The sequence below is a fragment of the Pelmatolapia mariae genome, linkage group LG4 (assembly GCF_036321145.2).
Source record: "Pelmatolapia mariae isolate MD_Pm_ZW linkage group LG4, Pm_UMD_F_2, whole genome shotgun sequence".
NCBI lineage: Eukaryota > Metazoa > Chordata > Actinopteri > Cichliformes > Cichlidae > Pelmatolapia > Pelmatolapia mariae.
Window position 1 is genome coordinate 1604716 of NC_086230.1, and position 70285 is coordinate 1675000.

Genomic DNA, 70285 nt, shown 5'->3' on the forward strand with positions numbered 1-70285 from the left:
ATCATGATGCAGTTTTAGAATTTCTTTTCCTTTTTGACATCCTAGCTTTGTTTCTCTGTTTTGCAGGAAGCACCACATTTGCTTATTTTTAATTTGACACAACATTGTTGGAAGATTAGTAAATTACTGCATCTTCTCACGCATTTAGCTGATTAAACTTGTCACATCGTTCAGAAAACTCATGCATGGTTCACCACCAGTCTTGATGCATGTGTCCCAAACTGCTAAACCACCAGCCACCAGAAAAATCATGTCTTGATCAGTCTAGTCCTTGTTTGGGTTTTGGGGTTTTAGCTCTTCTTCCTTTGTGGCTGGTTGTGGGGTCACCACAACAAATGATTTACTTCTGTCTCTAACATCCTGCCTCACACCAACCAGCTGCATGTCCTACATCCATGAATCTTCCTGGAAGATGGCAGCTACTTCTTTAACATCCTTTGTCTTTGTTTGCCACTATCCCTCCTCACATGTCCTAATCATCTCAGCCTTACCTCTCTAACATTTATCTCTAAACCTCAAACCTGAGCTGTCCCTCTGATGTACTTTTTAGTCCTGCTCACTCCCAATGAAAAGCTCAGCCTCTTGTCAGTGTCAACCATACATCACAGCAAGTTTCACAACCATCTTGTAAACTTTCTCTTTTACTCTTGTTGCTATCGTATCACAAATCACCCCTAACATTCATCCACCCTGCCTGCACTCTCTTCTTCACCTATTTTTGTGCACTGTCTGTTGCTTTGGACCTTTGAAATTTGAAGTCGTATGCCTTCACTATCTCTACCTCTTGCATGTTGAATTTTAAACCTGTCACCTTCACATTCACACACATATCCTGACTTGCTCATACTAAATTTCATTGCTCTTCTCTCCAGAGCATACCTCCACCTCTCCAGGCTCTCTTCCAACTGCTCCCTGCTCTCACTAGATCACAAATCACAATGTGGCCTGCAGTCATGGTAGTCCACAGAGACTCCTGCACGACTTCATGGATTAATCCATCATCACTGCAAATATGAGCCATCCCTGATGTAATCCCACCTCCTACCTTGGACCCATCTGTCACTCCTACCGCATACCTCACCACTTTGTCATCCTCATACATGTCCTGCACCACAGACACAAACACAGTAAAGCTGCTTCTGACCTTTTCTATACTTCTCTATCAACGTTCTCAAGGCAAATATCACAACAGTAATACTCTCAGCACAAAGTCAAACCGCTGCTTGCTGATTGTCACTTTTATTCTTCACCTAGCTTCAACAACTCTCTTCCATATCTTCATGTTATGAATCTTCAGGTTAATCCATCTGTGCTACTACAGCTCTGCACATCACGCTTGTTCTTGGAAATTGGTACCAGTACACTACTGCATTCCTCAGGCATCCTCTCACTCGCCAAGATTCTCTGCATTCTCGCCTACACATCTTCATACTTTCACAGCTCATCTAAATCACCTTTCCATTCTTGTTTTTGCAGCTGCAGAACTTTATTTCCTGTCATCAAAGTCAAATACCTCAAGTCTGGGAATGTTAACTGTAATGTCTGAACAAGCACAAAGTAGTAACTTACTAAACAGAGACATTCACTGAAATTCATCATGTTCCTCTGTATGATTCACCCCATTGACTCAATATCAACTCAATTTATTTGAATCTTTATATGTGTATTTGATCTGATATTTCCAAATAGCATCATTTTTATTCAAATATAATCATAATTTGTTTATATTAATCCAAATCTTCAATTTAATTATTTCTGTAACCATCTCTAGGACTGCAGTGATGGATTATTTTAGTAATCGAGTATCAATTATTTTAGTAATCGAGTATTCTGTTGATTATTCCATCAATTAATACAGTAATTGGATAAGAAATGCTTTAATACTTTAATGAATGGCTCATTTGTTTGCATTTTAGAAATTGCAAGCTGTTTAAAGTAAAAGATGGAAAACTATTGCACAAGTTCATTACCAGTTAAAAGCAAGTCTCTAACTAACTGTGTGTGCGCACAATCAAGGAACGGCTATAAATAAATGTCAGACATTTTCACATTGTCTGACATACTGCCGCCCTTAAATTATGGCTCAGTGCAGAGACAGTATAATCAGCTTAGAAAGGTCTGTCCTGGCAGGGACCACAAATTCTGTCTACCCCTCCCTTGTGTATATATGTATGTATATATGTATATATATATATATGTACACATATGTATGTATGTTCCCAGTGGTGTTAAATTTTAACTTTAAATATTTGATATTTGAAGTATTTCATATATGACGATAGATTGGTACAGCCTCGAAAAATGGGTCAAAGGACAATTTTTCAAAAAAATATGTTTTTTGAGATATTTGTGTTTGAACATGAATATCTCAAAAACTATTCAAAGATAAACCCTAAGATGTTCACTGGTGTTTCTTACCATCAAAATAAATCAAACTGTAATTTGTACAGATACATGGAAAAGATGGCTGAGTATCGAAATAGTTAAAAAAAAAAAAACGTCCAGCACTCCTAAAAATATCACACATGTTACCCCAAAACTTTTTAAAGAATATATATATGTTATGAAACATATTTGATATATGAAGCCACCATTTTGTTATAAATGTTCAGATTCTGGGCCTTCATGCAAAGATGGTGTGCAACTCACCCTCTCAGAATAAAATGCTGCAGCCTGAAGCCCTTGAACCAAAATGAACAGATAGCTGCTATATACTCTATTAAAACTAATAAGTGTGTCAGTGGTAGAAGATATGGCTCGGGTAAATAAGCATTTCCAGTGTAACAGTGCTGTACTGTGGGTTTCATAGGTTTGGAAAAGGACCGTTGTGTGGCTTAACATATGAACTGGTATTTATAGAGCACATTTCTAGTCCAACTGACCACTGAAAGCACTTTAGACTTTAAGCCACACTTACCCATACGGGGCTTTGTTCTGTTCAGCACTTTATCTTACTTACACACATGGCCAGTCTAGGTTAATCACTAATGCTTATCTTTGGACTGTGTAAGGAGCCGGAGCAGAGAAAACCCATGCAGGCGGAGGAAGAACATACAAACTCCAGACAGAGAAGCTACCTGTGGTGTCTAACATCAACATGTTAACAGCACTTCCTGTTTCCTGGATAAAATGTGCACATGTTTGAGAGTGTGAACCACAGCCCACACCAAACATGCTTACTCTACAGCTGGGTTTAGTTGGGGGTTAGTGGATGTAAGATCATGTAACACAGCTTATAGTCAAAGAGAACTTTGTGGCATATTTTGGAGCATTGTTCTCCTGAAAAACTAATCTTTTGATACTTTTTAAAGTCAGCCAAAACTCCATTGTTTAACAATGCTGACTTCACACTGTGCATCAAGGTAAACACAGGCTGCTAAATTTAAAATATGAATCGTGATTTACTTTGTTTCCAATTTATTTTCTCACAACAGGAATGTGTAGATTCATAGTTTAGATTTGTTTAACCCGCTTCATGAACAAACTCTTGCTGTTTATCCTTTGACTTGTTCGGCATGTTTCCTCTCATAACATTACAGGCTTCTGAATAAACTGACTGAACTCACTGGGCCATCTGTCGCTCACACACACATATACATGTAAAGATCCAATTTAATTCACGTCTACTGTTTTTGTCATTACATCATCACCCAGAGTCCTGAACAGCTGGTTCCCACATGAGAAATATTGACTGAGCATAATCCCGACCATCTGTCCTGTTTCAAACCACATTTTTAGGCATCTGTTTTCTGATCCTTAAAACAACAATGATCCAGGCTCACATGCAGTAGAATAAGTTACTTGAGTTGCAAGTGTTCGTGGTACAATATGACATTTTTCTCAGCTGACTGGGTTTAAATGGAAGCATCGTTCTTATTTCCTGTTGCTATGTGGGTATCAGTGCTCCCCTGATGATGGCTTTCATCACACAGGCATGTCTCTAACTCATGGTGAACATGTTCTCTGTTTCTGACCAATAACAGTCTACTTTTTTGGAAATGGCAACACTTGAGCAGCACCGTTACTGTAGTTAAAGGAGCGACTGCACACGAACCAAGCATGTGATTGAAGTCTGAGCAGCGCCACACAGTAAGCAACTTAAAAGACGTGCTTCTAAAGTTTTAGCATCATGTAGATATGTGAAGGTTCTCAGTGATCCAGCTCATCGTAGTCTGAGGAGCTTTGAAAGAAAAGCGTCTGGACTTCTTTAAGTTTATTGAAGACGTTTCATCCAAGAAGCTTCTTAATTTCTAAGGTCAAATGGAGGAGAGTCACAGATTTTTTTAACCCCTATAGGAGTGTCCCCCAAGGGGGTCATGGACCCCCTGTTGATCCTCACACGAGCCTAATTTATTACCTAATCACACGAGCCAAGGTGTGAAAATGGGTGTAGGTCACAATCAGCCAAGGTTTCATGTGAACCCATAATTAAACCTAGTCCCACCCTATCACGCCTGAGGTCAAATGGCCCAGGATGTGAGTGGGCGTTAAGGCCCCGCCCTCTGTTCAAGGATGGTCGTTCACAGTGGACATAGATGCTCTTTCAAACCATCTGTCTTCTCTGTCCAAAATGTGAATGCTGGCATCCTCAAAGAGTGACCTTTGACCTTTAGATGCAGATGGACAGCCGAGGTGGCTCTTGCATATAGATGGCAGCATTTTTGTGTGTGTTTGTTTGTTATTGTCTGTCTGCAAAGAAACCCGATGCTGTGATCCTCAGGCTTTAATGTATCCAATTCTTCATCTAAGTTTTGACTTGTCTACTTGCCCGTGAAGCAGTAGTAACACTAGTGCAGCTGCAGTGTTTGTCATGGTTGCATTGCCTGCAGGGAATGTGCCAGGTATCTAGACGAGCCTGTTTGTGACACCTGATGGCTGGGTGTGGACGAGCACTTTTACGTCAGTGCAGCTGCTCTTCCTGCTATGACTGTGTGCACAGACAGCTGGCAGCAGGGAATACAAACCATAGAATGGGAGTGCTGGTGTACCAGTTTCTGTCATATGTACAAAAGAAGTCATCTTGTGTGCATATGTTCAGCTAACAAAACCTCCAGATAAGCCAACGTGAATTTCATTTGAAATTCTGATTGAGTGGGCACAGCAGGTTTTGGCCAGGGATTTAAATAGCAGGGGCTGGGTGTTTGAATTTCATTTGAAATTCACGTTCACTTTGGGAAGTTGGAGCACATGGAGGAAACCCACGCAGGCAAAGGAGGACATGCAAACTGCACACAGCAGATAACAAGGTTTGAACCAGGAAACGACCGGGTCCCTGTGCCAGCTACAAACTAAATCCATTATTTGATACCCAAGCAGCAGCTCACTTTATTTGTTCAATAAAGATGCCAAAGAAGGTGTGAGCAGCCTTGTAAGATAAGCTGACTCACCATAGGCATGCAGTTCGATTAGTAGCCTGAAGTATGCACATCCTCCTCATGTTTCACATTCAAGAAGAGCTTGTAACACTGAGGTGATTTCTTTGAATAGCATTTCCTTTTTCAACCTGTGGATTAACATTGCAAGTCACACCTGAAGTCACACACTCCCTGTACTAGGGCTGCCACAAACGATTATTTTGATAGTCGACTAGTCACCGATTATTTTTGCGATTAGTCGACTAATCAGATCATGCATCCATTGGATGTAAAACGTACAGCTTATTGCACCAGCAGCATCTGCTCTTATATGACTATCATTAGCTTACAGCTTTAAGTGTTTAAGGTATGTGCTAACTAAAAATAAAGACAAGATGATAGTTTATTAAATGTTAATGAAATTTGCAGATTGTTTCGGTGAAGTTTAATAAACTCCTTGCTATCTAAAATATAACGGGACACCGGAGTATATTCTCGAGCATCTCACACTTCTGATAATCAGCTGTCTGCTTGACGTTTATTCAGCCGTGTATAAACTGTAACTTTAATCTCAGCCAAACCGATTTACTCAGGAACAAATAAAATACTGAAAAAAGACAAACAATAACATTTTTAAGTTATCTAAGTGATTTATATATCGTGTTTAACCTGAGTAGTGAAAGACGGCGGTGGGTTTGAAAACGATTTGCCGGGAGTCCGGTGTTCTCACCGGCTCTAGTGAGCCTTGCCCCCGGCTCGCTATCGAGCTGGTGGGTAACAGACGTCTCCGAAAACGTCGGAGCGCTTTTGAAAATATGTGGTGTCTTGATAAACTGAGCAGATATTTGAGGTTTACACAGTTACATTCTCGCCTGAAAATATGTTAAACGTTTATTTTGTGACCCAGAAAGAATAATAAGAGTAATATTAAAACTAACTAGCTGCCGCCATTGTTGGAAACTGAGCTGCGCTATGAATTCTGGGACAGAGCTACTTCTTCTTCTTCGGGGTTTAACGGCAGCTGGCATCCTTGTACATGCAGTGCTGCCATCTTCTGTTTCAGTCCGTTATTACACTCTTAAATCCTACTACTTATTCCTGCGTCTTTTGGGATCTTACAAAGCTTCAAACGACGTGTCGACTATTAAATCAGTCGTCGACGATTTTGATAGTCGACGTAATCGTGACTAGTCGACTAATCGTGGCAGCCCTACCCTGTACCCACGCATACTTCATGTATGCGTGGGTACAGGGAGTCATGCTATTTACTTTTTGCTCCGACAACTGAGATGCAGCAGGGGGGAGCCTCCAATCAGGATAATTGCATTGACTGAGGAGCTGATTGAGTGGGCACAGCAGGTTTAGGGATTTAAATACCAGGGGGGGTTAAGCTTTGTCTAAACTCCTCGTGGGATGGCTGAAGAATGCTTTTCCACTTTGGAATATCTGTGTGGACTATTTTTAGTAATTCATCAGTACTGATAATAACTCATGGTCATTCACACCCAGAGGATCTGCTGCTAACCATCCCTAGCTGGGGCCTTTCTGGGCGGAGTCTGTCCTTCCCACAGTCCAAAGACATGCACAGTATATATGGTGAGTCCCTGGCTTCCATTCAGACGTGCTCGTATGTATTCACTGGTCTTTAAATCAGAGCCAGAATAATGGTGTTAAACAGGAATGAGTGTTTGGTATTTCGACAGCTATGTGGGTGTGTTTCACATTCCTGTGTGATGAAGCTTCGCTGTGTGAATTTCAGAAGGCTGCCAATAGAATCGTAAAACACTGAGTCCATCCATCACAGCAAAAAGCACAAGTTTTATTAGGATTCAGTTCAACTCAGCTTTATTTATAGAGCACCAAATCACACGTGTGTTTAATCTGTAGTATTGTAAAGCTCAAAAATGGCACCACACCTGCGCTGTGTGCAACTCATTTTAACAACAACTTTAGGAGAATTAGGTTTATACATATGGACCTGTACAGGGTGTGACAGCTGAGAAAGACTTCAGCAAACCATGAGCCTGATTTAAATAATTGCAAGACAAAAAAAAGAACATAATTAAATTAATATGGCATTAAATAAATATCTTAATATTCACTGAGGAGATGCAGACATGTGTTAGGGTTAGGCTAACAACATCAGCAGACTCCCGCGTCTGCATGGATACTCTAGCTTCCTCTGAGACTGAGGTTAGTGGGGTTGGGTGAACTGGTGATCCACAGGTGTGTCTGTCTCTAACCCCTGCAACAGGCTGGTGACCCGTCCAGGTGTACCCCGCTTCTGTGGCAGCTGGGACAGGCTCCCAGGGCACGATGAATAAAACAATGTTCTCAGGGAAACAATGCTAACGCTGCTCAATTTATTCATATCTTACAAAACAGTATGAAGCCATTGTAAAAAACAACTTGTCTGAACTTAACAACCCTGAAACATCCAACTGTGAGGAGCAAAGCCCAGTGAGAGTGACAGTGATAAGCTCGGGCAGATTCATACACAGGAAGTTTCTGTAGGTGCACAGAAGTGTTGCTCAGTCTGAGGCAGGGTGAAGATTTAGGTGATCGGGTGTAACACAGGCTGTCTGCACCAGTAACTGAACATCCTTCAACGTTACAGTGTGTGCTTCAGTGAGTGTTTGTCAGCAGCGCGGTCACTCCCTCTGCAGAGCTCTGTGGTCCTCTGAGAGTTAAAGACAATGAGAAGCAGTCTCAAAGGTCCAAATGTCTCCAGGAACAGAGTCTACACTTGGTTGGAAACACTCCACCTGATCTACAGGCCTGACCAGCTTCTTTCTGGTATTCCCCATTCACCAAGTTCCCCAAGTGTCACAGACACAAGTGCTCACAAATTGACCTGCACCCCTTTATTTCCATCATCTTTTCTTCTTGCTTTGTCGGAGCATCTTCTTTCTCTTCACGATCATCTCATAGAGTTTCTCCAGGCCGGGCTGCAGACCCTGACCATTCAGTGCTGAGCAGCCCTCCGTGTGGTGCAGGGTGGAGGAGCTCAGCTCGTGGAGGCCCAGCACCTTTTCCACCTTAAACGAGAAAAAGTGAGGTTAGTCCCAACCGCGTCACACAGCTCAGCTCATATGAAGCAATAAGCTACAAACTCTGAGTGTGAAAGTCGCTTTCAGAAGCAGGTCCTAAAGGATGACGTATGCATGTTTCTGCAAGAGTGATGAGGCTAAACAAACCACACACCATTAACTGCACTATCCTATAAACAAGAGGACAGACCAACAAGAACAACATTTTTTCACTTTAAAGTTGTGCTGCTGACAAATGCTGATGCTGCAGTTTACGGAGGTCACCCTGCAGCGACGACACATCTGGGACTGTCGCTTCATGTTTGACACCATCAAACGGCTCTGTGCTGTTGCCATCTCTGTTGGCTCAGGTGTAGGGCGAAGAAAATAATGTGTTCATCCACAGAACTAACGCAGCCTCTTTCTTTGTGACTGGAACTTCATGCACATGATGCACCCACATCATACTGAACTTCTGTTACATGCAAACCTGTTGCTCCAGCCCACTCAGTGCCTCCCACACAGTTACACTGTGTTTGTGCTGGCAGGGTAGCCTCAAATATGCACATCCATTCTAATGTATTCTTTTAATAATAAACATCACAATGTATGTGCGTCTGTCCTCTGAGGGCTCAGTAAGGCTGAAAACACAAACTGTTATGACCCACGTCATCATTTTGTGTGCTGTTTTTGCTCCTCCAGCCTGAGAGTGTTGTTGTTCTTTTTCTCTCCTGTTTTTGCTCATGCAAGTTCCAGGTGGAGGCTGACCGCTGGAAGACTGAATGGGGCTGGCTATAAACTGGGACACGTCAAGACTGGCATGGCCCTGCCTACTTCCTGCTTCCAAATACGTTTAACCCTGTACTTTGTATTAAGCTGTGTACTGTGTGTGATGAGGTTTCTGTGGCTAGATGAGCTAGACTCGTTGTTTTTGTATATACTTTATAGACCTTTGTTGATTGACCTGGTAGCTGTAGGGGTGTTTAGGTTGGAGACAGGTCGGAGGCTTTATCACTCCCACCCCGACATTTCCTTTCTCTAAAGATAAATATAATATCCAGTTGTTGGCAGCGTTGGACGTTCCTGTGTTGCGCTCTGGTTTCCCCTAGGCCGGGCCATAACAATACAAATAAATAATCAGCTGCTGCTCCAGCACTGAGAAGTACTCCCCCACCCAGTGACTTCTGCCTTGGCCCGACACTGCCTACGGTCCCTGCTCTACTTTGCCACCTCCGTGAGGTCAGCACAGCTCTCCACCAGCTGAGGACAGTGACACATCTAACCACCCTTTCACACAGAGCATTATTCCATGCACTTTAAAGTATTTTACTGACCTCACATCCACAGCCAGCCTAAAATCACCAACCAACCTAACATGCTACGAAGGAAGTCCCCACGCAAACTGATGGGGGGAACTGTACTGCGAGTGTAGAGTAACTATACCTCCAACCACAGCCACAAAGCTAAAAAAGAACAATAAGAAGTAGATGCTGTGCCCAGAGCAATAATACCGGCCATTCATATTTGATAATTACCTCTGTAGACGACAGCGCTCCATCCAGGTCTTGTTTGTTTGCCAGAACCAGCACAGGAATCCCCTGGTTTTCAGCTGACCGGGTGATCCGGTGGAGCTCCACCTTGGCCTCCTCCATGCGCTCCATCTCCGCTGCGTCCACCACGAACACCAGCCCGTCCATCCTCCGAGTGTACGACTTCCAGAGGGGCCTCAGCTTTTCCTGACCACCAACGTCCCACACTTGGAAAGTGGTGGTGTTGGCTTTGGAGTGTCCGATTTGCACTTTAATCCTTTCCATGTTGAATCCCTTGGTGGGGCTGGTCTCAACAAACTCCCTCAGCTTGAGTCTGTAGAGCAGGGAGGTCTTCCCTGCAGAGTCCAAACCAATCACAACCACATGCAGTGACTGAAAGTTGGGGAGGAATGGGCTGTTAGGGGCCGTGCCTGTTAGCTGGTTCCCCATGTTTGTGTCCTGTGATGCAGTGGGAGCTCTTAATGAATAAAGCAGATCTGGTTATCTTCTCTGGCTTGTTACTATTCTGCTTTTCACTTGTGTCCAGGGGCAGCTTGCTTTCTGCATCCTTGGCAGCGAGAACACAAGTGTGTGTCAGGGGGCTCTGAAGGTGTTTGAAGAGTTTACTTGGTTGGAAAATACTTCACACCCTGGCCTCACTTCAAAGGTTACGGAGGGGAGGGCAGGCTGTCTGGCTGCAGTCACTGAGGACCTGAAGACAAAAGAACAGACAGACGAAAACTCGAGTCAGCGTTTTAACAAATGGCCCTGCCTTCGTGAGCATCTTCAGCAACACCAGTGGAGTTTCTATTTCCAGTCTTTTCCAGCTGTGCCCAAAACAGAGCTGGAAAAAACAGGCTCGGGAAGAGAAACCGAGAGTGGAGGAATCCAGCACTACCTGTTCTGGTTTCTGCGCACTTAGTATCATGTCTCACAGTTGGCTCTCTGAAGCAGTACTACAGACAAAGTAACGACAACAGAATCAAACAAACTATATTTATATCAAAGCACAAACTAGTGTCAACTATGACTTCCCCAATAAAACCTCTCATTTACTTTGAAGACTCGCACATTCCACACAAACAGGTCACAGTCACACGCACACACACAAGCCTTTGTTTCTAGAAAACGAGGAGGAGCCGGAATCCCAGAGGAGGACTAAGCAGACACACACGGCGGCTTTGGCGCAGCTCTCGGGTCAGCCAGCGCGCTTCTGTTGGTGGGAAATGATGAACATGTCTCACCTGCCAGTCTTTCCATGCCTGTTCCCGCAGTCAGCGCAGTCATCCTGGGACAAGTCCACCACACAAGGAATCCTCGTAGCTTCGTTTCAAGGGCGCTCCGCGAAGACGTGACCGGTTCGATCCTGAACCGGCGAAGACTGAACAGGAGAGAGGAGCTCCGGAAACACCCCGCAACCCCGCTGCTGACGTATCACCGGAGGGAGGAGGGATGGAGGAGCCTCCTCCTCCTTTTTTCCTCCTCCTTCTTCGGCTGTTGCTACTGCTCCTTTAGGAGTCGCTACAGCGGCTCATCCGCCCACAGCATCCTCCTTTGTCACACCAGCCCCTGCACTGCACCCACGAGTCCTCTGTGGGGTCTTCCTCTCTTCCATCGTCAGTGTCCTCTGTCAGATATAACTAAAATGCTTCTTCTTTAGCTGAGTATTAGTCGGCACCATTTATCACAGACTATGAAATATCACAGACAAACCGGTCTCAAGCAGAGGTGTAAATATGAAGTAACGAAGTATTTGTACTTCGATACTTTGTTACTGTGCTTAAGTAGAATTTTCAGGCATCTGTACTTTGAGTAGTTTTTTTTAATGAAAACCTTTTATTTTTACTCCCTACATTTATAAACACGTGTCTGTACTTCCTACTCATCACAATAATAAACAGGCTTGTTACTTTTGCTTTAACCACTTTGTCGGGATTTATTATCTGACGTCACTACAAGCCTTCAAACATTCTTTCATTAATCTTTATTTAACCAGCAAAAAAATCTCCATTGAGATTAGAACACGTCTTTTACACGGATGTCCTGGCCCCGATGAGAAGCAGCAAAGTGCAAAACAAGCCAATTAATGTACAAGTGCAACAAAAACATCCAAGTGATTTGAGCCTAAACAGTGAGGCGTGTCTGTGTAATAATCACCAGGAGATGTGGCGTAAGAGAGATACCATGTGCCATAGTCAGGGTTAAAAGTGGCCCCACTTTTTCTCCACAACATCAGAATGACTGCAGGTGCAATCAGATCTTGATCTTGATTGATTATATCAAGTGAAGCAGACATTCATATTAATTTTACCTGATGATGCTGAGATTCATCGACTGAATTCCACCTTCATACCAACTATGCAGGCATAAGAAAAACCATTAGACCAAAGTTTGTATTCCCATTTTCTAATATTTTATTATTACATTAAATAGCACAAGGTTCAGCTAGCTTTGAACAAATACAGCTGGCAGAAACATCCTCCAAAGAGCTAGGTTTGACTTTCTTACTTTGAGCACATTTCAGAGCCTGCACTTTCTGACTTTTACTTGAGTAAATAAGTTGAACCACTGCTTTAACTTTTACTGGAGTGTGTTTTTTTTAACACTAGTACAGTCCACCTGACCACTTGAAAAATGTAAAAAATAAAATAAGTAGAGCTTCAACACGCAACAAGAAGAAATGGGAGTGAGACAAAACATTTTTTGAGAAATTTATTGAAAACAACGCTTAAACTGAAACCGGCTGTTTTACAGCTGATCAAAGTGTAGCCGGATGGGCTACTCGCCTTTCTCTTTTTCTCTCGCTCTCGCTCTCGGCTACGTAACGAGGTTAATTGTGAATCCACCTGCATACTGATTGCAGGGCGGCGTCGGTCCGTATGAAAAGAAGCCAGTTTTCTCTTGGTTCATTCCTCCCGTGTTTTTGGCGAAAAGCAGCAGTAAATGCTGGTACACTGCTACGCATCGATCAGCAAGTGAGCAGATCGCATGACAGCTACAGGTAACCTCCGATTCCCTCCGAGTACCGGAATTTGTAATGATATAGTTTTGCGGCCCTGCTGTTTCTGTTTCACTCCAGCGTTGCGGAGAGAGGAGAGGTGTTGGAGTTATCTCCGGTAGTGCAGGATAGCGCCTCCGGTCCTGGGGTAAGCATTCTGTGGTATCGCAAGAAATTAGTTGGTTATATAAATATATGAGTATGCATAATAGTTATTATTCATAGATACCTACATCCTAAGTTCCTGTTAAGGTAAGGTGATGAGGTAAGCCATCTACAGAACCTGGATGAGGTGTTGACCCGGTTGGAGGAGGCTGGGTTGAGGTTAAAGAGGTGCAAGTGTCCTTTCATGCAAGAGAAAGTGGAGTACTTGGGGCACATAGTGGACGCTCAGGGGCTCCACCCAGTGGAAAAGAAAGTTAAAGCAATCATGGACGCACCTACCCCCACAAATGTCACTGAACTGAAAGCATACTTAGGTTTGCTAAATTACTACAACAAATTCCTTCCAAACCTGGCAACCCTGTTGGCACCCTTACATGAACTTTTGAGACACGAGGTACGGTGGACATGGCAAAAGAGACAAGAGGAAGCATTCCAGAAATCCAAGAACCTGTTGAACTCAGCATTATTCTGCTGACCGTGAGTTGATTCTCTCATGTGATGCATCCCCATACGGCGTAGGCGCCGTATTGTCACATAAGATGGAGGATGGAAGCGAGAGACCTTTGGGGTTCATGTCACGCACACTCTCTCCTGCTGAGAAAAAGTATTCTCAGCTTGACAAAGAAGGTTTAGCTGTGATGTTTGGCATCAAGAAATTTCACAAATACTTGTATGGCCGAGTTTTCACGATTTACACAGATCATAAACCCCTGATCTCACTGTTCAATGAAAAGAAGCCTATACCTCAGATGGGCTCACCAAGGGTACAAAGATGGGCCGTGACATTGAGTGCTTACGAGTACAACATCAGGTATAAGCCAGGAAAACGCCATGAAAACGCGGATGCGCTCAGCCGGTTGCCGGTACCAAACTCAGCACCTGAGCAAGAGATGGCTGAGCAGGTTTATATGATGGCTGTACTGGATGACACATTAGTTGACACTGCACAGATCAAACGTTGGACAGCTAAGAATGTCTTGTTGTCGCAAGTCCACGAGTACACCTTAAAAGGCTGGCCAGCTCAGACTGATGCCTGTTTAAAGCCGTATCGACAGAGAAAGCTGGAACTGAGTGTGAGGGATGGTTGCGTGCTCTGGGGAGCCCGAGTAATTATTCCAACCAAAGGCAGAGACAAAATATTGAAACTCCTGCACCAGACGCATACAGGCATGTTGAAGATGAAAGGCTTGGCAAGGTCTTATGTATGGTGGCCAGGGATGGATGAGAACATTGAAAGAGAAGTGCAGGCATGTGAGGAGTGTCAGAAACACCACAAGTCACCACCTACTGCACCATTACACCCTTGGGAGAGGCCGGAGTCACCATGGTCCAGAATCCATGTGGTCTATGCAGGGCCTTTCCTCTGGGAGATGTTTCTAATCATTGTGGATGCTCATTCCAAGTGGATGGACATTTACCCTGTGAAATCCTCTACATCACAGGTAACTATAGAGAAACTGCGCCAGAGTTTCAGTGTGTTTGGACTACCTAAAATGTTAGTTTCAGACAACGGAACATGTTTCACAAGTGTTCCAAGTGTGATATATAAGATGGCGCCGAGTATGGCAGCCTCGTCGCGAGCTCCCCCAAGCAACAGCTGTTTTTTGTGTTTAATTTTACTTTTTCTTTATTTTTTCACGAGTAGCACATGTCTCCTTGTGTACGACCGACAAACCTTACTGGACATAAAAGATGGACTTTCTCATCACTTTCCGGAGTTCAAGTTTTGCAACACGGACCCTCCGTTTGCAGACCCCCCGTTCATCTCACCTGAGACGCCTTTGTTCTGGGCCTGTGGAGGCCGCAAACGCCGACGCAGAGGGAGAAGATCTGGCGTTCTGGTTCGACTGAGACGGCGCACTAACAGACCACCGTTACCCAGTTTATTACTGGTGCAGTCTCTGGAGAACAAGCTGTGCGAGCTTCGGGCACGGATCTCATTCCAGCGAGAGATGCGGGACTGCTGCGTGATCTGCCTCACAGAAACCTGGCTATCGGACAAGGTACCGGACTCCGCAATACAACTACCGGGGTTCTCTGTGCACCGCGCGGACAGGTCACAGGAGCTTACTGGGAAAAGCAGAGGCGGTGGTGTGTGTTTCATGATCAACAACAGCTGGTGTGATTATGCGAACGTGCACCCGGTCAAATCTTTCTGCTCACCGGACCTGGAGTACCTGATGATTAAGTGCCGGCCATTCTGGCTACCGAGGGAATTCACAGCAGTGATTATTACGGCGGTTTACATTCCCCCACAAGCCGACACTGACCGAGCACTCAGGGAACTGTACAGCGCGATCAGCAGTGAGGAAACCGCACACCCAGAGGCGGCGTTTATCACGACCGGGGACTTTAATAAGGGTAACCTGAAGAAAGTCTCACAAAAACTACACCAACACATCCATTTCAGCACTCGTGGAGACCGGCTTCTTGACCACTGCTACACCTCTTTCCGGGATGCATACAAAGCCCTCCCCCGCGCCCCATTCGGCCAATCAGATCACCGCTCCATCCTGCTCCTGCCCGCCTACAGGCAGAAGCTGAAACAGGAAGCTCCAACCCTGAGGGCGGTGCACCGTTGGTCGGACCAATCGGAGTCTACGCTGCGGGACTGTTTTGATCACGCGGACTGGGAAATGTTTCACGTGGCTGCTAAAGACATTGACGAGTACACAGACTCAGTCTGCGGATTTATCAGAAAATGCGTGGAAGATGTCGTCCCATCCAGAACAGTTAAATCCTTCCCAAATCAAAAACCCTGGATTAACGGAGATGTTCGCACAGCACTGGCGACCCGTAGCCCTGACCCCCATCGTGAGCAAATGCTTCGAGAAGCTGGTCAGGGACTTCATCTGCTCTGCACTACCCGACTCACTGGACCCTCTACAGTTTGCATACCGCCACAACAGGTCCACTGATGATGCCATAGCCCTGACACTCCATGCTGCCCTGTCACACCTGGAGAAGAGAGACACGTATGTGAGAATGCTGTTTGTAGATTACAGCTCAGCATTCAACACCATCGTTCCCTCGAAGCTGGACAGGAAACTGCAGGATCTAGGACTGAGCAGCTCCCTCGGCAGCTGGATCCTTAACTTCCTGTCTGACAGACGCCAAGTGGTCAGACTGGGCAGCACCACCTCATCCCCCATCACACTGAACACTGGTGCTCCACAGGGGTGTGTACTGAGCCCTCTCCTGTACTCACTCTACACCTACGACTGCACGGCCACTAGAAACTCCAACATCATTGTGAAGTTTGCGGACGACACTACAGTGGTGGGTCTTATTACCAACGGTGATGAGACGGCCTACAGGGAGGAGGTCAGCGCCCTGACCCACTGGTGTCAAGACAACCATCTCACCCTCAACGTTGCAAAGACAAAGGAGTTGACAGTGGACTTCCGGAGGTGCAGAGGAGTACACACCCCCATCACCATCAACGGCGCCGCTGTGGAGAGAGTGAGCAGCTTCCGCTTCCTTGGTGTACATCTGGCTGAGGATCTTACGTGGTCAGTACACATAAACAAAACAGTGAAGAAGGCGCAGCAGCGCCTCTTCTTTCTCAGGAGACTGAAGAGATTCGGCATGAGCCCCCGCATCCTCAGGACCTTCTATCGCTGTGCCATTGAGAGCATCCTCACTGGATGCATCACCACCTGGTACGGCAACAGCACCGCTCACAACCGCAAAGCTCTCCAGAGAGTAGTGCGGTGTGCTGAACGGATAATTGGAGGTGAGCTTCCCTCCCTCCAAGACATCTACAGGAAGCGGTGCCTGAGGAAAGCGGGGAGGATCATCAAGGACTCCAGTCACCCCAGCCATAAACTGTTCAGACTACTACCATCAGGAAGGAGGTTCTGCAGCATCCGGTCCCGTACCAGCAGACTGAGAGACAGCTTTTTCCATCAGGCCATCAGACTGCTGAACGCTTCATAGACACCTCACCCTCACTACTGGAACTTCAACATTATGCACTCCATACTGTATATAAATACCACTGTTTTGCACATACCAACCTCTGTATATTTTATATATCTTATTTTATTGTTTACTTTATTTCATTTGTAAAACATGTATATACATACTATATACACACTCAAACACACACACGTAGAAAAACATATTTAGTATACACATTCAGTAATGTATATACCTTTACATATTGTACATATATTTATTACTTTTTAGATTAGCCATTTTTATATTTTGCTTGTTTTACATTATTGTATTTTGCACAATTCTGTTGCTTGTGAAGCTCGCACACAAGAATTTCACTCACATGTACTGTACCAGTGTACCTGCACATGTGATGTGACAATAAAAGTGATTTGATTTGATTTGATTTGATTTTGAAGTGCTGAGTTTGAGTCATTCATGAAGCAGAATGGAAATGACCATGTGAGATCAGCACCTTTCCACCCTTCTTCAAATGGGCTGGCTGAGAGGGCGGTCCAGACCTTTAAGGAGGGGATGAAGAAAGTCAAAGGTGATACCTTGCAAACCAGACTGTCCCGATTTCTGTTCAGTTATCACATCACACCGCATGCCACTACTGGTTTATCACCTGCAGAGCTGATGATGTCACGGAGACTCCGATCACTTTTGGACTTGCTCATGCCTGATGTGAAAACAAAGTGCAGCACAAACAATTGAAACAGAAAGAAAATCATGACACCAAGAAAAGACTGAGAAGTTTCACACCAGGAGACAAGGTGTTCATCAGAAACTACTCCTATGGCCCGAAGTGGATTCCCGCAGTCATTGTGAGAGCATCGGGTCCAGAGTCTTACATTGTTACCATTGGATCAGGTCAAACGGTGAAGCGGCACGTGGATCAGGTGAGAGCAAGAGTGGCTGACACTGTTCCCAGTGCACCAGACAGGGAGGTGGAGCCATTGCATGACAAAGAAGCAGTGCCTGAGTGCTGCTTGCCATCAGAGTTGGACACATCGCCACAACCTCCGGCAACGGAGTTGCCTTATGCTCCGGAGACTCCGGCTCCCGGAGACTCCTCAATGACACCAGTGCTGCGACATTCCCAGAGAGAGAGACGTCCACCAGAGACTTTAAAGGAATGTGTTAGAGTGAGATCTTCCAGGACTAGAGCAACAATGTGCTCTGATCTCACAGGAAGGACGTACCTTCCTAGTTAGTTTAAAAAAAGAAAAAAGAAAGAAACATTGAAACATATGTGCGGTTGTATGGTTACCTTAATTACGTGTTGATTGCTTGTTAAGCATTCTTTACATAAGCAGTTATTTTGTAAGTCAAGGGAGTTGTTGACTTAAGGGGGGAGGAGATGTGGTATCGCAAGAAATTAGTTGGTTATATAAATATGAGTATGCATAATAGTTATTATTCATAGATACCTACATCCTAAGTTCCTGTTATTCATCTGAAAGAAACAGAATGAGTGTGTCAACAATGGTAAAGCCAGGAGAGGCAGTATTGGTTCTGTGTTACATTTATGTTGTAAGAAAGTGGAAGAAGTGTCCTGAAGGAGGCAGTAAAATGGACACTGATGTTCTGAACATGTACTGAAAAGAAGGTTCAGTAAACAAGTTGCAATGATACTCCATTGTAAGTCTCAGTTATTTTATTTTTGTTTTTGAAGATGCAACACATTCACAGTTACAGGAGGCTAAGGTTATTATCCTTTGTTTTAGGGTTTGATTGCTGCCTTCGTCTCTCCGTGGCGAATCGCCCGACCTTAATTGGAGAATTGAGACGCCTGCCTAGTCGCTGTTTGAGGGCTCCTCCTCAGTGGAGCTGCTGTCTTGTCCCGTCTTGTTTCCCGTTTCGTTTATTGCCGGGTGAACTGTTTTATTATTTTGCTCCTGCTGTTTTTGCCTTGCCTTGTTGGGGCGTTGAATTTTTTTTTGTTTGGGGCTTACCTTTCTTGGTTTGCCTGGTTTTATTTAGCCCATTCTGGACCCCTGCTTCTGTGGCTGGCTAGAGTGATCTTCAAATATTGCCTCCGCTGGCTTCTCCCAGTTTGCGCGGAGCTACACCGGACTTGTGTCTTTCCCTTGAGTTAGTAAATAAAGCTGTATTTTGAGTTCATTTCCGAGTGTTGTAAGTCATGCATTTTTGGGTCCAATCTCCTGCCTGCACACAGCGATTCATGACAACTTCCCTTTCCATCCATCCCCAAAGGTTCTCAGTTGGATTTAGATCAGGGGAACACGCAGGATGGTCCAACAGAGTGATGTTATTGTCCTAGAAGAAGTCTCTTGTCCTGCAGCATTGTGTACTGTAGCGTTGTCCTGTGGATAAACCCAGTGGTTACCACACAGACGAGGGTCCTCAGTCATGAGGGACGCTCTCTGCAACATCTGGACACAGCCAGCAGCTGTTTGACACCCCTGCACCTGCTGAAGCTCCACTGCAGGAAAAAGCACCCCAGGCCATTACGGCACCCCCTCCACCGTGGAGGTGAAATTGTTTTGCATCTTTCACTTGACTTTTTTGTTCCACAACCCTCAGGATCATTTAAGAAATTCCAAATGACCATCTTACTGCGTCCCACCTCAGCAGCACCTATGGTCTCTGTTTAAATTAAGGTGGATGAGTTGACCCGTGTTTGGTCACTTTGCATCAACCAAGAGCCAACAACAGCAAACTAAAACTGCTCTGAAAGCTTTTATAGACTTTAATGAACAGATAATACTTTAACAAACAACAATAAAAAAACGTTTCTCTCAGTCGGGCTCAGGTCACTGCAGGATCTTAGACTCCCTCCTCTCCAGGCTGTGTTCTCTGTAAATTTCTCCAAAAGCTCAGATTGCTTTGCTCACAGGCTTTGATGTTGATCACTCTCCTCTGATTCTGTCCTTCAGAGCAGCTGGGAGATGACGTTTCTGTTCACTACTGCCAGGAGAGCGTCCTGCCAACCACATGAGTGGTTCTAACAATGGAAATTCACTTGTTTTCAGGGTATAAAATAACCAGGGTTAGGGTTCTGTTGGTTGCCAAGTTCCACTTTCATTTTTAGTTACTTATTATGGTATTTCCACCATGGGGCCCACAATAACATCTTAGCACTGCAAAACCTGATCTGACAGCCTTGAGTTCATTTGCTGAGCCATGGTCTCTGTGGCCAGTTCAGCATCACCAGACGTGACAGATGTTACGTTTTTTTTGTTTTGTTTTTTGTTTTTTTTAGCTAACCGTTTAATATAAAACATCCAGCTTGTATAGAAAGAATGGAAAAGAAAGCTCACTTTCGCTGGTGTGGTGTGATGGCTGGATTAACACGTGACAGTAAAAATATGAAGAATTGGTGCAGAAACCTCTTTCAGAGTTCGTTCTGGATCCATGCCACCACACTGTCCACTGGCACTCTCTGATTGGAAATGCTTGTCCAATGTTCGTTTCCAATCACACATTCAGTGTTCCCACACAAGCGTGGTGCCGATGTGCTTCACTCAGACCGGTCCTTTCTGTGCCTCAGTGTTTCCTGCCGGTGCTTCAGTGTCCTCAAAGCATGCTTGTTAGTTTAAGCACTCACTTCTCTTTTCTTTTAATGCCACATTTTAATCATCAGCACTTTCCGATGCATTTAAATCACTTCATGTGGCTCACATCCACGGTCACTGTAGAATCAGAGTTCAGCTTGCAGTTTAGTTTTTACATGTTGTAAAGGTCTGTATTTCAAACTGTGAGATCTCTACAAGCATTCGGTCTTAGATTGAGAGAATACATGAATGGGGCGATCGTGGCTCAAGAGTTAAGAGTTCGCCTAGTAATCGGAAGGTTGCCGGTTCGAGCCCTGGCTGGGACAGTCTCGGTCGTTGTGTCCTTGGGCAAGACGCTTCACCCGTTGCCTACTGGTGGTGGTCAGAGGGACTGGTGGCGCCAGTGTCCGGCAGCCTCGCCTCTGTCAGTGCGCCCCAGGGTGGCTGTGGCTACAACGTAGCTTGCCATCACCAGTGTGTGAATGTGTGTGTGAATGGGTGGATGACTGGATATGTAAAGCGCTTTGGGGTCCTTAGGGACTAGTAAGGCGCTATATAAATACAGGCCATTTACCATTTACCATGAATGAAATGTTTTCTCAGTATAACAACACCTGAGCCTGTCCACATTTACCTTTAATGGCAAACTCTTCGGTAACAAACTCCTGACTGACTTTCTTCACTTCCTGTCTGCTACATTTAATGTTTTGTGACATATGCAGCAGAGTTCAAAGGTCTGTGACACCCCCCCATGCCACCCCCAGCCTCACCTAACAAGGACTTCTTATCCAGGTCTCCTAACTAGCATCTTTTAAGACCTTCAGTGAAAATTGGTGTATTTAAAATGAACCCAGAAGCTTAACAGCACACAGCCATGTCAGGGTGGGACCACTGTTAGTGAACCATGGAGGGTGGAGGCAGCAGATTTACCCACACTCGCCTGCCAATCTGTTCCTCTGTAACAAAGCAGCCCAGCGTTATGTTGCCTGGAGGCTCTCCTTATCGAGGTCAGAGTGACACTGACACTTCAGCAGTGCTCAGCCCAACCTGTACAGCTTCTTTGTCTCCTGAGTACAAGTCAGGTGAGTAAAACTCTCATTTGCTCATTAAGACCACTGCGACTGTCTGTGCTGATATTTATTCACACACACATAATCTTTAACAGCTAAAAGGCCAGGAATCCAGAAGAAAATATAGTTCAAATTAATCATGTCTTCATTCATTAAGAGTGTGGAAACATGATCCAAAATCTGGGTGTGCCTTTGTCAGTATACAAAGTCTGAATCTCTGTATCCTATGTGTGTAACATGATATTTTTCCATAGCTTCAAACTCTGACAGTGTGAATCAATATTCGAGATGTGTGGTATCATTTAAATGTTGTGTTCATTTTAAGCGTACAGGGCTCACACTGAGAGCAGGTGAGACAGGACCCAGCACAGTAATCAGAGTAGCTGGTGGCAGTGGTTGGGTGCTGTATCATGTAGCTGCTGTGAGATAAAGCACAGTGTTTGTAATCCAATCCTCCCCAGCACCAGCACATGCTGCTCGAGTCAATTTGAATCGTGAAGTGGGTGATCGTGAAAATGAGAGAATGTGAGGGTGATAAAGAGTAGAGACATACCTGTGGAGGTGTCAAGAAGTGGACTTCCATGCTGGTTGACACAATCTTGGTGTATGAAAGGATGTCTGAGGAGTGGAAAAGTGTACTGATGCTCGTTATCCATAACAAAGGTGTAGTAACTAAGGGCTAAAGCTGAAGAGAAACCATGAAAGTACCAGAAAGAGTTGTTGAAGAAAAGCACTGCAGACGTGACGATGCTTGATTGTGCTGATGGAGGAGGACAGATGGAGCTTCACTGTGTCTTTGTGGATCAGAGGAAGCAGATGAGATGCTGCCAAGAGGAACTGTGGTGCTGCATGAGGAAGTCATGAGAGGGTGGTGAGGTGTGAGTGGACAGATGGGTTCAGATGAGCAGCAGACTCGGCTCACTGTACAGCATACATTGGTCAGGTCTTCTTCCTCTCCATCCATCAGGTGTAGAGGCTTCAGGTGTTCTGCTCCTGACACTGACCATCTCTCTATTTCCAAAGCAATCTGCATCCTGGCTTTGATGTCATGTAACATCATGCATAAATGAAGGTGATAAGGGAACGGGTTTCCATGGAAACTGAACTTCCCATGTCCTCCAAACTTCACACCTTGATCTCTACATTTACCCCAGTTCGCTTTTTATGTACTTCCCAAAGTGAGCTTCAGTGCAGGCACACCGCAAAGGTTTACAGTGTCCACTTCTCCGTAGCCCAGACTCACTCGAGATGTCAGCTATGCACTGGGAGGCCAGGCGACGGCAGACTGCTCTGGACCGCAGGATGGCCCGAGACAAGCAGCCGGTGAGCAAGCAGCTATCCTGCTTTGTAATAAGGAACCATACATAAATGTTCATTTATGAAACTTTCAGTGTTTTTAAATATGAAATGACATCAAGTGTAACCAGAATCTGAACATTTTTTATTACATTGGCAACATCTCCAGGTTATATACTCAGGAAACTGTAATTAGATCCTATCACAAACCATCCATCCTCTTCCACTTATCAGGGTCACAGGAGGGCTGCAGCCTTTCCCAGCTGCCACAGAGCGAGAGGCACAGACAGACGACCATTCACTCACAATTTACAATCACCAGTGGACCTAAACCCACTAACTGCATGTCTTTCATTAAGTTTCAGTGCTTGTAATACTTTGTCCTGCTGATTGATCCATGCCAATCCAAGTTTGTCAAGGCTTCGAGTCAGGAGCTATCACACTTTTAGTTGGAAGTTAAAGAACTTCAAATCATTTCTCCAACTCTCTGGCTCATCCATTACTTTCCCTGTAACACATTGTTCTGATGATTTGAGCACTGAAGGCAGACTTTCCTCAAACTGTGACATATTCTTTAAACTGCAGATGAGTTCAGAGTTGGCTATTGTGTCCATCTTTCTCTTTACAGTTGGTGCACATGAGAAGCTGTTCTGACACCAGTGCAACACAAGAAGAACGAGGTAGGACCAGGCTTTTAACTATCACAATCCTCGAAGTACAGCTCGGGGGGTTGGTGGGGTGGGGCAGCGATCCTCTATATTATCTACTTCCACTTATTGATCACCCAAACACCCAGATTGAGTTTTAGTTAATTTGAAAGCCTGCTGCTTAGCCTTGTCCAGCCAAGCTGGAAAACTGAAAAAACAGTTTTATTTGTTATCATCTCTAAGCCTAATCCTTACTCTGACTTTTTGTCTGATTTCTCAGTGTTGGGAAGCATTCATGTAATAAAGTGTTTTGCAGGTTACCTCTGTGGTGGCCATCTTGTTTTCCCAGTAAAAAGGTGGCCTGCCTCAATTGCAGCTCTTTTATAGGCCAGTCTGAATTGAGAAGGCGTGGTCTTTAGAGTATTTAAAGGGAGCAGGAAATGGATTGGGGGCCATTTTGAGATGTTGCTGTCTGTATGTGCATGATATTGGCAAGAGAAAAAAAGCAATTACTTCAGTTAAGACAGAGTGAAGTCTGATGTTTCCCTCACCGCATCTCTCGGCGTAACACTCAGACTTCTTATCTGATTTATTGCTCATGGAACAAAACACAGGGAGAAAAACATGTAAACAGGAAGGTGAGATGAGACTTTGACAAGACAACATGGAGACAGAAATATAACTAAACATAGCAGCCATAACCAAGTTTAACTCAATACTAACTAATAGAAAACTAAAACATTATAACACGGGGGAAAAAAAACACCATAAACTCAAAAGCTGGGTCAAATGACCCAGAACCACGACAGTTATTAGACTCAACTGGCTTCTCCCAAAATGTAAAAGAACCCACCCACCACTTTAATCACACTCTAGATCTTGTTTTAACATATGGCATAGAAACTGAACATTTAACAGTGTTTCCTGAAAACCCTCTGCTGTCTGATCATTTCCTGATAACATTTACATTTACAATAATTGATTACACAGCAGTGGAGAGTAGACTTTATCACAGTAGATGTCTTTCTGAAAGCGCTGTAACTAAGTTTAAGAATATAATCCACCCACTGTTATCATCTTCAATGCCCTGTACCAACATAGAGCAGAGCAGCTATCTGAACGCTACTCCAACAGAGGTCGATCATCTTGTTAATAATTTTACCTCCTCACTACGTACGACTCTGGATACTGTAGCTCCTGTGAAAACTAAGGTCTCAAATCAGAAGTCCCTGACTCCGTGGTATAATTCTCAAACACGTAGCCTAAAGCAGATAACTCGTAAGCTGGAGAGGAAATGGCGTGTCACAAATTTAGAGGATCATCATTTAGCCTGGAGAAATAGTTTGCTGCTTTATAAGAAAGCCCTCCGCAAAGCCAGAACATCTTACTATTCATCACAGATTGAAGAAAATAAGAACAACCCCAGGTTTCTCTTCAGCACTGTAGCCAGGCTGACAAACAGTCAGAGCTCTGTTGAGCCAACCATCCCTTTAACATTAACTAGTAATGACTTCATGAACTTCTTCACAAATAAAATTTTTATCATTAGAGAAAAAATTACCAATAATCATCCCACAGATGTAATATTATCTACAGCTACTTTCAGTACCATTGATGTTAAGTTAGACTCTTTTTCTCCAATTGATCTTTCTGAGTTAACTTCAATAATTACTTCCTCCAAACCATCAACGTGTCTTTTAGACCCCATTCCTACAAAACTGCTCAAAGAAGTCCTGCCATTAATTAATGCTTCAACCTTAAATATGATCAACCTATCTCTAATAATCAGCTATGTACCACAGGCCTTCAAGCTGGCTGTAGTTAAACCTTTACTTAAAAAGCATCTCTAGACCCAGCTGTCTTAGCTAATTATAGGCCAATCTCCAACCTTCCTTTCATATCAAAAATCCTTGAAAGAGTAGTTGTCAAACAGCTAACAGATCATCTGCAGAGGAATGGCTTATTTGAAGAGTTTCAGTCAGGTTTCAGAGCTCATCACAGCACAGAAACAGCTTTAGTGAAGGTTACAAATGATCTTCTTATGGCCTCTGACAGTGGACTCATCTCTGTGCTTGTCCTGCTAGACCTCAGTGCAGCGTTCCATACTGTCGACCATAATATCCTATTAGAGCGATTAGAACATGCTGTAGGTATTACAGGTACTGCACTGCAGTGGTTTGTATCATATCTATCTAATAGACTCCAATTTGTTCATGTAAATGGAGAGTCCTCTTCACACACTGAGGTTAATTATGGAGTTCCACAGGGTTCAGTGCTAGGACCAATTCTGTTTACATTATACATGCTTCCCCTAGGCAGCATCATTAGAAGACATAGCATAAATTTTCACTGCTATGCAGATGATACGCAGCTCTATCTATCCATGAAGCCAGGTAACACACACCAATTAGTTAAACTGCAGGAATGTCTTAAAGACATAAAGACCTGGATGGCCGCTAACTTTCTGCTTCTTAATTCAGATCAAACTGAGGTTATTGTACTCGGCCCTGAAAATCTTAGAAATATGGTATCTAACCAGATTCTTACTCTGGATGGCATTACCTTGGCCTCCAGTAATGCTGTGAGGAACCTTGGAGTCATTTTTGACCAGGACATGTCCTTCAATGCACATATTAAACAAATATGTAAGACTGCTTTCTTCCATTTGTGCAACATCTCTAAAGTTAGAAATATCCTGTCTCAGAGTGACGCTGAAAAACTAGTTCATGCATTTATTACTTCCAGGCTGGACTACTGTAATTCATTATTATCAGGAAGTCTTAAAAACTTCCTGAAAAGTCTTCAGTTAATCCAAAATGCTGCAGCAAGAGTCCTGACAGGGACTAGAAAGAGAGAGCAGATTTCTCCTGTATTGGCTTCCCTTCATTGGCTTCCTGTTAAATCCAGAATTCAAAATCCTGCTCCTCACATACAAGGTCTTAAATAATCAGGCCCCATCTTATCTTAATGACCTTGTAGTACCATATCACCCTATTAGAGCACTTTGCTCTCACACTGCAGGCTTACTTGTTGTTCCTAGAGTATTTAAAAGTAGAATGGAAGGCAGAGCCTTCAGTTTTCAGGCCCCTCTCCTGTGGAAGCAGTTAAAAGGGAGTTTTTCCTTCCCACTGTCACCAAAGTGCTTGCTCATAGGGGGTCATTTGATTGCTGAGTTCTTCTCTGTATGTATTATTGTAAGCTCTACTGTACAATATAAAGCACCTTGAGGCGACTGTTGTTGTGATTTGGCGCTGTATAAATAAAACTGAATTGAATTATCCGGCATCTGAATGATTCGTGACAGGCCACACAGGCTGCTCTACACTCTCACATATCAGCACCCATTGATGTAATGCTTTCTTGGCAGTGGACAACAAAGGATTCATCATTCACTGCCTCATTCTCTCTCTTGTCAGCCATTCGTTTGGCTGAGATCATTCTAAGGACAGCAGCAGCAAGTTAGCCGTGTGGTCAGCTAGAAGCACACACATCATTTTTTCAGAAGGTTAACTGTCCCTACAGCATCTCCCTCACCTATGCCAGCCTCCACAGCTACAGGTTACACACAGAACAAATCAATGTTATGATTTAGTGAACACACCTTAAATATCAGTGTAACAGCTCTGTCCATTCAGTTTGTTTGATTTGGCTCTTGTGCAAATCACTCACATTAGTGATGAGTGGGATCGGTCTTAAGGTGGTAATCAGGTCTCCTGCTCCTTGTGGTCTGACTTTGTTTCCTTGTGTTAGAGCTCTCAACAAGCCCTGTTCAACCCCCCCAGGACATCACATCAAATTCAGAGCCCGGTGCTGTGTTTCAGTTCAGTTTATTTTTTATATGGCACCAGTGCATAACAACAGTTTCCTCGAAGAGGATTACGCTGCAAAGTAATCTGAAGAAGACCTCTGCTAGAACCAGGCTTGGGGAGGGGCAGCCTAATGGGATGAGAGGTAAACAAGAGAGGTAACATTTCCATGTGCTGTTTGTAGCTGGAAGTCAGCATCACTGTGAAGGTGACCTGAAGATGGATGACCATCACAACCCCAAGATTCCCAACAGGTTCTCAGTAGGTATCATTGAATTCCTGTGATAAGGCTTGGCCTGTCATTGTAGACTGGCAATGACTCATTTTCATTATGTTTATCAGGATCAGTCGTCTTGGTAACGGCCCATCTATTACAAATATTGATCTATTATCCATTTATCTTCCAGTCTCTGCAGTACACCCAGCAGTGGTGAGGAAAGGGAAAGCCTCAACTCTCTCATGACTATTGCAGCATGTGTGGAAGCAGCTGCTTCTGCATCTATGAGATAATAAATGAAAATGACTCCGTCCATGTGTCTGTTACTGGAGTTATAGCAGGACCCTCAGACAGTTTGACACATATTCACACTGTACAGCGAAGGCAGCAAAACTCTTATGAAGCTTCAGTGCTTGGTCTCTCTCACATACACATGCTCAAACACACAAACAGGTGTGGGTGTCTGACAATGAATGTGTAACACACTGAACACAAAAAGGAGAGATCAGGGTCATGATTACTATGATCACAGTGACAGTCAAGCCAGATTTATTCAAACAGCACTGGCACAGGGCAACTGTGTGCTTTGCAAAGGGTGGAGAGAGAAATTTAAGGCATGAAACACAGATGCACGTATAGCCATAAAATCATGAGAAAATATAACAATGCAGACACAGGTTATTAAGAAGCTGCCTTCTTGTGTAAATTTGTCCTCCCACCTTAACTTTGCTCTTTGCTTAGCCTTTTCTGTGCTGACTCTCTCTAGTGTCTCCAGTCCTTCCCATATTTTCCAGTTTTGTCTTCTGTCCAGCAGGGGGCCTAACAAATACTTTGTTACTGTGCTTAAGTAGAAATTTCAGGTATCTGTACTTTACTCGAGTATTTTTTTCCTGACAATGTTTTACTTTTACTCCCTACGTTATCAAAGAAATATCTGTACTTTCCACTCCTTACATTTACAAAGCAGACATACTTTTGATTTTAAGGGGAGTTATTTCATCACACCTTCAAACATCAACCTGATTTGAGCCTCAACAGCAACACGTGAAAGGCAGTCCTGTTGGTGTATTAATCACCAGAGGATGTCACAAAATGAGATGAAAGAGGCAAAACCGTGTGAAATAGTCCGGGATTAAAGTGGGCCACTGTTTTTATTTTTCTGCACAGCACCAGAATGACTGCAGGTGTGCGTAAACTGCAGTTGCAGTACTTCAGCATCTGCCTAGCCAGGAGTGAACATAAATGGATCAGTATTTTTTAAGTGACTTCTATCAGTTCAACAACCATCAGCAAACACGACAACTGTGTGTTTGCAGTTTGTCTCACAGTGTCATTTAGAGGCTGCATGATAATCCTCTGCAGGTTAGTGCTGGATAAACAGGTTAGTTTGCTGTACTGTGGTGGAGTTAAAGTAAACAACAGTGTGCTGGACTGTTGCTCAGCAGCCGCTGTGCTCATGGTCAGAGTTAGGTTACATCAAGTGTAGCAGAGATTAATACGATTATTACAACACGTTCTCATCCCGACACGTAACATACCGACAAAATGTGACAAATCGTCAGTATGTTACATGTTGGGAATGAGAATGCTCTGGATTTTTAGCTGATGATGCTGAGATTCATTCACCTTCATGCCAGCTGTATAGTGTCTAATATAAGACAGTATAAATAGTATACTGTCAGTGTAGAGGACAGAAATCAGCCCAGACAATTCATAAAACATCAGCTGACATGTTGTTGAATTCAATTCTTTACATCCACAAAGAGCCGTGAGCAGCAGTACCCTCGATCAGCTGATCACTGAAGCTCTCGATAGAGATGGCTGTGAGTTGTGATTCACAATCAGTGACAACATCTGACTTTAATGTTCCCCCACTTGCTAAACCCTGACTGTGCTCATTTCCCTGTTTAGAGGCAAAGTCACCCTCTACAGTGGACGCAGTAGAAAACAGATCTGAATGATTCCTTCTTTTTATTCTGCTCATGCTTCATTTAACTGATTCAAGCTGAGGACAAGTAGGATTAACATTTAGACTGAAATAAAGTTTTTATTCCCATCTACTAATATTATTTTAATATTACATTAATATAGCACCAGGTTCATTAAACATTCAAGGAGTTACTTTGAGTACTTTTCAGAGCCTGTACTTTCTCACTTTGGTTAACACGAGTATCCGTACGGACACTTTAGTCCAGGATGTCTGTACGTCTGCAGCCTCTGATCATCTCTCACAGCAGTGGAGCTGTCTGTGTTTAACACAGGACTGGAAACACTGGGCTGACTAACAAACTTCAACTAGCAGGAGCTGATTTGACTGTTTTAAAGCCACGATGCTGCTGTGTTTCATTCATTGTTACAGTTGGCTTTGTTCCCCCCCCCCCCCCCCCCCCCCCCCCCCCCCCGCATTCATTCATCAAACACAGGACTCAAACGGGCTCACATAGCTTTATTGGACTTGTGGAGAGGAAATGTGTGTCAGGAAGCTTTACAGGAAACCGCGTCATTTTAGCGCTGTCATTTCATCAATGCACCAAAAACCAGAACATGGTATTACTGCACTTACATGTGTTAAAGACTCCATTTACTTAAATGTTAAGCCAATTCATTTTAACAGGCTGTGTGACCTGCAAAGGTATTTTGATGCATAAAGTTTCTTAAAGATCTTTTTAAAAGTAGCTGCAAAGCCTCACACTTCCACTTCAGATGGATAATAAACACAAGAAATAAAGAGAAGGCAGAAAATATACAGAAAAACCCCAAAACCCTGAAGAGCAGGTGTGTGTTTGTGTGTAAATAGAACTTGGCTAAGGAGAGGAAGACCAAAATGATGAAGGTACAATTACTGAACAGCGACTTTCAAACAGAGACGATCATACTTGGAATACTTGCTCATGTCTTTTGCAGTAAGTTTGGTGAATAAGCTCTCAAAAAGACAAATACTGAGCTTTATTTGAAGATCATTAGCAGACATGCCATCGAATGATTTATAGGATTCCAGCTTACAGAGGGGGCAGCACATGCTGGACCACACTGGGTGCCATCCTGTAGGTGCTGGGCCATTTTAATGGACTGACTACAGTGATCAGGGTCACATGGTTACCACGTGACTTCCAGCACATCACAGTGAGACCATGTGAACGGGACACCTTAGCTCACTGGTTTGGCCCACAGCACCGTTTCACCTTCCTCTGCAGCCCAGGCAGAGTCAGTTTAATTCAAAACCAAAGCAGCTGTTAACCTTCACAATGATTTTCCAGTCATTCAACATCCAGCCAAGACAGCATCCTGCTCTAAATATTACAAAGCACATTACTCTAGTTCACAGACACGTGCACAGCATTTGTTATCTGTGCCTCCATCAGGTCGATGCGGCTTGTATGCTGTGTGGTACGGTGTTGTTCGCTCCACAGTCGATGTACTCGTACGTCTCCAGGGACAGCTGCTCATAGCGGGCCAGGCAGAAGACTGTCAGTGATATCCTGCACAGAGATCACCATGAAAATCAACAAGCTGGAAACTGCAGACCTTCACAGCTGTGTGTTAGCCCGAGTTTGAAGACACTTCTCACTCACCGACTCCCTGCTGGGAGCGGAGAAGAAGAAGGATGGCCTACATATTTCGTTGTCACATACAAGTACCAGCAAACATTCATGAAGACCAAAGCAGACTCACTGCTCCTTCAGGACCATCTGATCTGGCTGCTGTTGCCATATACAGCCTTGTATATTCAGGTAATCACTGCTGGCTACAGTCAGGACATGTTCATACCTCAGCTGTGATCGGATCAAACAGCTTCTGTCAATCTCTTTATGCTTAAAATGTTCAGATTTCAAATAATGTAGAATCAATTAAAACAGCCAAGAGCAAAGACCTACTAAATCACACTGTTAATATAAGCTTGTTAACATCTAACTTTAAAACTTCTTTATTGTATTTTCTGCACAAACTCAAGAAGACTACGAGCCTGCTGAAACAAAAACAGGATGATGTCATACTTACTGTAGGTTCACATACAGAATATGGACAGGCAATGACTCTTTCTTACAGTAGTTACTGCAGAGGGAAGACAGCAGAAACAGAAGTGAGAAGATTGATTTCACAAACTGTTTTAGACACAGAAGAGAAACCCCATCACTGCTCAGTCAGTGGGACAAAGTGTGCACCAGCTGCTAAATGAGAGCGTAACACAAAGCAGAGCTGGATGATCGTTTCACAATGCAAACCAATACTTTGAACAATGTTCACCAGCTTTCTACATTACCTGTGTAAAATGTAACCTTCAAACACCAGACTGACGAATACACGTCAGATTTAAGTCTACAGAGAAAGACTCAGACTTGGATACTTTGTGTCACACATCTGCTGTTAGACAGCAAATGCATTAGAATAGATATGATTCAGTGACCTCTGACCCCGCAGTAACCGCTCTGACCATAAATTCGTCGCACTTAGGCTCACCTCAAACCAGGGTCTGTCAGCTGGATGGGTATCATGAAGGAGTACTGCGAAGAAAGAGAGATGCGGAGTCATTCCTCACTTCCTGTGATACTTGTTGAACAAAGCCTCAACAACAGTAATCTTCCTTAAAAAAAAAAAAAGCACAAAAATATTGTGAAATAACAGAGAAATCAGATCCATCAGTGAGGAAATACCCCTCTGGACAAATGAAATATTTCAATGTTCATTTTTGTTTCATGAACAAACCAGATAAAGCCCTCATCGGTGACTGGGATATGTGAGAATCTGTTCTGGTTAGATGGATATCTCTCCGAATGTTACAAACATGTCACATAAATACAGCTCAAAACAAACAAAGAGCCTATTCACTGCTGCAGTTACAGACATCAAAACAATCAGCATTGAATCGGTTATCTCTCTTTCAGCGGGATTCATTAAAAGCAAACATCCTTCAAATAATACACGTAGACTTTTCAGCCTCATACATCTGTCTCACCACAGTAACCATAACAACTAACCTCTCACTGGATGCAGAAAAAGCCTCTGACCATCTAAACTGGACATTTCTCCTGAAAACACTGGAAAAACACGGCTTTGGGCCGTCGTTTATCCGATGGATCAAAACACTCTACGATAAACCAAAAGCAGCAGTTGTAACAAACACCTTAATCTCAACAAATTCACAGAGGTGCCAGACAAGGAAAAAAAACACTATATTTGCACCTAAAACTCCCCGACTTCACTGCAAATAGAAAACACGTCACACACCTCTGTCACACACCTCTGTCACATGTTTGATCACAATCATTTCAACAGCTCATTGACAGGAAACAGTTTCTCCAATATAACCAACTCAAACACTCCACCAAAGCAAAGTATCAACAACACTCAGCTGGCACAACCATCACTGCAAGACAGCATCAATAAAACTGCAAAGTCACCAAAAACACTCTGAATACACTATTACCCTCTAATGACAATGCACCTCACACTCCAATCAACAAACGGCAAAAGACTTCAACATCCACACAGACAGTCCAATCTGGAATAGAGTCTGCACTAACAACACCAACAATTTAAAATACTACAGTCCTCACACGGCACAGGATGCACACCATGGGACTGACTGACTCAGACATCTGCACACATCACTGATGACCACGTTAACACATCCTGGTCTGTCCATCGATACACAACTTCTGGAAAGAAAAAAAACTACCAAACCGTCGACCACAACATCCCGCTATGCCCCTCCGTCTGTTTACATGGTGATCTGGAAGAACTAAACATAAACGCCAAACAGATGAAAACAGTCCTGCCTGTGGCCCCGACTATCACCAGGAAAACAGTACTGCTCAATGGGAAAAACTGGAAAAAGATTCGCACATCCCAAAGCTTAGACCTCCTCACACAGCAGGTATCAATGGAACAACAATCACCGATACATAAAAACCAATTTGCACATTTCATTCAAATATAAAAGCTGCTGAGCTAATGCCACAGCAGAAATCATCAGACCAGGGCAGGAGAAGGAAACGCGGGGACGCAAACAGTAAGAACACAAACACGCTCTTATTTATCTGCTTTTCTGTTCTTATCCTGTCTCGCTGCACTTCTACATAGAAGGACAGGTGTGTGCTCCTTTCTCTCACAGCTGTGGTGACTGCATCACATCTCACCGTTTTCATGGACAGAGGTTTGACAGACACGACGTTCTTAATGGACACCGTTCCCAGCACCGTGCCAAAGTTGAGCGCCTGTACTGTCAGGTTGTAGGCCTGCACCGCTGCAAAGTTGTTATTACTGATGTTCAACACGTTCTACAAAAGAAAGCAAAGAGCCATCATCCCGTCCTTCCCTCCACAGCCTGACTGCTCCATTCATCACAGCCCGTCCCTCTCTTCTCACCGTGATGTTAATCTGCACGCCGTCATGAGTGAAGTAAACAGAGGATGACTTGACGGCTACTGGAGACAGAATCACGGAGCGCGGAAACAGGAAGAACAACACCAGGATGCTGACCAGGAGGCACAGCCCGACAGACAAGGCAACATACAGCTTCCTGAGTGAGGACAAAACATGAGAAACAGAAATGCATAATACAACAAGTATCAGCAGCACTCTTACGTGTGTCTGGGTCTCAGCCTCTGGTCAGTACAGGGAATGACAGCAACCAGCTTGCTTTCCTGACCTGTAACACAGTTGGAACAAGGTTCTTAGATTAGACCTTACTGGGATGCTTCTCACCCTGTGACAGTGGGAAAGGCTGCAGCCCAACTGTCAGCTTCACAAGTGAAATTAACATCAGATTCATCACCCAGCTCTAAAATAAAGGCGGCTGTGAGGCTCCCATTGAAACACGTGGTGTGCATTACTGCTGAAAAGAGTTGCTCATGTCAGAGTTCATCAACTCAGAGACTTTTAATAAAGTCTAATATTTATAAGAAAGTTACAGCACGAGTGTGTGTGTGTGTGTGTGTGTGTGTGTGTACGGGTTCTTACTATACCGGTGGGGACCAAAATCCAGGTCCCCACAGGGCTGAAGGCTTTTTTCACACTCAACATGTGGTTTCAGTGTCAGGGTTACAGCTGGGTTAAGCTCAGGTTTAGGGTCAGGGTTACGCATTCATTGTTGATGGCCAGGGTAAGCATTATGTCAATGGGAGGTCCCCACGAGGATATCAAACCAGACATGCATGTGTGCATGTGTGTGTGTTGGTTCACTACCTCTGGGTATACGCCCGGTGCCCTGACAGGTGGGACAGTGAACAGTGTCTGCTGAGCTGCATCTCCTGCTCAAGCTGGTCCTCTTAATGCTGTCCTTCTCACTGATAGGCTGGTTGTAATCTTCCTGTCCCGCCCCGCTGGGCTGGAGACAGTCCTCGGTGACACCCTCACATTGGCTTGGAGCAGCTCCCATACCTAAAGAAACAAAAGATTACAAAAAACAAGCAAAAAAACTAACACACACACACTGTGCAAAAGTTTTAGGCAGGTGTGAAAACATGCTGTAAACAAAGAATGCTTTCAGAAACATAAATGATTGTTTACTGGCCCCAAATGTACACTACAGCAGGACAACGAGCCCAAACACAGCCAAAGTCAAGAAGAACTATGTTCAGGGTAAAGAAGAACAAGAAGTACTGAAGTGATGGTCCGGCCCCGCAGAGCCCTGATCGCAACATCATCGAGTGTGTCTGGGATTACATGAAGAGACAGAAGGATGTGAGGACGCCGACATCCACACGAGATCTGTGCGCTGATGTGATTTAGATTTCTCTTTTGTTCGTGTAGTGGGTGCGTTGGGTACAGCTGGCAGATTTTCCAGAACAAATCAGGAGCGATGGGAAAAACAGTCCTCATCTTTGACACTCCTGTAGCAGCTGGACTGTGCATTTGAAATTCAACAGTTTCAAATCATTTTCTGAATTATAAGGAAAAACTATTCATGTTGTGGAAGATGGGACCAGTGATCTGGATGTGCCAGGCCCGGGAGGCTCGAGGCCTGAAAAAAGATGTGGGAGTGGATCACGTGGATGTGTGACTGCGTCCGTCATTAGTGGATTCCCAGGCTCAAAGCCCAGTGAACAAAGTATTACAGCGCTGTATCGTCAGGGTGACGCAGACGTGCGTTTAAATGCGTTCATTAAAACGTTGCTGTAACAGGTTTGAACGCGCGTCTCTACTCGTCTCTATAAGCGCTCCGTGAAAACGTTCATTCTTAATATTTGAACAAAGTAACACTTGGAACGAGTGTGAGCGAGACGCCTACAGCACCGGAGCCGCTGCTATATGGGCTCAAAAGCGGAGCACACACAAACAGCAGCCGCCTTTCCCAGTTTCTACACCTCCTGCCCGTGACAGCACCGGGCTCGGGACGTGCCCGTGACAGCACCGGGCTCGGGACGTACCTGGCCGCCGTGGGTCTCTGTTATGAAGCAGCCCGTGTCTGTATGCTCATTCCTGCTGCACCCGAGCCTCGGTTGGTTAATGGTTGATCACGCCGCTGACCCGCACGTAAACACTTCCTGTGGCAGCTGGCTGCACTCGTTATGTAGCCTGTTATCCCGTCTTCCTCTTATTTATCCCAGAAGCTGGGAAATTCCTGTGTGACAGCAGTGAACGCAGTCCGGAGCGGAAGATAACCAACAGTTCACTTCCTGTATTTTCATTCGGAGCTGAATCTGAGAGAGGAAGTGCTCCTCGTCAGTCTGACGTTAGTCACTACTGTTCACCTTTGGCTTCGTATCCATGTCTTCCTCACTGGACGCTGTTTTAAACTTACTATGTCAGTACGATTCTGGCTGTTCTCCCTTTGGCAGAACTGGCATAGCTCATTTCAGCTGGTTTCCTGGTATAAATCTGGCTTTTAAGCACAGTGAATACATTTTCTATAGGGTTAAGCTTGGATTTTGGTTGCAACCTTATTCAGATTGGGTTGCCACAGGTTTGCCCTTCCTGACAAAGCTCCAAGGGATCTGTGTCTCCTCTCAGCTGTAAGCTGGGGATCTTTAATTTGTTACATAATATGTAAATCGCTACATTATCAAGTCGTTCAACCACGCAAACACAGCCACAAACAGATCCTGTTAAATATCTTTGACTCTGTCAGTAAACAGAACACGGTCTGATTCAGTTGTTGAGTTCTTCAGCAGTAAAGTTTTTCAATGTGATGAAAACATGTTCTGTGGCTTCATTTTCTTCACACACACGTTTACTGGTCCACGCTTGCCCACAGTGGGTACGTATGGGCAGGGTGGAACCCACACTTAGGGGCAGCTGTGTCTCAGGTGGTGGGGTTGGTCAGTGGTCTGATCTGTGACTCCTCCAGTCTGCGTGCCAAAAGGCTCCTGAACCCGTAGCTGCCTCCAGTGCATCCATCACAGTGCGTGTTGTGGTGTGAAAGAAGTTGCTTAAGCATAGATAAAAGTGCAGTCCACTTACCATTTACCACTCAGGCCGGAGTGGGTGTGCCCACGCGGAGCCCGTTTTAGTGTCTATAATGAACAATTTGTTTATTTGAAATGGCTCGTTCTGTTTATCAGTGAAACGCGAGAACAAAATCTCCCAGTTTTCAGAACATTGTGTGCACCATGTGGCTGCATAAAAAAGATATTTTTATGTCTAATGAAGAGGATTATTCCTAAAATTGGGAAAGCTCAGCCCTGTTATAGTATTTGAATAAAGCTTTGTGCATCTTTGACTATTATGTCAGGATCATCACAGTCAGGGACTTTAGCTCATGTCAATGATTCATTAGCATCATGGGTTTGTTTAACACGTATGTGGCACTACTCACACTGCAGGACACACTCTTCTCCATTATCTAGCCTTACCTGATGAGAATGCTGAGTACATGCTTTCAGTGAGCACTGCCTTGCCTTTATAGATCAGGTTGCTCCCTGCTGCCTCCCCTGGTTAAATAATCGATGTTCCTACTGAAAAACGTCTGTAGCAGACTAAGGGTTTGGCTGTCCATAGAGAATTTTTCCTCTTTTATGAGGCAGTGAAAGTCAAGATCTTATTTCAACAAAATAAAAAAAATCATAATCAGAATAATCCCAGAATAGTATTTGATGCTACTAGCAGCACTGTTCCTCCTCCACCTAATCGTGCTCTGACAGCCTCTGATGGACGTGAGATCCAAACTCTCCTCAGTTACTCTTTTTCTCTCCTCCTCAGCCTAAACCACTGCTGTCCTCAAACCCGCCTCTGTCAGAGGTCACTTCCTGTTTAAAAAGGAGGTACCATGTTACAAGATACTTGCTCAAAGACGCTCAACAGTCCCATCTTTGACACTGTGAAACATATATGATGACATTCATTTAGCATGTTTGTTGCTTCTATTTAAAGGTGACATCACAAACGTGACCTTTTTAGTTCCACGTGATGCTTCTAACAAGCAAACGAAGCAGAAACCTCAGGTGGGTGTAATGCATTTAATTGGAGACATATTGATTTGTACATCATACAATATTCATAAAGTGCAACACAGAAAAAAGCTCGAGCCATCCCCCGTTTTTCTTCCCCAATTTTAACATATTTCATCCAACCAGAGCTTCTGGCACACATGACGACTCATTTCAGCACGATGACACACGGCACACATATGACCTTCATCTGAAGCAGGCCACACTGAACCTGTTCCAGGACACTTTTATTCTTACCTTTCAAATTAATTACCTATCCAAGAGGGTGAAACCCGACAGCATGATTTATGAAACGCTAATATAAAAGAAATAATGAATGCCTAAAACTGATGAATGCCACTTGCGTTTTAAAAATCTAAACATCCGTGTGAGATGTTGTTTGGAGCTGTTTGAGTCAAAAACGCGGCCCAGTGTAGGGGCTATACTGGCTGGACCCGTGGCTGGTCCTTCAGGCAGCTGCAGAAAAGACAAAAAGTTATAACAAACACAGAGCTCATGCTGTTCTTTAAATCGTTTCAACCACCCAGCATGTGACCTGCACGTCTGCCTCAGGCTCCACCCACACTGTTGCTTTCCTGTTGGACTGCACAGACATGTTGCATATCCTTCCCATGAACCACACACCAGTGCAGACCGACACAGACAGGGTACCATGTGACGTGAGGTTACGTGGATGTGTAACGGCATAAAGTATAGTAGCACGCAGTGTATCGCAATCTTTTATTAAAGGGTTTTCCCTTCACACCCACACCAACAAAACATCCTTTATTACAAAGTATGAGACTAAAACTGCAGAACAGCTTTAACTAGCACGCCTAAAGACACGACGTCAAACTTCCAAACAGCCTTCAAGCAGTCAAAGCAGAACTTAAACTAACTCAGCCACTACTTTACTAATGAAGTCAGCTCAGGGTCCAGCTACGAGCAAAAGGAAAGAGCAGACAAGAGCAGCGACCTTACTGTGCACACCTGACAAAGCGCCATCAAAGTCAGCGTATGGAGCCACGTGTGTCTGGGATTCACAACAAACGTGGCAACGAGCGCCTCATGACCCGCACACCTCTTTTGAACTTTCTCTAGTGGATGGAGGAAAATCCATTTCCAAAGGTGTTACTATAGTTACCAAACCTTAATGCTGAAATCAAGTCGCCATCACCTGGGCCCCTCAGCTGATCCTAATGAGCGCCTCTCCACAAACCGAACAGGCAAGCATGTCATGTCTGCCCGCCGTCCGCCCATCTTAAATCCTTCATCTGATGGGAGAACTGAAAGCAAATAGCTGATAATGAACTTCGTCTAAAGCCACAAAACTGATGCCAGCAGGACTGCGTCTCCCATCAAAACAGTAGAAGCATGTAAACATGGGTAGGTGAGTCAGGGGGAAATAAAAAGATGAAACACATAGAGGGGTCCTTACAGAGAAAGTCAGATGTTTGAATGTGGAGACAGCTTTGTGTGACAGCAAAGGAAGAATGTACGCTGCTGCTCATTAAGTTTAGCTACGATAGCTCTATTCAGAGGAACTGGGTGCGTTTCCACTGCAGTTCTGGGTAAACTGTGGTTCTCCGCGAGGTTGCAGCTCTGAGTGCTAAACAAACCTGGTTGATTAGCTAGTTAACCATCATCCAGTGGGACAGTGTAGTCTGTTCACCACCACTGACTCACAACTCAACAACAGCAGTAAATCACACACCAGCTAACAGTCCGACTCAAAGTTTCAGCTACACTGAGTGGAAATGGTTTTCAATGACTTCTCTAAAACAGGTTATGCACACATGTTGTATTTAATGTATATGAGAAAATCCCTTTAGTTTTAGTGACGGACTAAAGTTACAGGACAAAGGTAACGTGCAACCAAAACGGCACGCTGCAAAAAGCTCATCACACACGTCTTTACCACCATGAAGGAGCGTTACTCAGATTTCAGTGAGTTGTTATGGATGATCTGGTCTGAGCACATATGTGAGTTCTGGGAAACTGACTCAAAAAAAAGGAGGAATGTGTGTTTTGAATAGCACGGCTATTTAAACATCAAAGTACTTCATTGCATTCATCATCACAAGTCACATCAACATGAATGTGTCGGAGCAGTCCTGCTCCTCCAGCTGGAGCTCTGGAAACACCAAAGGGTCAGATTTCTTATACAGTAAAGCCTCACACACACTACATCACCTGACCAGTTCTGCTTACCTACAGTCAGTTTGATTATTTACAACCCAATAATAAAGTTATTAGTAGCTGTTGGAATGGCTGGTCCAATAAAACAGAGAAAGAAGCAAACCTGAAGCTGACACTGTGCAGACGAGCTGTGTGAGCCTGGCTCTGGGACACAGGTCAATGATATCTAATGAAAGGAAATTTGCAAACAATGCTAGCTCTGTGAACAGCAGTCAAGCTGGTTGTTACAGTTTTCACCACAATACGCAGAAACATGCACCACCAGCTGGTGTGATGGAGCCAACTCGACGAGGCGAACAAGACTGAGGAGATGAGATGACTCGATGCCTCAGCAGAACCATCAGCACGAAGCTGCATTTTCTTCGAGCGAGCGGGTTCGGTAGGCGACCTGTGAGAGTCTGCTGCTGTGGACTTGAGCAAAGGAAAAGCGTGAGGGTGCCGTTTGTAGCTTTTTGGGATACCTGCAACCAACAGGAGCAGGTATAGCAACTGTGGAGTTTCTGCAGCCAACACAACTTTAGCTCAGGTTTGATGGAAGCGAATGCTTTCACGCTTCACACTTCGTTAAACTCCATGATGTTAGCATGTGGTGTGATTCACATTTGAAGACATAGAATGCCTGTTTTCACCTTTCTTAGACAGATATGCAAAGAAAACCTGCAACTATCAAGATCTACGCTGAAAGTACTAAAACTACAGACAATGGGTGGGTGATGGTCCGCTGGAGGATCCAGGGCTGGCTGGAATGTCCCCTTACAAGCTCGTAGTATAGTCCTCGGTCCAAAAGGGCAAATTAGTGGAGAGCTGAAAAGAAGGAGGAAGAGTTTGGAATTCTCGTCATCAGTAGCGTGTAGAGTACCAGTCATTGTCGGTCATCTGAACGAGCTCATTGACCACGTCCAGCAGGCTGTAGTTGTGTTTCTTTAGCAGACGCTGGTTCAGAGAGCGGTCTGCAAAACCCATCTCCACCAGCACGGCCATCATGGTGTCCTGGGTGGATGCATCCACTGGAGGCTGGGTGGAAACAAGATCGGATCAGTCGAGCGAGCCAGCTACTGATTACCGCACAGGCCTGAATGAGTCTGTATCTGAAGTGTTTGAAGGTCTGACTGCTGACAACATGCTGTGTAAAATGTAAATAAAACCAGCAGCAACATGTCACGATTCCCACTGTGTGGCGTCCCCTCGTCAGGAACTGATCGAGCATCGGCAGCACCCGTCTGATCAGGGAGCACCTTTGGCAGCTGGCTCCTGCTCTCCTGGATTAGGGATGCAGCCCCAGCTTAAAAGCCTTTCCAAGCTAGTGCAATTAGCTTTGCATTGGACTGATTAATGTAAGTGTAGCCCCACAACTGTGTCGCCTATGTGTTGCATCGCTATCATGCAGAGAGAAAAAGAGTTCAAACCTGGGCTGTGACGAGGAGATGTTACGTTTACTTCAACACTGGAAAATCGGCTTGAAACTCCAAAATACACAAATGTGAATATGGGAGAAAAAAGCTGCTAAATGTGTCACCTGTGTGGGGCCTTGTCCGGTGAACAGGGCTTTGTAGGCAGAGGCAGCTACTGACAGAGCTCCTTTCACCAGGCCGCCGGTGAGGCCTTGTTGCCTGAGGAGGGCAAACATTTGGAGAGTTAATCCTTTTGTTCTCTCTTATCAGTGTTTACTATTCATGGATGTGAATTTATTTATTAGCTGTCTGCAAGGGGAAAAGTTACAGCAGCAAACAGAAACCAAAAAGCATCCTTGGACTTCATGCTCCATCCAAACTGTTAGTGCTCGTCATTTGACTCGGGAGGCCAAAACATTATTCTGCTTCTGTTTTAGTTGGCAGCTGGGATTTTGAAGCACAACGATGGGGTCGGGGTCAGGCTCTCAGCACAGAGCCAAGGTGAGACGACTCCTGTACGTATGTGCATCTGAGCTGACCTTAACCTGACCTCAGGCTGACCTGTGAGGACTCTGCCTACACAGTCATACTTCGAACAGCACTGCAGTTCAATCAGCTTCATTTGAACCTTTGTACATTACTAACTTCACTTTCTGAGCCTCAAAGGCAGTAAATCGGCCTGTGAGCCTGGTAAACTCGGACAAACAGCAGCAGACAGCTGGACTGGCAGCTTGTTACAGTCTCACTCACTACTTTAACATGAAGACATTATTTAGCTTTTATGTTAGCGAGCAGATAATCTGCCTCCCGTCTCCTGGAAGCCTGTGTTTGTCCGTTTCTATTAGAAGCTACATTCAAAGTGATCGGATGATGGTGGGACTCTGATATCTGAGATTTGTAGTATCAGTGGTGTGTACGCTCGATACTGAAGAACAGATACAGGAAGTTGAAAAACAAACTGAAAGAAGATGCATCAGGGGCCTCATGTAGGCTCTGCACGATAAATCAAACCTAGCCAACGGATGGATGGACTAATAAAAACATGATAGCTTCATTGTGTGTGAGTGTGTGTGTGTGTGTGTGTGAGTGAGAGAGAGAGAGACCTGGGGTCCTCGGGGTCGCTCTTCTCTGTGTCAGTAGCTTCAGTATCAGTCTGAGCGCACTCAGGAGCTGCTTCTGCAAGACAGAAAGATACGATCACCGTGGACTTCATCACTGTGGTTCTGTGAATAAAGTGACAGCGAGACCCAGTAAGGAGCCTACCGTCCTCAGTCTGGTACAGTTCTGAACCCTGCGCTCCTTCCTCAGCGCCGGCATCCTCCTCCTCTCTCTCTGCGCTGCTCTCTGGGCTGTTAAACACAAACATGTTTGTTTCGCTCATTTACTGTCCATCAGACAAACAGTGTCCCCACAACAACAACGCCTGTGCCACTTCATTAGCTTTATTAGCTTCACTAGTTTTATTAGCTTCACAAGCTTCATTAGTTTTATTAACTTCACAAGCTTCATTAGTTTTATTAGCTTCATTAGTTTTAGTAGCTTCATTAGTTTTAGTAGCTTCATAAGCTTCATTAGTTTTATTAGCTTCATAAGCTTCATTAGTTTTAGTAGCTTCATTAGTTTTAGTAGCTTCATAAGTAGGGATGGGTACCGGTATCCGGTGCCATTATGGCACCGGTTCTGACATAAACGGTAGTAACCAGACCGAAAAGCAGCGCACATTTCGGTGCTTTTTTTTTTTTTCTTGAGATGTCATACACTTTGGATTCTAGCCAATCATTTTACCTTTACAAGGATAGTAGGCGGGCCCAGGTACGTACGTTCTTTTAGAGCAGAGCTACAGATTAAAAATGCCCAAGGCGAAGCGCTCAAAAGTCTGGCTGTACTTCACAGCAAAAGATGCAAACTCAGCAGCCTGCAACAAGTGCTTTAAGCCCCACACCCCCGGTACCGCGAGCAAAAAGGAGGCGATCACGTTTAATCGGTTATAACACGGGGTGAGAAATATAAGTCCAGACATGTGTGGTATCCACAGAAACCTCTGAATCTCAGCTAAAATGTCATATAAACCATTTCTACAACCACCAAACTCAACGAAAACAAGCCATGATTAAACGAGCAGTTACGTAAATGTGCACAAGTCCGCTAAACAAACAAGGCGAACCAGAAATTCTCCAGACTTCATGTAACCGGCTAAAGAAAGGCTGGTTATCTTCCAGAGCTATCACCAATTCCAAACACCAAGTTTCACTAAATGAGCCGCAAAAGAAGACCACAAAAACACACAGCGGCGCAAATGCGCAAGACAGAAATTGGCTTACCGTCCAGATTTCCTCCGTTATTTTCGCCGGTAGCCGGTAGCCATGTGATTATCAGCAGTTACCACGCCTACCTAGCCGCATCAGAGTCGTTTTCCGTCAACAACCTCCATTTTAGACCCACCTATAGACACGTGACTGGACAGACGTCACATGCAGTAAATTTGGGCCCACGTGGGTTTTGGCCTTGGAACGTCTGATTGGTTGAATTAACATAAACGTGGCATGTTACTGTGACTCTATTGGCTCAAACAATTAAAAAGAGGTGTCAATCATGCAAATTGACCAAAAGAAACCAAAGTTACAGCCCCTCAGAGTTTAAAGGGCCAGAGGCCAATTAAGCGCTCCATAGCAGAAAAGGCCCATTAACATGTAAATGTGTGGTTAATTCTTCAAAAACGTATTTTTAAAAAAGCATTTTTAGCCATGTTAATAAAATTAATTAATGTCTGCTCTTAAATACCTAAAAAATTCAACTGGCATGGTGTCCAATTGTGTGCCAGAATTGGACACTTTTGTACAACGTCTGGATATTCATATATTGACAGCGCTGTAATTTTTCACTGTTTCACTTTAAAAACATAAATCTTTGCACAGATGACGTTTATATGTTGTTACGGTTCTTATCATTTTGCAGAAAAAAAAGAGACTGCTAAAAATAAAAACATGAGAGGTTTTTGGACGAAGTTTGTGTTCTCCATTCTTTAAGCACCGGTTCGAGCACCGTTTAAGCACCGGCACCGTTTCAAAAGTACCGATTTGGCACCGATATCGGATAAAACCTAAACGATACCCATCCCTATTCATAAGCTTCATTAGTTTTAGTAGCTTCATAAGCTTCATTAGTTATTAGCTTCATAAGCTTTATTAGTTTTATTAGCTTCATTAGCTTCACAAGCTTCATTAGCTTTATTAGCTTCATTAGTTTTATTAGCTTCACTAGCTTCATAAGCTTCATTAGCTTCACTAGCTTTATTAGCTTCATTAGTTTTATTAGCTTCACTAGCTTCACTAGCTTCATTAGCTTTACAAGCTTCATTAGTTTTATTAACTTTACAAGCTTCATTAGTTTTATTAGCTTTACAAGCTTCATTAGTTTTATTAGCTTTACAAGCTTCATTAGTTTTATTAACTTTACAAGCTTCATTAGTTTTATTAGCTTCATAAGCTTCATTAGTTTTATTAGTTTTATTAGCTTCATTAGTTTTATTAGCTTCATTAGTTTTATTAGCTTCATTAGTTTTATTAGCTTCATTAGTTTTATTAGCTTCATAAGCTTCATTAGTTTTATTAGCTTTACAAGCTTCATTAGTTTTATGAACTCGGCTCGCTGTATTTGAATCTTGTTTAAATGAAGAAAAAATGTTTTTATATGATACAGCACACCATCTAACATATTTTGGTAACTATTTTATGAAAGTAGCTGGTGTAGCTGTGTAATGTGACTGGCTGTGACAGCTGATCATTTGTATATAAGCAGGAAATAAAGCATTAGTAATCTCCTTTGCCTGATGAAGGTCTAGCCCTGAAACGCTGTAGATGAATGGTGCTACAGTCGTACAGATGTGGTGCAGCAGTGGAGCGGTCAGTCTGAGGAACAGACCAGCTTTTCTGAGGAAACGTTGTCATACTTACTGTGATGTGACGACAGCTTTAGGCGGTGTGACTACTTCAGGAGTCAGCGGCTCATCGTCCAGCGTCTGGGATGTACACAGCATATCGTTGGCACTGCTGGCTCCTGACAGCTCCATTCCTGGAGCCGCTTCATCCACCTCGTCCGCCTCCCTCTCTCCTGCGGCACTGTCCCGACGCTCAGCTGAGGGGGTATCTGGGTCTGTGTCGGTCTTGGCTTGGACGTCTCCGGGCTGGGACAGAGCAGAGCTGCAGCGGGACCAAGAACAAAGAAAAAGTGAAAGCACTGATTACTGTCCCACAGGCGAGGGTTCTCCCAGACACTCCAAAGCCACGGCTCATACCTGTACATGGACTCTCCCAGGGGCCGAGTGGTGTCAAAGCAATCGGGGAGGATGATGATGTAATCCTCGGAGGATGTGGAGGAGGAGCGACTCCTCATTACATCGCTCTTCTCCTCCTCTTCTTGCTTCTCCCTCACTCTGGACTCCACACAGATGCTCTCCATGTGCGATTCCTCAGCTTCACCTGTGATGAGACGGAGGAAGCAAACACTGAGTGTGACTGGCTGCTGTATGTCGCACACATGCTGGGACACATGCTTCACTCCCACTCATGACACAGAGGTTCAAGCTTCGCTTTGACTTCTGTTGTGCCTAAAAATGGCGGCAGAAGAAGTAACAGAAGTAACAGGACCTGATGGTGTGGAGTGTGTGGACCTGACACGTAGCTAGATTTTTAGAAAGGTGCACAAGGTTTTAACACATAAGCTAACTGAAGCCTAGTTTAGACTTGAAGCAGGAGCAAAACCATCTCATTTCTAGAAATCTGGACAAATTTATTAAACCCCCCAAAATGGGACTCTCCAGAGACTGTGTCAGCTCCCAGACAGACTAAAAACAAACTAAAACCAGCAAAAAACAACTTAAACAAAAAAAAAAAATCACAAAGAAAGAACAATACAGTATCCACAACAGCACCAAAGAGTAAAACAGTGAAACATTAGGTCTCTCTCTTCCAAGTCCAATTCAATTCAGTTTTATTTATACAGCACCAAATGACAACAACAGTCGCCTCAAGGTGCTTTATATTGTAAGGTAGATCCTACAATAATACACACAGAGAAAAACCCAACAATCATGTGACCCCCTATGAGCAAGCACTTTGGTGACAGTGGGAAGGAAAAACTCCCTTTTAACAGAAAGAAACCTCCAGCAGAACCAGGCTCAGGGAGGGGCGGGGCCATCTGCTGTGATTGGTTATTATGTTCGTTTAAATGAATCAACAATCTCTGTTAGTACACGACTTAATAAATTGATCAACAAATCGATTAGTTTAATTATATTAGTTTACATCAACACCCCCGAGTCTTTCTATTGTGGCAGCAATTTTCCAGCCTATCAATCAACCAAAGACCAGACAGACTGTTAATTCATTTGAAAGCCTGGTGCTTAGCCTCGTCCACCCCAGCTGTAAAACCAGTCTTATTTATGATCATCTATCGTCCACCTGGCCCTTACACAGAGTTTCTGTCTGATTTCTCGACTTTGGATTCAAACTGAATGACCGTGGTGAAACACTTAACCTGTGTGAGCCGGTTTGTCGCCCTTGTTGTCAAATAGTAGCAACTAAACTGGCTCCCTGTTAAATCCAGAACTTAAAATCCTGCTCCTCACATACAAGGTCTTCAATAATCGGCTCCAGTCGTACAAAGTGTTGGAATTAGCTGACATTTCTGTTGTGCTCGAAATCTTGTGGACCTTCCATTTAAAGAATAAACAGCTGTTCCCTCGACAAAGTTCTCCTATGTTTGTGGTGAAGGAGCTCCACACAGATCCTCAACTGTGCTGTCACAGCACATGTCAGCTGGCTGCCCTGTTAGCACCGCTGCCTGGGGTTTTAGTAGCGTCCCTCCTGCTGATGCTAGCTGAAAGAGTTTGCAGAGGTCCTCCCAAACACTGAGCTGACCATAAGCTGCAACCCAGAGCTTCAAGTCTGCTCCTGTACAAACCACGGCTGCCATCACACCTCACTATCCTTGAATCCAGCCCAGTCATACGGTGACATTTTCACTGAAATTAGACGCCGCCTCTACTTTATATACAGTCTGCAAATGGTCAACGCTCATTCATTCCACTGACACTCAACAATGACCCCCACCTCCCAAACTGGTGCAAACAGCTGTTTCTCACAGAGAAGCTGCTTGAGTCAACATATCAACTTAAAAATGTCACCTGTGGCCGTGTGTTCTGTCAGCGTGGCGGTCCCGGCTGAAGCGTGGAGCGGCCCCGGTGCTGAGCTCGGGCCAGGCAGCACGTTCAGGGTCACAGACGTTGGAGTGGGCAGGGAGGCTTTCAGTGGGGAAGGGATGGACGCCTTGAGACCAACGAGGGGTTTCACGGGAGTCTTGGAGTTGCTAGAGCAGCTGTCGGGACTCTCCTCCATTTTCACCGTTTTACTCAGACAGGACAGCGAGGAGGAGCCGCCATGAGCAGCTGGACGTACCACTGAAAGCAAACACGAGGACCACAGTGAAACACCAGCAGATCACGCTGCAGTCTGGTGGACAGCTGACACTAGTGCTGGGCGATATGACGATATATATCGTGTGTACGACAGAAAAGTGTCTATCGTGCCATTTGTCTTCTATCGTTTATATCGTACTAACCCAAATTTTATAAATTATTACATAAAATATATAATTAACCCTTTACAACCGGTCGGAGCAGGCACACTCCGTTTTCCCTAACTATTTTTAAATCCCTGTAGAACTGGAACCACGTAAGGTAGTGCAATAATTTTTTTTGCATGTGAAACCGGAGGAGTTGTACTTGCATCTAATGCCATTAGCTTGTCCAAGGTCACGGTTTCCTTCCACATATAGCTTTGCAAAAATTGCATAAGAAGCACTTGCAGCAACAAAAACATAATATTCCTGAAACACGCTTTGCCGACGTTCATAAGACTTCCTACGTTGGCATATACGTCAGCGCGAACTACCGCATGTCCGCCATTACCTGCCCGAAACCGGAAGTGACGTCATTTTCGCGAAAGGGCCTTATAAGTCTATGTTGGTGTTTTTAAAAGACATGTTTGACTTTATGCTTTTCTGTATCGTTTCTGGGATGCTTAGAACTGAAATTACACTGTTGGAAATAGTTTATTTTGATGCATTATAATATTTATTTTCATTTTTCCTGCAGTATATAAAAATTAGTGTATCTCAAAAATAAAACTATGAAGACACTCAAAATAAATTTCTCGTGGTTGGAAACTTTTGTATTTACAGTTTTGAGGGATACACCTCTTAAATTTTTTTTTAACTAGAAATATATGTAAAAAACAAAACAAAAACGATTTTCAATTTTTTTGTAGTTTATTGCACTACAAGTTTTTGCAATTTATGTAGTTACTATGGACTTAATGCATACATATTATTAAAATTTGGGCTATAACGGTTGTATTGATATATGGAAACTTGAAATACTCCCACAAATGGCACTACAGCATGTAAAAACATAAAGATAAGCTCTGACGGACTTGGTTCTATGGTAGGTCTTAAAGGGTTAAATAGCCTGTGGCAAATATATTAGTGTTGTCTTCTCACTATACATGCTCTTAACTTTATGCAAGAGAAAATAAAGTATAAAAAAAAAAGATATTTTTCGCAAAGAAACTCCGTCTCGTGGTTTGCGAGCTGGTGCTGCTGTACGTGCACCCGGATTTGCGACATACTTTACGGTAACTCAAAACAAAGACTGCACCCTCGGCACTCGCTGTTTACAGACTGCGTACTTTCTAGATGACCACAGGTCAGGTCGTATATCGTGATATATATCGTTATCGTGATATAAAAGAATTCATATCGTGATAAATATTTTTTCCATATCACCCAGCACTAGCTGACACTAAAGCAAGAACAGATTGTATATGAACACGGATACGTTTCAGCCAAACACAAATGATCATTCATTTAAAAGGACGAGCTGGCGCCGAGGGCGTGTCACTGACCTTTTCCTGTTCCTGGGCAGGATCCTCTCAGAGGTATGTGATCAGGGGCCTCCTCCAGGGTCATCGAGCGAATCACAGTCTCACAAACAAACTGAGTACCACTGATGTCATCCTCCCCTTCCTCCTGAGCTGGGACTCCGCCCCCTTCAGCACCAGGTCCTACCCCGTGGGGGACATCTGAGGACCAGCAGCGAGACAACAAATGTCAAGACACGCCCATTTCATTTCTGAACAAGACAGCTGTGCACATTTCTCCACACACAGCTGTATCAGCAGGACAGCTGCTCACATTCAATCAGAGAGCTAACTGCATGGCTGTGAACAGCTGGACAGTTTTAGAAACCTTCACCCCATTGCATGCTGGGAAGCCAAACAGGGTTTTTCAAGGGACCTGAATCAAGTCAGTCAGGTGTGGCTTCTTTAACGAGTACTTGTAGTTTACGTTCCAAGCTTTCAACAGAACCTTTAAATAAACTGGGAGAACACTGAGGAGGATTGGGACTTCATTACCCATGATGCTATTGATGACTTCAGTCTCTTCCTGAATCAGACCCAAGGAGGGGCTGCCCTTGTCCAGCAGAGGGCCATCTTGAGACAGAGGGGACATGCAGGGTGTCATGTCTGGAGGAGAAACACAGACAGCATTGAGCTCCTACAGTTAGCAGCTGGGTCCAGTTTCACGTATGTATACGAAGGATACAGCATGTGGAACCGTTCACAGCCGGCTGATAGAACGAACACAGAATGGCAGTTTTTCCAAAAGTGTAACATTTGCAGTGGTTTTGAAACCGACGTGGGGAACACTTCAGAAAGGTTGGTCACCTGTTCTTTGTCACAGCACTGCGTCTGGAAACTGAAAGCACCGGTCTCTAATGTGAAGACTGAAATGTTCCAGCACTCGCGAGCCTCATTTGTCATTTATCCCACTCTGAGTGTTTCCAGTGAATCAGCTGTGGGCTGCAGACACACCAGTTTAGCACCTGAACTGCACAAAGCCACAGAAAGCGGTGTGTCTAACCAAACTCAGATAACTTTAAAAAGTCTGCAGCTTCCCCACTCGATCAGGGTCACAGCACCTAATGCTAATCAAACTATGAGGTCAAAGAAACATGAATCTCTATGAATGACAGACGGCCTCCGTCAGTGTGTCGGGCCGATGCTGCCGCTGCTCTTTAGCTCAGAGGACGCTGTGCTCGCCGTGTCTGAAAGAAATCTGAACGTTGGTATTTGTGGTGCAACAGATTGTCTTCCTATTTTATTGTTCATATAGCTGACGTGCTTTTAGTGCAGACACGTGTCTCTTAACCAGGACCGAGTGTTCTGGCTAACAGGTGTATGCTGTTCTCTTCTTACCAGCAGGCGTGTTGGTGGGGGCGCTCTCCAACTCTTGGACGATGTTGATATCCAACAGCTCAAAAGACAGAAGATCCTGACAAATGAACAACAGGTAACAGATTACAAGGCTAGTCTATAGGTCACCTGACCTGTCTCCAAACCAGTACAATCCAACTCAGACCCCCCAGTTTATAAATGAAGATGATGATGTTTCAAATCATTTGTAACACATTTCTTATTAACAGAGGACTCAACTGGCTCTGCTACAATAATATTGCTACATAAGTGCAGGGTTGTTGAGTGCCTGTGTCACTTTGCTGTTAAAGTGCCATCCTGTAGTAAGTACAGCAGTGTGCAAGAGTCATAGGCCACACCCCTTTTCTTTATATTTTACTGGGAAAATGAGACTTTGCATAACTTCAGTGAATTTGAAGGTGAATGATGGCTCTAATGGCTCCACACACGCCCTGCTGCGCCGCCCTGCTGCGCCGCCCTGCTGCGCCGCCCTGCTGCGCCGCCCTGCTGCGCCGCCCTGCTGCGCCGCCCTGCTGCGCCGCCCTGCTGCGCCGCCCTGCTGCGCCGCCCTGCTGCGCCGCCCTGCTGCGCCGCCCTGCTCATCAGACCTGTTGCCACTGATTTTCAGTCCAGTTCCTGTGTAATCTGGCAAACCTCAGCCTCTCCCTGTCTAAGCAAAGCTGTAACATACAAAGCTGGAGTGAACGTGAGTGTTGAAAACAATAGTGTTTGTGTTTCGCAAACCATTCCAGCTGTCAGCCAATCAGCATTTGGCCCACAGTTAAGCCACGTTACGCTGAGTTTTTGGAGGAACAGATTGAAAAGCCCCTCCCACAGGCTTGCATAGGCAATTACAAAAGCAAACAGGGATTGGTGTAACTCAGCTGGTAGAGCAGGTCACCTACTGATTAGAAGGTTGGTGGTTCGATCCCTGCCTGCATGGACTAACTATACTAACCCCAAGCTGTCACTCAGACTCAGACCGTAGGTGTATCTACTAAAAAGCTCTATGTCACCTCATTCTTCATTTATCGCATCCACAAACTTGGAGGATCGTGTCACTCGCCCACTCAGCGGGTGATGACAATAAATTTGACTAAAAGTCTGTCTCCATGGAAACAATTGGACTCTGAATGTGAATTTAGACGGAAACAGATTTACAGCTGTTGCTCGTTTGTCACAGTTAATTTCAGCCTGTATCATAAACAGATTACTATCAAAGACAGAGCAGCAGACTGACTCCGTATCATCTCTGACTGCCAGTGTGGACCAGTCCCAGTCTTCAAAGCAACCATTTCAAAGGCAACAAGTTTACACAGTTGCAATTACTTTGGTTGTGCTATGATCTGTAAAAACAGATGCTTCACTGCACGGACATTTGAATAAACAGGTAAAATATGAGCTACTATTATTCCAGCTTCGTGTCAGCTGAAGTATACGTACAGTAACATGATGTTAGCATACTGAAGTTTAGCTGCTAGGATGGGGGAGAAGCGTCACAGCAGGTTACCTGTGCGGTGAGCAGGTCTACAGACGGGATGTAATACTCTTCTTGGTCCACCGACAGTAACGGCTGTTCCCTGGAAGCTGCACATGCTTTACCATCCTTGGCTACTGGGTTCTTGCCCTGCAGGCAAACATTCACATCAACGTCATTTGTGAATTTGCACATCCAGAAATGTATTTCATTTTTAAACCATCTAAACTTCAATTTGTTTTGTATGAAATTTACAAACCAAACATCCTTTATCTCAAAAATTCACACCAATTAGTTAAACTGCAGGAATGTCTTACAGACTTAAAAAGTTTGAATAAATGCACAATGAAGGTTACATCAAATGATTTCAGCCTCCCTGAACTGCATTTGTTCTACCTGCGGTGTGACACAGGGTGAAACCAGGATCCCATCAGCCATCATGGGTGCTGGAGCCAGAGGGTCCACCACGATGCTGCACCACACTCTCGGTCCAAACTGCTCCCCAGCGTGGGCCAGACGCCAGTGAGATGTGTAGGAGCCCTCCACAGTGGGAGCACACAGCGCTACACTCACTATGCCAACCTACACACACACACACGCACACGCTTGTTTCAGTGCTTCACGAGGATACGTGCCACAGCTCTGTGGGATGTCTCACACTCACCTGTCCTGGCTGCAGGAAGGGAACTGCCACTTCTCTCCAGCGGTCTCCAGATCCCACTGCCAGGTTTCCCCACATAAACTTCAGCTGCAGGAACCAAACAAGACATAACATAATGGTTCCTTAGTGGGAGTTAGCACACAGTGGACCAAAACCTCCCACAGGTGTTGAGGTCAAAGAGCAAAGTGACGTTCTGTGGTCAGTAAATGTCAGCACTTTGCTGCTAAACGTGATGGAAAATGTTTAAATAAGGTTTTACACTTTAAAATGACACTATTAACACTATTAAGGAGGTATTGGTTGAGTCACAGTGAAACAGGGTTGCTGTTTGTTTATACGAAACACAAAGTACAGCTGAACTAAGCCTATTTAAACAAAAAGCAAAGCACAAATGTCTGAAACTGAGAGCCCACGGATTAACCTGAAACCTGAAAGACGAGGAGCATGAACTTTGTGCTAGTCAGTGATGACATTTCACTACAAAGTTCTGAATCTGCCCAGCTGGTTGGGTAATCGCCCAGGTCAGCGACCCTCATCACCTGGGATCATGAGTATAGCTGTTTCTATGGCAACCCAGCCAACAGTTACACTTCCCCCAAAATGTAAAAAGTACATCTAATGGTGGGTCGAATAATATTGTTGCGTCACTGTGGCCAGCACCACTGTCAGGTCACGTCTGTGCTATACACACATAGAAGAGTCTAACCTAATCCATTACATTCACGGCTCTGAGACGGCGAGCAGGTCTCATTCTGGTGTAGGTGCCTCTCAGGAGAATCCAAGCTTTTCATGAGCCCACTGAGCACAAACAGACTGTACCTTAGTATCAGCACTCCAGCTGAGAGTCCCAGTGTTCCTCATCTTCCAGTACTTGATAAACTTGGTCCCAGGACGCAGACGCGTTCCGTCAGGAAGGTTTTCGTCCAAAAACGCTGCCGTCATGGCAGGAACCACCAGGGGACAGGGGCGCTTTGGTCGCCTGGGCAACAAGAGGAAAATCCCTTTATTCAAATTCTTCATCACGTCTCACTTTAAACTCATTCACATCGTCATTCAGCTCCCATCCATTCCAGAGCAGTGGTTACAATGGACCGTCTTATTGACTGCTGCAGTCTACTTGCCATATTTTCCCACATTCTGTACACTTCATTGCACTATAACCAATCTAGGATCACCATTCATCTTTAAATGTGTTTCAACTTTGGGGGGAAGCTGTAGTAGGTGGAAAAAAGCTGTTTCAGGGTCACAGAGGTCACTGAAATGCATTTCCTCCACACCCGACCCCTGACGAGCTGATAGCGCCTCCCTGTGACTCGACTGTGTGAGCAGGTGCTGATGTTTAAATAAAGACAGACTTGTTTCTGGAGCTACTCTGGAATTACACATGAGGAGATCAAGTGTCACTGTGGTAAGATCCACACTGAGATAAATGAAGTGCTTGGTCGGGACCTACTCTGGGCTGTTGTGCTGTGTGGCTCGAGGCTGCAGGAGGACGGGGGAGGAGCTTCCGTCTCGATGGGACGAGCTCCACTGTATGCCCCGCCTCTCCATCCTCAGCTGCTTCCGGATTTCCTTCACCTCAGCTTTCAGCAGGCGTTTCTCAGCTTTCAGCCGCTGCTTCTCTGCCTTTCGGAAACTGCGATCCCCCCGCCTGTAGAACCTAAACAACAATGGATGGAGATGAAGTAACATCAGCATTATGGGAATGTCTGCAGCCAGGTGTAGGGCAGAAACATTTTATACTGGATTCAGACAGCCCTGCATCAGCTCACACTCATACCACATATCTTTAAAACAAAACATTCACGTTTTTATTAAATATTTAGTGTGTAAAGCTGATAATACGAAGCTAGTTTGTGCTTTTTGGTAAATATGAACACACGTGTTAAAGTCCAGTAGCTGTGTCACACCTGCTGTGGTCTGGGGCCGGTGATCCGTGCTCCGGGATGGACAGGGGAGTCCTGGCTCTCACCAGATTGTGACTGGGATCGTGGGAGAAGCTGCAGGGCTCGCACAGAGTACAAGAGGTGCACACGCTGTGGAGTGAAACAGCCAAGAGGGATGAGAGGAAACGTGAGACTGTATCTAAAAACTGACACCGTGATGAAGAGCACGCACTCAGTTTCACAATCTGCAGAGATAACAGCTCCTAAGGAACTGCACAATGTGATCAAACTGCAACGATCAGTCATTGCAGCAGTTTGTGTGCAGAGCTGAAGTGAGAATGGAGCACCAACATCCTCCAAGACCCTTCACAGCAGCGAGGCGAACGTTGACAGGGTAAATGTTCACTTGGTAACAACGTTTTGCTCGTTTTTCAGCTTATTCGTTTGTATACTGACAAGTGTTAGAGTTAAACCCAGGCCTACTGCAACAGCAGGACAGCATCTTTCACCAACAAAGATAAATCAACAAGCAGAATCCAAAGACAGAACTTACTCAACAGCACATACCTGCACTGATAGCCTCCTCCAGTAGTCTGCCCCCTGCAGGACGAGCAGGGAGGAGTTGAGGAGGACGGAGCTCCAGGCAGAGTGGAAGAGGACACCTCGGGGACCTGCTGGGTCTCTGCTCCTCCTACAGCTTCCACTCTACCTCCACCAGCTCCACCAGCTCCTCCTGCTGCTCCTGCTCCCCCTCCCAGGGGTTTGTGGATGCAGCACTGTCCTGAAAACTCCCGACAGATCTTTTCCACTGCCTCACGAACTACCTGGTCCTTAAACTGAATGCAGTAGCGAGCACTTTAGTCATCAGTCGTTTAGCGTAGTTACTGCTATGATGCTCATCAGGCTGTTCTTACCTTCTCCATGTAGGAGGTGAACCAGGCTGGAGGAGTCTTGTCTTCTTCTTTGGTCCCTTTTACTTCTTTCATGATCACCTGAGCAACAAAAGAACATCATCTATGTGCATACAAACTTATGGGCACAGCAGTGGATAAATGCAGTAAGAAAGAAGCCTGTGTGCTGGGGTCTTACCATGCCCTGTTCTGGCACTGCAGCCTGGACCTTGCGACTGACCACCTGAGCAAGTGAAGGGCAGTGCTGGGGGGGCCTGAAGCCCCTCTTGGGTTCTGCTCCGCTGGCCTTGGTGGTGGCAACCCTCGTCGGCTGGCCTCGAGTCTCGTACACATTCATGTGCAGTCGGTTCCCCTGCCTCACTGCACTCTGGAAAATAAACACGCCGTCAGTTTCTCCACTCCGCTAGATTTGTCACCGACAACACAAATGCTTCACTTAAGAAGAGCAGTAAGCACAGCGATACTATATGAGCTGGGCGACAGATGATCCTGTCCCCGCCTCTTAAAACTAGATCTTGGGGGATGGAACATCTCATAAGGAAGTCTTTATTTTCATGGGTCAAATGTAACTGCACAAACCATGAAAGAAGATAAACACCAGAAGGCTATTATTACTTTATTTCTTTATCAATTAAACAGATCAAAGTTGTGGAGAAGCCTGGAATCGGGATTTGGAAAGCTGTGGCTATCGACCCACAACATGTGGCCAAATGATCTCAATATAAGTAAAAGAGATAATCACAGATGGTAAAAACACACCCTTCATATCACATCACAATAAAATAGAAGCTTATGGTGGATGATAGCATGGATGGCACATGAAAATATCCCCCGTAAATCTGGAGTCTTCTTCATACACTAAGAATAATTGTGGAGTTCCACAGGGCTTCATGTTAGACCCAGTTCTGTTTTCTATGCAGATGATGCTCAGCCTTATCCATCAATGAAGCCATAAAGGAGGATATGTGCTATACACAAGTCAGGGATCTGTGTTGGAGCTGGATGTGAGGGCTTCAATGGTTAACTGGCAAATCGATGCATCTTAGCTGATGTTGCAAAGTAAACAGGTGCTGCTTACACAACGAGCTAACACAGCACTCCAAGACACCAGCAATCAAACACTCCACAGAAACTTTCCACAGCATGTCTGTACTGTAAAGGAACGCTACAGGAGTGTGAAAGCAAGGACAACCACACTAACAGTTTCTATCCACAGGCCATCGGCTACTGAATCACTGCCTATGTCCAACTGTTTATCCATAACTGTAAATTTGCAATTTTGCACACTTACACACAACATAACACCACTGTAATTACCCCTAACCTGTAAATTTGCACTTTTTGTACATATCTCTACATATACGCCCTAATATTGCATGCTCTGTATATATTAGCACTGTGACAGTGTTGCAACTACTCGCACTTTAAATTCTGTTTACACCCACATATAAGCTGCAGGATTTACAAAGCACTGTTTTACTGTTTTACTATTATTACTTCCTTCTAGTCGTGTGAAGGGAACCTGCAGAGTAAGCAGGTGCTCTGCGTAACCGTCTGTGTTTTGCAGAGCACATGACAATAAACTTGTTGAATCTTTAACCGTGGATGAGCTTACCTTCAGAGCCTCCTCATACTCAGCTGGAACAAAGCAGAAATGACCAACGTTAACATGAGTGCACTTTTATTTGGACTTTGTTTAATGTGTAGCATCATGTGACTGGCCAGGTGTACTTACCTTGGCTGTTAATGGACACCTGGAGGAAGAAAAGGAGAAGACGATTACATAAATATGTGATAAGAATGCGTTACATGGAGGAATTAATGGAATTAAAGGATCACTCCTTTATACACGGGCTGCTCACTTGTTAGTGAATCCTGGTCAGAACGTGAACAAAGTGTAATAGGCACAACTTACCACAGTCATTCAGCTAGGCTACCACACTCTACTGCATCAGTACCTGGCTGTAGGTTAGCTGTACCTGCTCACTAATCTCACTTTGTATGGCACTCCTCAGAGGAGGAGCACCGTCTCTTACCTCCTCGTTCTCCTCATCAAAGTAGGTCAGCTGCAGGCTGCACAGGCCAAAGGAGCGCTTGACCTGTGACAGACAGACAGATGTTGTCACATCCAAAGTCAACTCTTATTTACTTCTTCACTGTAAATCTCAAAAGTGTCGTACTACACAATAGCTCTGAATGCCTGGTCTGCAATGCTGGTCTAGCCCCAAAAGCTGAATCTGTTCATCTGGACGCTGCGTTTTCAGAAACGGTACTCGTGGCCACTGATCAATGATCATGACAGTTTGCATATTAATGGTCACAAACTGACCCCACAGCCCACTGTTCCTTCAGTGGTGCTGGTTTCAGTCATTATGCAAATGTCCTGTTTATAAGGTTGGAAACCTGCAGTCACTGAAAACCGAATCAACCTTCTGGGATTTCCTCACCTGGACGATTGAGCATGCATCAAGACAACTACTCAAAACATTTTATTACTTCAGGACCCGACGATTATAATTCTTTTCTATAATTAGGCTGTTCTGGAAATCATCTGGATCTGACCCAGAACACTGCAGTGAGAGTAGCAACAGAGCCCCAGAGAGTCATATTAGCGTCCCCACACTGACTGCTTCTGAATCCACTACTGAACTTCATTCCTGGTAAGTCCTGAATGATGAGCCCATCATATCCTACAGAGCTGACAGTACCATACACCCCACAGAGGACTGCTGCTTACTTCTGGTTCAAAGCCATTCTTACACACAGTCCTACGGGGTGAAAGGTCACACACTAAAACTGTTTTACATAGAAGAATTGTTTTTTTTATATTTTGCACTCAACCAATCACAGCTCGATCAATGCTCAAGCAAAAGCCCACGAACGTCACCAGATGGTGTTTCCTGCCTTGATTCAGTTAATGTAACACTTTAGCTGAGCTCTGTGCATTGACACTAAGTGTCTGCACTTCAGTCACATCTTAGGGTGCATAAGTGTTTGAACAAAACTGTGCAAACACTTATGGATTTATCTCCTGCAGTTTGTGTTTCACCCACACCCAGCCCTCCCCAAACCTGCTGACCGTGGCTGCCCCCACTGAGCCTGATCCTGTTGGAGGTTTCATCCTGTCAGGACCGAGTTCTCTGATTATGCCTACACTGTAACTAAAGTGCTCTCTCTTGACATAACTGTTATTGTGGTGTTATAGCAAAACAATAAAATGAAGTGTATACTTTACACATCAGGCACAGAGTGAACACATTCAGATCCATAATTGTAAATTAGGATGACAACTGTGTGTGATGAGTGCTTCAGCTGCTGAAGGACTGACAGAGGAGTTGTTCCTGTTTACTATCAGGAGGATGATCCCTCAGCCACAGGGACCAGGTCACAGGCCTCCATTTATACTCCTGCTAGCTGTTTACATGCTCTGAGCAGCACAATGCATGCCTCTGACACAAACACATATAAGCTAAAATTCAGCTAGGCTCTCCTCCACACCAAGCAGCCCAAACAGGCTTTCATTCTCCAGGTTATTTTCCTTGGATCTGTTACTGTGTTACTAAAATATACCAGCTCACTCAGTGGAAATGCTTGCATTTGCTCTATTTTCTTTGGCAACGTTAGGAAAGCAATCTAAAGTTAGTTACACATAAGGTCCTCGCAGTGAGGACAAATACACAAACTCCTGCATCGCTGCTGTGTGGTGCTGTCGTGGAGTATCTGTAAATGTCTTTGTGGTTGTTTCGTCTGTTTACTTCCTGCAGTCGGAGTGAACCACTGCGCATGGCGGTGAAGTGGCAACGCTGTTGCTGGTGTGCTGACATTAAACCGCCTGGGCAGAAAACGCAGGAATGTGTACGGGCCTGTCTGACTCGTTGCCTTTACCTCCCCGATGCCCACTGTGACCCACGCAGAACCTTAAAGGTCACACAGTGATTTTTCTAATATTCGGCGTGTTTCACTCTGACATACACAACAGTGTGGCTCAGTCTGGAGGGACAAGCACGTCCTGAGCAGCCTAGTGTCTAAGCAGGGATCACGGCCCGCATGTGAAGCTGCTCAAAATGAGTGCGACCCGTCACGAAGCGGGCTGGGACACAGGTCTGCACGACGTGACGCACTCCCGGTACTTCCCGCACACTGTCACCGTCACACCTGCTGGGCTGGGCCGCTCACCGTGACGGCTCGGGCTGGAGTAATCCTCTCCGTGAGCACACAGCGCCGCAGGGCACCTCTCACACGGAGGTGTAAGCGTTTGCCCCGTGTCTCTGTCAGCACCTGTGGGCCCCCTGAACCCCCACCCCTCCGTGTGCTGCGTGAGCGCCATTCGTGTCTGACAGCAGGCCTGCTGCTCGTCTCTGCTTACCATGGCCTCCATCGACTCCCAGCTCTTGGTCTCGGATCCCGACAGCAGGAAATTCTTGGAATTTCCCCTGAAATTCACCTTCAGGTTGATGTAGAAATCCATGGCGCCCCCCTCGGTGCTTTAGAGCATATTAGACGCGACGTACACGGAGGGTTTTCCGCACCGCCGACGACTCTTTCTGGGTTAACCTCAGCAGCTCAGTCCACCACGATTATCCGTCGAGCTGTGAGGCGTATTTTATGTTTACATCAGCGCAATGAACACACCCACTTTGCACCACGTGTCCGGAACAATTTCTTCTTTAGAGTGCCTCTATGCCTCTGAGTTGCGTTACTGCCCCCCTCTGGTTTAACGCCGCCATATTGGCTTGTCTCCGCGATGCTGTAGGCTCCTCTAATGAAAATAGAGCCACGAACGGGTTTGGTTTGGCTGCACTAGTCGCTTCTGGGCGATGACTCACTGCACATCAGCACGAAGCTGTTTCAAATGTACAGGAGCGTCATTAGAAGCTTTTTGATATGACCGTGAAAGAAAAGTCCATTACAGGGCAGATGCTCACATCTCAAACACACCTGACCCTCACAGCTCCGAGCCGATAACCTGCATTCAGCGGGACTCCAGCAGCTGTGTGGGAGCAGGCTGATCTGCTTCAACAGCAGAACAGCTACAAACACATTCACTGTTTTAATGAGAAAGACCCACCTGTACCTGCAACCAGTAGGGACCTCTGATGACTGTCTAGCTTTATGTTATTAAAACTGCATTAATAATTTGAATGTCTGCAATCTGATGTTCATGTGTTCAACTACAGTACTGTGCAAAAATCTTGAGCCACACCTCGTTTCTTTATATTTTGCTTCTAGGAATCAGACCTTCTTTGTATCCTTTAAAGTCTTTACCAGAAGTTCTCCAGATTTTTGAAGTTATTTCAAAGTCTTTGGGCAAAAAGAGTGTTTCTTCCCTCCATCCATCCATTTCAGGGTCACAGGGGGCACTGGAGCCTGTCCCAGCTGTCTTAGGGCAAGACGCAGGGTACACCCTGGACAGGTCACCAGTCTGTGGCAGGGCTAATGTAACCAGTGTGTTCCTTGTGTCTGATAAAGAAAGGTAAAAGAAATAAAGATCTCCAAGTTATTAACTTGCCCACTCCAGCTCCTCTCCTACAGGGGAATTGTAGAAAAGGGCCTGCATTTATTTTTTTACATTAAACATAAAGTACAAACTTACATGGAACATATTTGACATAAGATTTAAAAAAAACCACCAACACGAAATCCGACATACCTGATAATAAAAGGTAAAAGAAAGAAAGATCTCCAAGTCATTAACTTGCCTACTCCAGCTCCTACAACCAAATGCAAACAGTGGGGAAGAGGGTTAGCTCAACCCACCACAACTCCCAAGCTAACAAGAATTATCTATTCATGCTAGCATTAACTGTGCCTATAACACATATGTGACACACACGTACTACACATTTACATTTACAGCATCTAGCAAAGTCAGGCACTATGATGACAATAATTGAACTAAAGACACACAATCAGAAACATCAGGGTGGCTAAATATACATTATATGTGTGTTGCACAGTGTCTGGAAAGAAAAGACGCCAACCTCTCCCACAGGGGAATTGTAGAAACGGGGAGAGGCCAAAGGGGTACACTGTATTTATAGGGTTGCACCAAAGAAGAAGAAGAATGCGGAGGGGCTCCAACTGATAATGAATATAACTACAGGCTTGAAGGTCCTAAAAGTCAGGTATAACAGGAACGGGAACTCAGGACCATCTTGCTGTGAGGCAACAGTGCTAACCACCGTGCCACCCGAGTCTTTATCCCGTTTCACTTTTTTTCACGTCCCGGTTCAAATCATTGTCAATATGAGGTGGTAATGAGCGAGGTACAGCAGTGAGTTGTCAGGGTTTGGGTGTTGGAGATCTTGTCCAAATGAATGAATTTCAGGATGGCAGTGATCGCAGATACACTGCCAGTGCAGTAAACGCATACCTGGATAGAACAATATCAGTCATGGATTGGCCTCCCTAGAGCCCAGACCTCAACATTATTAAAGTACTCTGGGATCATCTCAATAGAGAACAGAACTAAAGGCAGAAACATCCAAAGCTTTGAATGTCCTTCGAGAAGTCTGGAGAACTGTTCCTGAAGATACTTGAATGACAAAGCTGCCTCAGAGAGTTCAGACTGTGCTGAAGAATAAAGGTGCTCTCACGCAATATTCACTTTCACATTCACTGAAATTGTACAAAGTCTGATTGTGCCTTCTATACTGTATTTGCAGGTACACTATAATGCCAAAAGTGTTTGCTCTTCTTCCTTCACACACACAAACCTGAGTGACATCTTTAATGCTCAGGGTTTAACAGGACGTTGGCCCAACCTTTGCAGCTATACCAGCTTCAACTCTTATCGGAAGACTTTCCACAAGATTTAGGAGTGTGTTTGTGTGAATTTCTGATCTTTTTTTCCAGAAGCACATTTGTGAGGTCAGACTCTGATGTTAGATGAGAAGGTCTAGTTAGCACTAACTGATCCCAAAGGTGTTCTGTCAGGACTCTGTGAGAGCTGGTCATGTCCTTCCACTCCAAACTCACTCATTGATGTCTTAATAGACCTTGCTTTGTGCACTTGTGTGGAGTTATGTTGTAGCAGGAAGGAGCGATTCCCAAACTGTTCCCACAAATTGTGAGCATGAAATTGTCCAAAATGTCTTGGTATGCTGAAGAGTTCCTTTCACTGAAACTAAAGGGGCGAGCCCACTCCTGAAAAACAGCATCACATCAGAATTCCTCATTCACCAAAGTTAACAGTTCGCATAATGCAGTCCGATAAGCACAGTCTCCTGGTAACCACCAAACCCAGACCGGTCACTGCAGAGAACACGTCTGCACTGCTGTATAATGCAGTGGTGTGGTGCTTTACAGCACACACACTTTGCAGTACACTGGGTGATGTAAGTCGTGGATGCAGCAGCTCAGCAATGGAAACCCATTCCACGAAGCTCTCTGTGCACTGTTCTTGAGCTAATCCTTTACTATAACAATAATAAACAACTTCAGTGAACAGTCCAAAGATTTCATGGTTAAGGCCCTAATATTGATCCTAGCAACATCCCTAGAAGGAAGATTTCTATACTGATGGCAGTGGGCTCTTCTGAAGGACAACACCCTGATACAGCGAATTGTATCACTGAATCAGTGATATGGACATGAGCACTCACTGTTTTTATGGGGCTCAGGTTGTCATGGAATAAGGTGGGGACCTGTCCTGGTTACTTTCAGTCGCATCTTGTTTGATGTGAAATCCACTGTGAATATGTAAATGTTAGGGTTCCTGCGTCGTTGACCCAGTGGTTTCTGTTTTGTACCCTTTATTAGTGTTCTCTTCTTAGTTTATTTTTGTGAAGGTTCTGGTTTCTGTTTTGCATTTCTGTTTTTCCCCCAGTGGTGTGTGATTATTTAGTTCTCAGGTTCTGGTTTCCTTACTCCCTCTATTCTGTGTCCAGTCTGTGTCTGCCCTGGTCCCACGTCTCTGTTCCCTCTGTTGCAGTGCCTGCTTGTGAGTCTGTGTTTCCTGTTTTACTTTGAAAGTCCGTGTCTTGTGTTAATGCGTCTGGTTTTGCTTCCTTTGTCTTGTCAGCCCTGATTTGTCCCAGCTGTGTTTCCCTCCTGTCTCTCATTCCCTGATTGCTCCCTCTGTGTATTTAAGCCCTGTGTTTCTCTGTGTCTGTGTCGTGATCTACCCTCAGCCTGCCGAGTTAGTTTATTTCGTATTCTAGTTCAGCCAGTTTTCTGTTTTGCCATCCAGCATTAAAGCTGTATTTAAGTTCACCTTTTGTTTCTGTGGGTCTGCACTTTGGGTCCTTTTCCTGCCTGCACACAGCCTTCACATGACAGTAAAGAAGCAAAACTACACACACTGGGTCATTGCCTCACATGTTTCTGTGTTGAATTTCTTCTCATGTCTCTGGTGCTGTTTAAGTGCTCCACAGTGACTTCCTGTGAGGGTTTAAATGGTAGATGGACTCCCTTTCCACTCAGTTTGACTTCTCTGAGTACTTTTTTATTACTAGCCTCATTCATATAAGCACTTTTTCCCCTATGCTCAAGTACTTTTAACTTAGCATCCACACATACAGTACTGTGCAAAAGAAGATCTGTGCTTAGTTCTCCGAGATGTTTGGAACAAACTACCAGCAGAGTTCCTTTAAAAACTGTGTGCACGTGGACCTAGAAGAAGGCAAAGGGTGGTTGCACCAAACACTGATGTCATTTCTCTTTTGTTCATTCACTGCATTTTGTTGATTGATGAAAGTAAATGATTCACACTGAAAGCATTTCCCCGCACCTGCCTAAAACGCTTGCACAGTGCTGTATGTTTGTGTTTAGTTTATCTTCCCAGGAGTAACTCATCAGTATAATTAGAAATGCCTGCTGGAGGAGCCAGAGATCAAGACAGCCCCCTCATTTGCAATCACGATTTCCATACATGACCCTAGAACGTCACGTCATTAGTCAGTATCCACTTCCTGAACACCCTCGTGTACAAACTGTGAGCAGCTCTTGTTTCTTGCTCTTTGAGGGGCTTCTGTGGTAAAATCGCCCCCTGTGAGCAGCACTGTTTGTTGGATGCTGAACAAAAGCTGAACTCGACACCAGTCCGGTCATCAGTTATTCCTTTAATATAAAACAGTAACAGAAAGAATGAGGCCACACCAAAGATGCAATCTGGTTGAAGGACATGTCATCATTGTCACTGCAGTTGTAGATGTCTGTAGAAATCAAATCTATGTTCAACATGTAGCCTAAGACTGAGGTCTGCCTACACAGAATACCAAACACAGTTTTACACAGCTGGAGCTACGGCAACAGGTACACTACTCCTGAACGCAGGAGACACATCAACATGAACCAGGCAATGAGATGAAGATGATCCACGCTGCACCTTCAAACCTTCATTTCTTGTCTTCCATGACAGTGTGAGTAAGGGCGCGAGGGTAGGAAGCATGGCAGATGTTGTGTTAGAGCAAACAAGCAAATTTGTCATGGAGTTTCTGACACAGGGGAACACGCTGTACACATCAGCTTTCCAAGTAACAAGTCCTTCTTTTACGGAGTGGAGATGAGTTTGTGTTTGTCAGGATAGAAAAGAGGTTGGCAAGAGTATTAACAAGGTTTACAGCAGTGACATTGTGGGAGTGTGTGGAGGACTTGGTCATGCAGCTCCACCTGTACCACCTGCTGTAAGAGTAACACACTAGAGAATTGCAGCAGCACTTCTCACAGAGACTTCTGTACATGTGATGTGCTACTGACAGGATGAGACTGAATCAGCAGATCCCACTGCTGAGCCCTGCGAGGAGCATTTGGAGTAATTGGAGGGAATACACTAATTTCATATGCACAAACAGGCTTTGGCATTAAAACGTGGTCAGTCTGTCCCAGTGAGGGTTTAACTGTCGCTGTCGTCGTGTCGTAGAATGGTGTGTTTGCTGCGGACTGTGGTGAAGTGCATGGTGAGGTCAGCTGCTCGTTGGGTGTCTTCTGCCCGGCCCAGGTCTGGACTCAGTCCTCTTTGGCTTGGTGCTGTTCACACATGATGAGGACTGACATCTGGAGCTGATGCTGCATCTGCACTCACCGGTTCTGTAGAAGAGGTGGACAGAAAGACTTGAGTCTATAGCAGTATGGTAATAGGAGGCAGTGGTGCCTGCTGCGAGGGGGAAAGACAACCCTTTGGATAAAGCAATGCAAACACAAATAGAGGTAGGGAAAATACCAGGTCTTTGGTTCAGCTGTGAGCAGTGAGGGCAGCAGCTAGTGGCTCACACTGTCACTGCAGGTCTGAACCACAAGCTGTTGCTTCCCTTTGACCCGTGCTGCGATGCTTCTGTCACAGAGAAGCCTCAAAGCCATGTTTTTGAAAACTTGCTTACACACAAAGTAACTCATTTGAAACAGTGTTGGTTTGGTCACAGCTTGGATTTCAATCTTAGCTGTATTTAAAAAGAAACAGAGCTGAACAACTGAACATGAATCCAGAACAGTTTCACCTTCTAAAGAAACAGCTTTTAATCATCATCACCACTGCCTCCTTTATATCCTGGAACCCTGCTTTCTCTACCTTTGTGATAAAGGAACTTCAGTGGATCGGCCTGATGAGTAAGGATGAGATATTATCCATGTTTCATTGCTCCACTTCAGATCTGCTGCAGAACGATGGACAGCAGTGGTTGCACACTGACTGCTTTAATATATCAGTGCCTTGAGGCTGCAGGCTACATCCACGTCTGTTATACTGTATGAGGTGAAGAGTGTGGAGTAATTTGGCTGGCACTAAAGACTTTGTATATATATTTTATACTGACGCCATTATAGCAGAGTTCTAGCTAAAGGATGGCTCATAATTAGTTCATCAATTCTTAAGCCGCGGCAAAAGAAAACTAATTTTCATCACATTATCTGAAAGTGTTCGCTGTCTTGTTTGCAGTCTGGTGTTTCCACGTAGTGTATAAACACAGTGTTCAGGCTTTTTATTCTGGGTTAGTGAGCTCTGTACCTTTATCAGCTGTGAGAGTACACACCCCCTCCACCAGCTCTTTGGCTTCCACAGCCAGCTGGAAGGCTGGGTCAGGAATTGGTGATGGGATGTCGGGGCTTTCCGTGGCAGGAGATGACCTGTTACTCCTGATATAGACAGACACACAAGCAGAAGGACAATTAGAGCAGGAACTCGACTGCAAAGCTGTAAGGCGCTTGTAAGGTGAAGGTCGCGCTCTCTTACCCCCCTTCTCCAAATAGGCTGGGCGTGGTCAGCACTTTGTGGACGTTCTGTAAAGAGAGATAATGTGACAGCTGTAAGGCCAAGCGCTGGCAGCAGTAACACACACCGGGTCTCTGTGCTGTCAGGATGAAGCAAACCAGAGAGAAGAGCTTGATTGTTGGACCTTGTCAGTTATTGGTGTTATCAGCCACAGGCTGCACCTTCCCCTCGTTGTGTTTTTCAAACTGGTTTCTATGCTGATGACTTTGTGCACACCCCTGTGTCTGATTGGTTCCTGCACCTTGCATCCTTCCACCATCACTGACTGCACCGATGGATATGAGATCAGGTCAGAACAGAATCAATGTTGGAAACATCCACCCATATCCAGTTCTACTAGGACAGATGTTGGTGGAACAGCCTGTACAGCAGCTGGTTTATGGCTGTGGACAGAGCTGTAGCATACTTCCATCACTGGGGGCAGACTGACTCCATCAGGTTATTTTCCTGTCACTAGATTTTAAGACCAGAGCTGGAAATCTCAGAGCCTCCACATCATCTGTCGCACACCATGGAAGGAAACGTTCAAGCCTTTGGTCAAATTATGCAACAGTTATGTACAGCTCTATGCAATTTCCTACTTTAATAATTCTACAGGTTCGCTTAAATAGTCTTAACTGCAAAATAAACCATCACATGTATAGTGGCTGACATGGGTCCCATAATGTGTTTTTCTCTGACATTTACACTTGAATGTTATCCTGGGGGAAAAATGTACACTGAGCTGTTAATACGTTTGAATGACGACATCATTTCTGTATTGGCACTCAGTTACTAACAGCATTTTTTCCTTCAGTCTGTGTGCGTGTGTCTGCAGGGAAGACCATGAAATACAAACAGGTGGCGAGCACATCACTCTCTTGTTGATTAACCACAACTAAAGGGAAAGACGGCACAAACTCCATCCTTATTATCATGGAAGCTAACGTGTGTTTGTTTGACAGTACAATCAGAACAGACGTCTGAGACTATTCTGCAGTTTTGTGTGGATCCTCAGTTATTGATCATCTTCCCTCTAACGTGTGATATTTAACAACACCTTTAGCACATTAGCAAAGAAAGGCTTTGATGGAAAGGGGGCGTCAGCTCCCCTTTCCATCAAAGTGTGTGCATCTCTTATAACAAGTTGTTGGAAAAATAACCAGCGAGAATGTGGTGATTACACTGAATATCACCTGCTTCAGTTACTACAGTTGTGTAGCGAGCTGTTTTCCTGCTTCACCACCTTCACTTTTCAACAACATTGAATCTCTTTGTAGATGCTGACAGTTAACCACACCACGCAGCGCTCAAGCCTTTCATTCAGCTGTGTTTCAGTTTTTATTCATATATTTTTATGCACTTTTTCCTGAACCTGTTAAAAGCTGCTATTTTACAGACACACGGTCTTCAGCTTTGATAACTGAGCTTTTATCAATCAGTATAAGATTATATTCCCCACATTAACACTCTGTAGAATTTGTATTTTTATTTTAATACTTAAGGCTGAATTGAGCGTGTGTTGTGCAAAACAACTGTAGAAAGCTATGATAACACTTTGAGAATAAGAAGCAATGTTAACAGCTTCGGATCACTGTCCTGTCCCAGTTGGGACCGAGGTTTAGCTGTGAGACCAGTACAATACTCTGGTATACAGAGTGGACTCAGTGACTGCAGGTGTCTGCTTCCTGCCTGTTCACAGCTCTGTGTGCATCCAAAGGAACACCAGTCAGAGCGCTACCTGAGCAAAGCCTAGCAGTTTCTTGTTGGAGATCTCCAGATGTTTCCTGCTCAGCTCGGACTTCTTCAGCTGGCAGTCGATAGTCGTCAGCCTCCTCTTCAGCTCGCCCACCTCCTCCTGACAAACACACACCAACACACTCAGCTTGTGTGTGTCATGTAGACAACTCTTTGGGTGCATGAGTGCATCATGTATCATTATACAGTACAATGACCTTTGACCTAATGCCTGAACATATTGGATGTGTAAGATGTAGAGTACTGTGATGATGCATTGAAAAATACAGACAGATGTTCAGACAGCTGTTTCCCCAAATTTCAAGGCTGAAATGAGGTTTTCTTGCTCTCCTGTCAGTGGCCCTGAACAAGGCTGTGGGCCACGACTCTAACATCATTGTACCTGCATGGACTCTGCTCCCCGTCTTTGCTTCTTGGTGGCCAGCTGGCCCTTCAGGTCTCTGATCTCAGCCTCCAGCAGCTGGATGACTTCTTCATAGTCCTGCTCAGCACTGCCGGCCTGCCGATGCACCGCCTCGGTCGCCTGCAGACGACTCTTCAGGCGAGTGTTCTCCTCTACAGTCAGACAGGCTTTCTAGGAGAAATGACAGAAGGATTCACTCACTGCCTTCAGTCTTTGTCCATGTTTTCAGATGATTCAGCTGCCAGTGAGATGTATTTTACATTGCTAAATACAACAGGATGATCATATGAATATGTTATTAGAAATCTTTACATTCTTGGTTCTCATACCTTAAACTGTCCTACGACATGCCCTACCGAGAAGCTGCACAACGACACCATTTCTAATCATTCATCAACTAAAAACAGCCGGCATTATCAGCAGACTCAGTTTGATTAGTTTCACTACAAAAATAATTTCCATACAACTTCAACCCCATCGCCCACGCTCATATCCCACAGTTATAAAGATGTAACTTGAGACACTGCGTGTCTCCACAGGCTGCAGGCTGGCCTCTGACCTCTGAGGTCTTCTGCAACTCCTCCTCGAGGGTTTTCTTGCTGTGTTCCATGTCCTTCAGCATCACCTGCCAAGAGAGGCAGCAGATGAAGTGGCAGCTTCCTGTATGACTGTTAAAGACCCCACCTTTCCATTCAGAGGACAGACACACAACTGTGAGGCGCACGGCCAAGAAAAAGCAGCTAAATCTTGGTGAGGATGGGACGTTAGGCTTCATCTGTGGTTTTCCCACTGAGTGTGTGTTTGTTGGCTAAGTGTGGAAACAGGATTCTTTGTGTTTAGTTTTAAACTGCAAAAAGTATTCTCACTACTTCACTTGGTAGCCAAAGAAATACCACCAAAACGCCCGCTCCACCCCTAGTCTATGATACAAAGAGATGACTGAGACTAAGAGTGTAAATGTGCCTATTAAACCATATTTCTGGGCACTGTTGAAGGAAGCAGGTTTAGCTAGCAATGCCGAGTTAACTCTGAGACGAGGAAAACTCGTGTTTCCTGAACTTTTCTCCGACTCCTCCCATCCTGTTTATTCTCCAAAGTGGCTGTCAGAGCACGGAGCGAATTCAACTGCAGATTTTTAGAAACACTAGAAACAGTTAACCTGAGT

General features: G+C 44.6%; 4 protein-coding genes across 9 annotated transcripts in view; all 4 read right to left on the reverse strand.

Annotated features, from left to right (window-relative positions):
* Window positions 1–7164: 7164 nt before the first annotated feature.
* Window positions 7165–11306, reverse strand: LOC134625771 (ADP-ribosylation factor-like protein 4D). Its single transcript, XM_063471055.1, has 3 exons — window positions 11157–11306; window positions 9919–10624; window positions 7165–8392 (listed from the first exon to the last, which is right to left on the reverse strand). Exons 2-3 carry the CDS (start codon window positions 10360–10362, stop codon window positions 8228–8230), a joined length of 609 nt encoding a protein of 202 aa, XP_063327125.1. The 5' UTR covers window positions 10363–10624; window positions 11157–11306; the 3' UTR covers window positions 7165–8227.
* An 18691-nt stretch (window positions 11307–29997) lies between these two features.
* LOC134625772 (transmembrane protein 106B-like) lies at window positions 29998–36478 on the reverse strand. The gene is made up of 8 exons (XM_063471056.1): window positions 35941–36478; window positions 34757–34951; window positions 34157–34220; window positions 33938–34091; window positions 33709–33849; window positions 32030–32073; window positions 31571–31624; window positions 29998–31050 (listed from the first exon to the last, which is right to left on the reverse strand). Exons 2-8 carry the CDS (start codon window positions 34947–34949, stop codon window positions 30930–30932), a joined length of 771 nt encoding a protein of 256 aa, XP_063327126.1. The 5' UTR covers window positions 34950–34951; window positions 35941–36478; the 3' UTR covers window positions 29998–30929.
* Window positions 36479–37959: 1481 nt separating this feature from the next.
* nbr1b (NBR1 autophagy cargo receptor b) lies at window positions 37960–60375 on the reverse strand. The gene is made up of 23 exons (XM_063471057.1): window positions 60141–60375; window positions 57811–57873; window positions 57510–57528; window positions 57390–57412; window positions 55953–56141; window positions 55778–55855; window positions 55431–55699; window positions 54888–55013; window positions 54431–54637; window positions 53797–53956; window positions 52981–53064; window positions 52713–52898; window positions 52350–52466; window positions 50843–50918; window positions 50000–50110; window positions 49490–49666; window positions 47713–47985; window positions 45823–46006; window positions 45482–45727; window positions 42792–42877; window positions 42632–42704; window positions 41654–41747; window positions 37960–41151 (listed from the first exon to the last, which is right to left on the reverse strand). Exons 1-23 carry the CDS (start codon window positions 60240–60242, stop codon window positions 40978–40980), a joined length of 3117 nt encoding a protein of 1038 aa, XP_063327127.1. The 5' UTR covers window positions 60243–60375; the 3' UTR covers window positions 37960–40977.
* A 4441-nt stretch (window positions 60376–64816) lies between these two features.
* si:dkeyp-72e1.9 (syntaxin-binding protein 4) overlaps window positions 64817–70285 on the reverse strand; it is a 73291-nt gene continuing 67822 nt past the window's right edge. For 4 of the 6 annotated variants that reach the window (XM_063471071.1, XM_063471076.1, XM_063471077.1 and 1 more), the window contains 6 exons: window positions 69680–69745; window positions 69100–69291; window positions 68701–68817; window positions 66942–66988; window positions 66717–66844; window positions 64817–65803 (listed from right to left, as the gene is read on the reverse strand). In XM_063471071.1, the coding sequence (XP_063327141.1) occupies window positions 65748–65803; window positions 66717–66844; window positions 66942–66988; window positions 68701–68817; window positions 69100–69291; window positions 69680–69745 (606 nt within the window). In that variant the 3' untranslated portion in view covers window positions 64817–65747. The remainder of the gene's footprint in view (window positions 65804–66716; window positions 66845–66941; window positions 66989–68700; window positions 68818–69099; window positions 69292–69679; window positions 69746–70285) is intronic. The other 2 variants (XM_063471072.1, XM_063471074.1) reach the window with 2 other exon arrangements.

What these genes read in the sequence shown, in the direction of transcription:
- LOC134625771 (XM_063471055.1), bottom strand. Translation starts at nt 10,362, where the DNA reads ATGGGGAACCAGCTAACAGGCACGGCCCCTAACAGCCCATTCCTCCCC. An exon ending in GAGCGCTGTCGTCTACAGAG is followed by an intron (nt 8,393 to 9,918) that starts GTAATTATCAAA and finishes TTCTCGTTTAAG; the next exon opens with GTGGAAAAGGTGCTGGGCCT.
- LOC134625772 (XM_063471056.1), bottom strand. Translation starts at nt 34,949, where the DNA reads ATGGGAGCTGCTCCAAGCCAATGTGAGGGTGTCACCGAGGACTGTCTC. An exon ending in CACCGGGCGTATACCCAGAG is followed by an intron (nt 34,221 to 34,756) that starts GTAGTGAACCAA and finishes ACTGTGTTACAG; the next exon opens with GTCAGGAAAGCAAGCTGGTT. An exon ending in AACCTCTGTCCATGAAAACG is followed by an intron (nt 32,074 to 33,708) that starts GTGAGATGTGAT and finishes CTTTCTTCGCAG; the next exon opens with TACTCCTTCATGATACCCAT.
- nbr1b (XM_063471057.1), bottom strand. Translation starts at nt 60,242, where the DNA reads ATGGATTTCTACATCAACCTGAAGGTGAATTTCAGGGGAAATTCCAAG. An exon ending in CACCCTGTGTCACACCGCAG is followed by an intron (nt 52,467 to 52,712) that starts GTAGAACAAATG and finishes GTTTGCCTGCAG; the next exon opens with GGCAAGAACCCAGTAGCCAA. An exon ending in CTGGGAGAGTCCATGTACAG is followed by an intron (nt 45,728 to 45,822) that starts GTATGAGCCGTG and finishes GTCCCGCTGCAG; the next exon opens with CTCTGCTCTGTCCCAGCCCG.